We start from the raw sequence: 72,089 nt of genomic DNA on the forward strand, positions 1-72,089 counted from the left end.
CCTGATGACGTTGCGACAATTGGCACATTGATCTCTCAGTATCACTAGGAGCGCACTACGCCTACGCAGACGATACCCCTTCTGGTAAAACGATCTCAGCAATGACGGCACCTGTGCAAGGGAGACAGGCCACTGAGGACAGAGTGACCTATCAATCAATGATCAAAGGTCGTCGGTGAGTTACATCCCTGCCCCGATGCACTTGACAGTGAAACTTAGAAAATGAATTTCTTAAAAATGCCCTAACGAAATTCTCCTAGAAAGGTATTAATGTAATGAGCATTAAAGGGGGTTGTACACTCATACCTTTAGTTATGGGTGAATATACTTGTGATAGGTACGGTACTTTGTAAAGCCTGAAAATGCATTAGCACACATCAATGCAGTGCTACTATGACCTCCGCTTAGATGACTGATAAATACAAGCATCTCATATCTGATATACAGGTGCTTCTCACAAAATTAGAATATCATCAAGTTACCGTATATACTCGAGTATAAGCCGACCCGAGTATAAGCCGACCCCCCTCCCCCCTAATTTTGCCACAAAAAACTGGGAAAACTTACTGACTTGAGTATAAGCCTAGGGTGGAAAATGCAGCAGCTACCGGTGAATTTCAAAAGTAAAAACAGATGCTCCATACCGTTCATTATGGCCCCATATATACTCCATATAAAGCTGTGCCACATATAATGCTCCATACATTTCATTATGGCCCCATAGATGCTCCACATAAAGCTGTGCCATATATAATGCTCTGCACCGTTCATTATGGCCCCATAGATGCTCCATAGAAAGCTGTGCCATATAGAATGCTCTGCACCGTTCATTATGGCCCCATAGATGCTCCATATAAAACTGTGCCATATATAATGCTCTGCACCGTTCATTATGGCCCCATAGATGCTCCATATAAAGCTGTGCCATATAGAATGCTCTGCACCGTTCATTATGGCCCCATAGATGCTCCATATAAAGCTGTGCCATATAGAATGCTCTGCACCGTTCATTATTGCCCCATAGATGCTCCATATAAAGCTGTGCCATATAGAATGCTCTGCACCGTTCATTATGGCCCCATAGATGCTCCATATGAAGCTGTGCCATATAGAATGCTCTGCACCGTTCATTATGGCCCCATAGATGCTCCATATAAAGCTGTGCCATATAGAATGCTCTGCACCGTTCATTATTGCCCCATAGACGCTCCATATAAAGCTGTGCCATATATAATGCTCTGCACCGTTCATTATGGCCCCATAGATGCTCCATATAAAACTGTGCCATATAGAATGCTCTGCACCGTTCATTATTGCCCCATAGATGCTCCATATAAAACTGTGCCATATAGAATGCTCTGCACCATTCATTATGGCCCCATAGATGCTCCATATAAAGCTGTGCTATATATAATGCTCTGCACCTTTCATTATGGCCCGATAGATGCTCCATAGAAAGCTGTGCCATATATAAAGCTCTGCACCGTTCATTATGGCCCCATAGATGCTCCATATAAAGCTGTGCCATATAGAATGCTCTGCACCGTTCATTATGGCCCCATAGATGCTCCATATAAAGCTGTGCCATATAGAATGCTCTGCACCGTTCATTATGGCCCCATAGATGCTCCATAGAAAGCTGTGCCATATAGAATGCTCTGCACCGTTCATTATGGCCCCATAGATGCTCCATATAAAACTGTGCCATATATAATGCTCTGCACCGTTCATTATGGCCCCATAGATGCTCCATATAAAGCTGTGCCATATAGAATGCTCTGCACCGTTCATTATGGCCCCATAGATGCTCCATATAAAGCTGTGCCATATAGAATGCTCTGCACCGTTCATTATTGCCCCATAGATGCTCCATATAAAGCTGTGCCATATAGAATGCTCTGCACCGTTCATTATGGCCCCATAGATGCTCCATATGAAGCTGTGCCATATAGAATGCTCTGCACCGTTCATTATGGCCCCATAGATGCTCCATATAAAGCTGTGCCATATAGAATGCTCTGCACCGTTCATTATTGCCCCATAGACGCTCCATATAAAGCTGTGCCATATATAATGCTCTGCACCGTTCATTATGGCCCCATAGATGCTCCATATAAAACTGTGCCATATAGAATGCTCTGCACCGTTCATTATTGCCCCATAGATGCTCCATATAAAACTGTGCCATATAGAATGCTCTGCACCATTCATTATGGCCCCATAGATGCTCCATATAAAGCTGTGCTATATATAATGCTCTGCACCTTTCATTATGGCCCGATAGATGCTCCATAGAAAGCTGTGCCATATATAAAGCTCTGCACCGTTCATTATGGCCCCATAGATGCTCCATAGAAAGCTGTGCCATATATAATGCTCTGCACCGTTCATTATGGCCCCATAGATGCTCCATAGAAAGCTGTGCCATATAGAATGCTCTGCACCGTTGATTATGGCCCCATAGATGCTCCATAGAAAGCTGTGCCACATATAATGCTCTGCACCATTGATTGTTGCCCCATAGATGCTCCATAGAAAGCTGTGCCACATATAATGCTCTGCACCATTGATTGTTGCCCCATAGATGCTCCATATAAAGTTGTGCCATATATAATGCTCTGCACTGTTGATTATGGCCCCATAGATGCTCCATAGAAAGCTGTGCCATATAGAATGCTCTGCACCGTTCATTATGGCCCCATAGATGCTCCATATAAAGCTGTGCAATATATAATGCTCTGCACCGTTCATTATGGCTCATTAGAGAAATGAATATGCGGCTCCATCCCTATGGGAGTGGAGTCCATATTCATAACTTTAATGAGCGGTACCATGTGACCGCTGAACAGGGGAAGAGCTGCGGCACCCGAAGACCATGGGACAGGCAGGGACAGCGACAGGAGCGCCCGGACTAGGTGAGTATATGACAGTCCTCTCTCCCCCTCACCCGCCGACCCCACCGCCGATCTTGACTCGAGTGTAAGCCGAGAGGGGCACTTTCAGCCCCAAAATTTGGGCTGAAAATCTCGGCTTATACTCGAGTATATACGGTAATTTATTTCAGTTCTTCAATACAAAAAGTGAAACTTCTATATTATATAGAGTCATTACAAACTGATCTATTTCAAGTGTTTATTTCTGTTAATGTTGATGATTATGGCTTACAGCCAATGAAAACCCAAAAGTCTTTATCTCAGCAAATTAGAATAATTAACAAAAAACACCTGCAAAGCATTTAAAAAGGTCCCTTTGTCTGGTTCAGTAGGCTCCACAATCATGGGGAAGACTGCTTACTCGACAGATGCGCAGAAGGCAATCATTGACACACTCCACAAAGAGGGGAAGCCACAAAAGCTCATTGATAAAGAATCTGGCTGTTCACAGAGTGCTGTATCCAAGCATATTAATGGAAAGTTGAGTGGAAGGAAAAAGTGTGGAAGTAAAAGGTGCACAAGCAACGTAGATAACCTTGAAAGGGTTGTTAAGAAAAGGCCATTCAAAAATTTGGGGGAGATTAACAAGGAGTGGACAGCTGCTGGAGTCATTGCTTCAAGAGCCACCACACACAGACGTATCCAGGACATGGGCAACAAGTGTCGCATTCCTTGTGTTAAGTCACTCATGACTAATAGACAATGCCAGAAGCGTCTTACCTGGACCAAGGAGAAAAAGTACTGGATTGTTGCTCAGTGGCCCAAGGTGTTGTTTTCAGAGAAAGTAAATTTTGCATTTCATTTGGAAATCAAGGTCCCAGAGGCTGGAGGAAGAGTGTTGAGGGCACACAGTCCAAGCTGCTTGAGGTCTAGTGTGAAGTTTGCACAATAAGTGACGGTTTGCTGAGCCTCGTCATCTGCTGGTGTAGGTCTACTGTGTTTTATCAAGACCAAAGTCAGCGCAGCCGTCTACCAGGAAATTTTAGAGCACTTCATGCTTCCCTCTGCTGACAAAATTTTTGGAGATGGAAATTTAATTCTCTAGCAGGACTTGGCACCTGTCCACATTGCCAAAACTACCAATACCTGGTTTAAAAACAACTATCACTGTGCTTGATTGGCCAGCAAACTCACCTTACCTTAACCCCATAGAGAATCTATGGGGTATTGTCAAGAGGAAGATGAGGCACCAAACCCAACAATGCAGATGAGCTGAAGGCTGCTACCAAAGCAACCTGGGCTTCCATAACACCTCAGCAGTGGCACAGGCTGATCGCCTCCATGACACGCCGCATTGATGCAGTAATTGATGCAAAAAGAGCCCTGACCAAGTACTAAGTGCATTTACTGAGCATACATTTCAGTAGTCCAACATTTCTGATTTCAAAATCATTTTTCAAGCTGGTGTTATAAAGTGTTCTAATTTACTGAGATAATAGACTTTTGTGTTTTCATTGGCTGTAAGCCACAATCATCAACATTAACCCCTTCCCGACCTCTGCCGTACTATTACTGCGGAGGTTGGGTCCCCTGCTTTGATGTGGGCTCCGGCGCTGAGCCCACCTCAAAGCCGGGACATGTCAGCTGTTTTGAACAGCTGACATGTGCCCGCAACTATTAACCAGTTAAATGCCGTTGTCAAACGCTGACAGCGGCATTTAAGCAGCGCTTCTGATCGCATCGCCGACCCCCGTCACATGATCCGGGGGTCAGCGATGCGTCAGGATAGTAACCATAGAGGTCCTTGAGACCTCTATGGGAACTGATGCCAGCCTGCTGTGAGCACCACCCTGTGGTTGGCGCTCATAGAAAGCCTGCAATTCAGCTACATAGCAGCGATCTGATGATCGCTGCTATGTAGCAGAGCCGATCGAGTTGTGACAGCTTCTAGCCTCCCATGGAGGCTATAGAAGCATGGCAAAAGTAAAAAAAAAATGTTTTAAAAAATATGAAAAATAAAAAAATATAATTTAAATCACCCCCCTTCTGCCCCATTCAAAATAAAACAATTAAAAAAAAATCAAGCCTACACATATTTGGTATCGTCACGTTCAGAATCGCCCAATCTATTAACAAAAAAAAAGGAATAACCCAATCTCTAAATGGCGTAGCGAGAATAAAATTCGAAATGCCAGAATTACTTTTTTGGTCGCCGCGACATTGCATTAAAATGTAATAACGGGCGATCAAAAGAACCTATCTGCACCAAAATCATTAAAAACGCCAGCACAACATGCAAAAAATAAGCCCTAACCCGACCACAGATCACGAAAAATGGAGACGCTACGGGTATTGGAATATTGCACAATTTTATTTTTTTTTTAGCAAAGTTTTGATTTTTTTTTACCACTTAGATAAAACGTAACCTAGACATGTTTGTGTCTATGAACTCGTAATGACCTGGAGAATCATAATGGCAGGTCAGTTTTAGCATTTAGTGAACGTAGCAAAAAAGCCAAACAAAAAACGAGTGTGGAATTGCACTTTTTTTTGCAATTTCACCGCACTTGGAATTTTTTTCCCGTTTTCTAGTACACGTCATGCTAAAACCAATGATGTCGTTGAAAAGTACAACTTGTCCTGCAAAAAACAAGGCCTCACACGGCCATATTGACGGAAAAATAAAAAAGCTATGGCTCTGGGAAGGAGGGGAGCGAAAAACGAGAACGGAAAAGGGCAAGGTCATGAAGGGGTTAATAGAAATAAACACATGAAATAGATCACTCTGTAATGACTATATATAATATGAGTTTCACTTTTTGTATTGAAGAACTGAAATAAAATAACTTTTTTGATGATATTCTAATTTTGTCAGAAGCATGTGTGTGTGTTATATCGTTATATCACAAGAATGACTATAACTGCGTGGTTTCGAAATGGCAATAAAGTGCAAGTGCAGTCACATAAATACAGAAATCAGTTGCATGAATTCATAAATGCTGATAAACATAAACCAGCATTATAACACATTCTAACAGTAACCAGCTTATATTTCCTATATGTATAGTCATCAATTGCATAAGTAAGTTTAGTGCTAGTTAGCATATGCCATAGCAACAATGACAACGCACAGTTATCAATTGCATAAGTGCGTTTGGTATTAGTTTGCATATGCCATAGCACCAAAGAAGTGTTAATTACCCATTTAGAGTCTCAGCAGCATGCCAGCGTTTATCGCCAATATGTGTTTCACGTATGTAGCTTCATCAAGGGGCTTTTAAATGTATGGAGCTTGACATCAAGGAATTGATGAGGAGTGTGTGGCAGGTAATTATTATTTTACTTAGGGGAAATCTGACTTCACTAAATTTTTTCTTTAATAATAAAAGTTGAAGTTTAAAAATGTATTTAGTGATACTTATCAATTTCTCTCATTACACAGGATTACAAAAAAAAGACATTTCGTGAGTGTGTGACCTCCAGCACCTTTCTCATTTGTCAGCAAGTGAAACCATGGACTGAAGACCCTGGACCTTGCCAACAAGATCATTGATCTTCTGACTGGAGAGGTGAGTGATGCTGGGAATACTAGGACGTTGTACAGTAACACAAGGGATGATGTGTCTGGATGATGACTGTATCATTGTGTGTCAGGTTCCTATAAGGTGTCAGGATGTCCCTGTCCATTTCTCCATGGAGGAGTGGGAGTATGTAGAAGGACTCGAGGAACAGTACAAGGATGTCATTATGGAAAACTACCAGTCCCACACACCACAGGGTAAGGAGATACATTTCTATTAAGTGTCTATTCTAACTCCATCATGCTAGCTGACATCATTGTTTAGCCGGGGTCACACTTGCGAGAGCAATGCGGAAAACTTGCACGAGTCTCTCATCAATACCCGGCACTCGGGACCGGAGTGTGCGGCTGCATGTGTTTCTATGCAAGTGAACACTACGGTTCCGAGTGACGGCGGCAGTGCCGGGTATTTATGCGAGAGACTTGCGGGAGTTATTCGCATTGCTCTCGCAAGTGTGACCCCGGCCTAAGTTTGTGGCTAGTGCTGGGAGACTGAACAATTATATGCCTGTTTTAGTCATTGGACAAGGATAACCAAGGCTGGAACCCGGCTTTTGGAAATCAACCCTGGCTCAAGACAGGCAAGCAAAAAAAAATAAAAGAGAAAGTTGTTTCTGATTGAAAATCAGCAAAAACAGTCAGCAGAACAAACACTATATTGTATAAGCTAAGGCCTGATGGTGTCTGATTAGAAAAAATACCCCTAAAAAATTACTGTCTATACTTGTTCATCCTGATTTAAATGATATATATTCAACCCCTTAACCCCCCCCCCCCCCCAACCAACCTGTTTTCACCTGCCTGACCAGGTCACTTTCTTTCAATTCTGACCAATGTCACTTTATGGGGTTATAACTCTGGAAGACTTCAACATCTCCCAGTGATTCTGAGATTGTTTTTTTTTTGTGATATGTTGTACTTCATATTAATGGTGCATTTTGGTCAGTAATGATTTGCGTTAATTTATGAAAATATAACAAATGTGACAAAACGAGTGAATTTTTTGCAATTTTCAAAGTTTTTAATTTTTATGCCCTGAAACCAAATAGTTACATCATACAAATTAGTTAATAAATAACATTTAGAAGTTAGAATGGTTAAAAGTTTATCAACAATTTCTAAGTTTTCAAAAAAAAAAATTACATAACTAATATTTTAGGGATTACAATTCATTTGAAGTAACTTTTAGGGGCCTATGTGACAGAAAATACCCAGAAGTATCATTATTTTCAAATTCAAACCCCTCAAAATACTCAAAACCATGTTCAAGAAGTCTTTTAACCCATAAGGGGCTTCACAATACTTAATTAAATGAAAAAATAATTTTTTTTTTACCTCAGAAATGTTGCTTTAGCCCCAAATTTTTTTCCTTTTCCCAAGGGTAAATGGAGACAATGTATCCCAAAATATGTTGTGTGATTTCTCCCGAGTACAGCTATGCCCTATATGTGGTGGAAAAACTACTGGAATTCTGGAGCTTAATTTTGGCTGGAATAGATTGTGTATGTCTGTCACATTTGAAGAGCCCCTGCCATGCCAAAACATCAGAAACCCCCACAAGTTACCACCTTTTGGAAACTACACTTCTTGTGGAATTCATCTAGGGGTGTGAATATTTTTCTGCCCAATGATGACAGAAGTATTCTAGGATTCTTCAGGCAAGATTACCAAAGAGCCACTGTGCTCTGAAAGCTTGCAAACATATTATTTTCTGGTTTGCCAATAAAGGTATCACTCCTAGAATACTTCTGTCATCATTGGGCAGAAAAATATTCACATCGATTTTTCTGGCTAACACGGTACCACAATACAATTTGTTATTGTACATCTAGGGGTGTTGTGAGCATTTTTAACCCTCTGGCGATTCACAGAATTGTATAACATTTGACCTGAGTCATTGGAAAAATACCGTTTTTTCCACTAAAATGTTGCTTAAGCCTGAAGTTTTCAATTTTCAAGAAGGATAATAGGAAAAAAGACCATATGATTTGTTACACAAATGTGACCCTATTTTACAAACTACATCTCTCAATGAATTAATCTAAGGGTGCTGTGATCATATTGACAAGATAGGTGTGTCACAGAATTTTATACCATTGGGCAGTGAAAAAAAAAATAATTACAATTTTACAACAAAAAATTTGTTATAGCCCCAGATTTTACATTTTCACACGAGGAAATTGGTAAAATGACACCAAAATTTGTCACACAATTCCTGCTGAACGTGGCAATACCGCATATATGGATGTATAGTACTGCTTAGTAACACGGCGAGGATCGGGAGGGACAGAGTACTATTTGATTCTTGGAGAACAAATTTTCTTAGAATAGTTTTGCGGATTCCATATACCGAGCCCCTAAGTGCCAGGAGAGCAGAATCCCACCTCCAAGTGACCCCGTTTTGGAAATTATACCTTTCTGGGAACTTATCTACAGGTGTAGTGACAATTTTGACTCCATTTCCAGAAGCAAGCAGCAGTGGAGGTTGCTGAGTGAATATTGCAAATCTCATATTTAAGTGCCCATGGCATTGTGACCAGTATATTGTGTCCAGCTCATGCTTGTAGTGACACACACCTTGTGAATTAAGTGGGCTCTCACTTCTACAGAAATGTCAAATATGTGGATACAAAATGTGGTTTAGATACACTGTGGGGCTCATTGCGGTACATTTGGATTTGGGAGCACAGAATTTGCTAAATTTCTTTTGCGGGGCGAAGAGCATAGCGCTTTTCCGGAGCCTTTGTGCTACCAGTAACGTGGAAGTCACCTATATTTCCATTGATAGATTGGACCTTTGTGGGGACTTAATTTTTTTGTGGATTGAGTTGAAGCTTTTATTAGGAACATTTTACATAACATTTTGAATCACATTTATCCTGTGCTCTACGCTGAAGATTTCCATCTAAATCTCCACATAATACGAAACCACTGAGGGATCCTGTCACGGTTTTACCACGATAGGGGGCCAGAGGGCCACAGTGTCTGATTTCATGTACTTCTGCGATTAAAAGCACTTCTCTCTCATATTAACCCCTTCTCGACCTTTGACGCCACGTAGGCGTCATGAAAGTCGTGCCAATCCGACCCATGACGCCTATGTGGCGTCATGGAAAGATCGCGTCCCTGCAGATCGGGTGAAAGGGTTAACTCCCATTTCACCCGATCTGCAGGGACAGGGGGAGTGGTAGTTTAGCCCAGGGGGGGGTGGCTTCACCCCCCTGTGGCTACGATCGCTCTGATTGGCTGTTGAAAGTGAAACTGCCAATCAGAGCGATTTGTAATATTTCACCTATTAAAACTGGTGAAATATTACAATCCAGCCATGGCCGATGCTGCAATATCATCGGCCATGGCTGGAAACACTAATGTGCCCCCACCCCACCCCACCGATCGCCCCCCCAGCCGTCCGATCTGTCCGGTACACTGCTCCGGCTCCCCTCCGTCCTGTGCTCCGCTCCCCCCGTGGTCTTGTCCGCTCCCCCCGTGCTCCAATCACCCCCCCGTGCTCAGATCCAACCCCCCTGCACTCCGATCCACCCCCACCGTGCATCATCCACCCCCCGTGCTCCGATCCACCCCCCGTGCTCCGTTACACCCCCCCGTGCTCCGTTCCAACCCCCCCGCGCTCCGATCCCACCCCATGCTCCGATCCCCCCCCCTCACCCCATCATACTTACCGATCCTGCCGGGGTCCGTCCGTCCTCTCCCTGGGCGCCGCCATCTTCCAAAATGGCGGGCGCATGCGCAGTGCGCCCGCCGAATCTGCCGGCCGGCAGATTCGCTCCAAAGTGCATTTTGATCACTGAGATATAATCTATCACAGTGATCAAAATAAAAAAATAATAAATGACCCCCCCCTTTGTCACCCCATAGGTAGGGACAATAAAAAAATAAAGTTTTTTTTTTTTGTTTTTTTTTCCACTAAGGTTAGAATAGGGTTAGGATTAGGGGTAGGGGTAGGGCTAGGGTTAGGGTTTCGGTATGTGCACACGTATTCTGCTCCTCTGCGGATTTTTCCGCTGCGGATTTGATAAATCCGCAGTGCTAAACCGCTGCGGATTTATGGCGGATTTACCGCGGTTTTTCTGCGCATTTCACTGCGGTTTTACAACTGCGATTTTCTATTGGAGCAGTTGTAAAACCGCTGCGGAATCCGCACAAAGAAGTGACATGCTGCGGAATGTAAACCGCTGCGTTTCCGTGCAGTTTTTCTGCAGCATGTGTACAGCGATTTTTGTTTCCCATAGGTTTACATTGAACTGTAAACTCATGGCAAACTGCTGCGGATCCGCAGCGTTTTCCGCAGCGTGTGCACATACCTTTAGAATTAGGCTATGTGCACACGGTGCGGATTTGGCTGCGGATCCGCAGCGGATTGGCCGCTGCGGATTCGCAGCAGTGTTCCATCAGGTTTACAGTACCGTGTAAACCTATGGAAAACTAAATCCGCTGTGCCCATGGTGCGGAAAATACCGCGCAGAAACGCTGCATTGTATTTTCCGCAGCATGTCAATTCTTTGTGCGGATTCCGCAGCGTTTTACACCTGTTCCTCAATAGGAATCCACAGGTGAAATCCGCACAAAAAACGCTGGAAATCCGCGGTAAATCCGCAGGTAAAACGCAGTGCCTTTTACCCGCGGATTTTTCAAAAATGATGCTGAAAAATCTCACACGAATCCGCAACGTGGGCACATAGCCTTAGGGTTAGGGTTGGAATTAGGGTTGTGGTTAGGGTTGTGAATAGGGTTATGGCTACAGTTGGGATTAGGGTTAGGGGTGTGTTGGGGTTAGTGTTGGAGGTAGAATTGAGGGGTTTCCACTGTTTAGGCACATCAGGGGTCTCCAAACGCAACATGGCGCCACCATTGATTCCAGCCAATCTTGTATTCAAAAAGTCAAATGGTGCTCCCTCACTTCCGAGCACCGACGTGTGCCCAAACAGTGGTTTACCCCCACATATGGGGTATCACCGTACTCAGGACAAACTGCGCAACAATTACTGGGGTCCAATTTCTCCTGTTACCCTTGTGAAAATAAAAAAATGCTTGCTAAAACATCATTTTTGAGGAAAGAAAAATGATTTTTTATTTTCACGGCTCTGCGTTGTAAACGTCTGTGAAACACTTGGGGGTTCAAAGTGCTCACCACATATCTAGATAAGTTCCTTGGGGGGTCTAGTTTCTAAAATGGGGTCACTTGTGGGGGGTTTCTACTGTTTAGGCACACCAGGGGCTCTGCAAACGCAACGTGACGCCCGCAGACCATTCCATCAAAGTCTGCATTTCAAAAGTCACTACTTCCCTTCTGAGCCCCAACGTGTGCCCAAACAGTGATTTACCCCCACACATGGGGTATCAGCGTACTCAGGAGAAACTGGACAACAACTTTTGGGGTCCAATTTCTCCTGTAACCCTTGGGAAAATAAAAATTTCTGGGCTAAATAATTATTTTTGAGGAAAGAAAACGTATTATTTTCACGGCTCTGCATTATAAACTTCTGTGAAGCACTTGGGGGTTCAAAGTGCTCACCACACATCTAGATAAGTTCCTTTCGGGGTCTAGTTTCCAAAATGGGGTCACTTGTGGGGGGTTTCTACTGTTTAGCCACATCAGGGGCGCTGCAAACGCAAAGTAACGCCCGCAGAGCATTCCATCAAAGTCTGCATTTCAAAACGTCACTACTTCACTTCCGAGCCCCGGCATGTGCCCAAACAGTGGTTTACCCCCACATATGGGGTATCAGCGTACTCAGGAGAAACTGGACAACAACTTTTGGGGTCAAATTTCTCCTGTTACCCTTGGGAAAATAAAAAATTGCAGGCTAAAAGATCATTTTTGAGAAAATAATTTTTTATTTTATTTTCATGGCTCTGCGTTATAAACTTCTGTGAAGCACTTGGGGGTTCAAAGTCCTCACCACACATCCAGATTAATTCCTTTGGGGGTCTAGTTTCCAAAATGGGGTCACTTGTGGGGGGTTTCTACTGTTTAGCCACATGAGGGGCTCTGCAAACGCAACGTGACGCCCGCAGAGCATTCCATCAAAGTCTGCATTTCAAAACGTCACTACTTCACTTCCGAGCCCCGGCATGTGCCCAAACAGTGGTTTACCCCCACATATGGGGTATCAGCGTACTCAGGAGAAACTGGACAACAACTTTTGGGGTCAAATTTCTCCTGTTACCCTTGGGAAAATAAAAAATTGCAGGCTAAAAGATCATTTTTGAGAAAATAAAATTTTTTTTTTTATTTTCATGGCTCTGCATTATAAACTTCTGTGAAGCACTTGGGGGTTCAAAGTCCTCACCACACATCTAGATTAGTTCCTTTGGGGGTCTAGTTTCCAAAATCGGGTCATTTGTGGGGGATCTCCAATGTTTAGGCACACAGTGGCTCTCCAAACGTGACATGGTGTCCGCTAATGATTGGAGCTAATTTTCCATTTAAAAAGCCAAATGGCGTGCCTTCCCTTCCGAGCCCTGCCGTGCGCCCAAACAGTGGTTTACCCCCACATATGGGGTATCAGCATACTCAGGACAAACTGGACAACAACATTTGGGGTCCAATTTCTCCTATTACCCTTGGCAAAATAGGAAATTCCAGGCTAAAAGATCATTTTTGAGGAAAGAAAAATTATTTTTTATTTTCATGGCTCTGCGTTATAAACTTCTGTGAAGCACCTGGGGTTTTAAAGTGCTCAATATGCATCTAGATAAGTTCCTTGGGGGGTCTAGTTTCCAAAATGGGGTCACTTGTGGGGGAGCTCCAATGTTTAGGCACACAGGGGCTCTCCAAACGCGACATGGTGTCCGCTAACGATGGAGATAATTTTTCTTTACAAAAAGTCAAATGGCGCTCCTTCCCTTCCGAGCCTTACCATGTGCCCAAACAGTGGTTTACCCCCACATGTGAGGTATCGGTGTACTCAGGAGAAATTGCCCAACAAATTTTTGGATCCATTTTATCCTGTTGCCCATGTGAAAATGAAAAAATTGAGGCTAAAAGAATTTTTTTGTGAAAAAAAAGTACTTTTTCATTTTTACGGATCAATTTGTGAAGCACCTGGGGGTTCAAAGTGCTCACTATGCATCTAGATAAGTTCCTTGGGGCGTCTAGTTTCCAAAATGGGGTCACTTGTGGGGGAGCTCCAATTTTTAGGCACACGGGGGCTCTCCAAACGTGACATGGTGTCCGCTAAAGAGTGGAGCCAATTTTTCATTCAAAAAGTCAAATGGCGCTCCTTCCCTTCCAAGCCCTGCCGTGCGCCCAAACAGTGGTTTACCCCCACATATGAGGTATCAGCGTACTCAGGACAAATTGGACAACAACTTTCGTGGTTCAGTTTCTCCTTTTACCATTGGGAAAATGAAAAAATTGTTGCTAAAAGATAATTTTTGTGACTAAAAAGTTAAATGTTCATTTTTTCCTTCCATGTTGCTTCTGCTGCTGTGAAGTACCTGAAGGGTTAATAAACTTCTTGAATGTGGTTTTGAGTACCTTGAGGGGTGCATTTTTTAGAATGGTGTCACTTTTGGGTATTTTCAGCCATATAGACCCCTCAAACTGACTTCAAATGTGAGGTGGTCCCTAAAAAAATGGTTTTGTAAGTTTCGTTGTAAAAATGAGAAATCGCTGGTCAAATTTTAACCCTTATAACTTCCTAGCAAAAAAAAATTTTGATTCCAAAATTTTGCTGATGTAAAGTATACATGTGGGAAATGTTATTTATTAACTATTTTGTGTCACATAACTCTCTGGTTTAACAGAATAAAAATTCAAAATGTGAAAATTGCGAAATTTTCAAAATTTTCGCCAAATTTCCGTTTTTATCAAAAATAAACGCATAATTTATTGACCTAAATTTACCAATAACATGAAGCCCAATATGTCACGAAAAAACAATCTCAGAACCGCTAGGATCCGTTGAAGCGTTCCTGAGTTATTACCTCATAAAGGGACACTGGTCAGAATTGCAAAAAACGGCAAGGTCTTTAAGGTCAAAATAGGCTGGGTCATGAAGGGGTTAAACAATACAGGTTTCTATGAACAGTGCAGGGGTTATACTATTCAGCTTAGAGGCCCTGAAGCCTTCCTTCCTTCCTGCTTAGATGATCTCAGTTGTTCAGTATTGGCCAGTCATCTCTCCTACATATGCTCGCCACTGGCAATCTATCTGGATTAACAATGTTAGTCTTGTACTGCCTGATGTGAAGTGAAGGGATCGGTTGTTGGTAGAGATGTTTGGAATGTTGATCTGTGACTGTTGCTTGGTGTTTCGTCTGTGAGCAAATTCTAATTCTAGTACTAGCCCTCAAGGTATATAGAGTGAAAAAATAGTACAAATATAGTGCAAAAATATCTTTATTAATTCAATTCACTCTCAAAATTATTACGGGCATATAGCCCAAATACAAAGTACAAGACGAGTGAAAGTAGGGGGGGGACAAAACAGTTAGGCATCACAAAACACCAGAGAACCTCCACTAAACATATTAGCATAAAAAAATTGACCAGAGCAAAAAAGTGCAAATGTAATTCTCCATGAAGAGACATATAGACACCCCACTAATGTCCAATATTAAATTGATCTGATGTACAATAAAAATGTGTCTAGATAGCATGTGCGAAACAGGACCCAGGAGAAAAAAACAAATGTTCCTCTTAATGCATAGTAGGATCTGTTGCTTTCCCATGTGGGGAGGAGGGAACCCGGCAAGAGGTGAACGCACTAGCCCCGTCGCGTGTTTCGCATAGTTGGCTTCCTCGGGGGGCTGTGTGTATCACCCAAGCGTACTGAACATATAAAGCAGGGGCCGCCAGATGTATGTAATTAGCGCCACAATCCATTGCTGCACTAATTGCGGCGCATGCTCAGTGTGCCCACGGCCCCATCACACACGGTATCCAGCAATCCAGGCTGCAGCGCGGGTCAAGGAAAGCACTTACGGTGACATAAACTACCCGCGCCAAGCCCGAAGGATGCCTTCAACAACGCGATCCGACCGGGTATCTACCGTGCATGCGCACAGTGCAGCTGCCATCTTAGATATTAGAAAACAGCAAAAGGTTGAAACCAACCACAATTTTTATAAAAGCCAAGGGTACCCAAAAATATGAATGTAAATAGCACAATAAAAGGACCTAAAACATAACATTTAATATACTAGTTAAAAATGACATAACCCAATACACACAGACAAACATGTATAATACCAACAGTTGGTCAAACAGTTATCCAAGGAAATCACAGAGAAACGGTACTTAAAGCAGAAAAATACTCAAATTTACAACTGCTTCTCCTGCTAGCATGTCCTTACCCAAAGCTCCAAAAAAACGGCTGAAGGAGGGTATATAATAATGCTGCTATTTGTACCTGTGTGCTTTTGCTCAGAAATGTGACATCAAAACAGTATCATCAATTCTCACTGCATCTGCAAAAGTCACTAACACAAAAAATGCACCATAAAGCATGGAACAATCTCACCCGTTCCTGAAGAAGCCATACAAGGGATGCACTCCACCACTCAGTCATTTAGGAGATTCAGAAATTCGGTATAACACTCCATAGACCATTTCTTATTCAGGACCACCTCCCTACGCGTTACATTCCGGGAAAAGGAACTCATCAGGGGATATGAAGGTCAGGTAGCAGTCTTGTATGATGGAATACCCAGCCATCAATACTTTCTATCCTGGGTGGAAACTACAATGACGTCTCTCAGATATCAGACTTTTATGTCCTCTCATTAATTACCTGCTGGGTTATCACCAATCAGCTCCCAGCATACGGCATCCAGCAGGTGTGGATTAATTAATTACCCATAACACATGGTGCCCGAGGTTCACCGCCCGCATATGACACGTGCATACTCAATGTCCACATACATCCGGATCTCACCTCTTAGCTACATGTTTATTCATTGGTGGCGCTTCAGTAGGAGTCACTGGAACACAGCGTGACGCCCTGTGGAACGCACGCTCAGAATGCCCAATCACCGCCCCGTACAGGTCTAGGAACCTTTTCCATGCTCATAAACTTGACGGCCGTCAGATCTCCTCCATGGGCCGAATTTATGTGTCTTGCTAAAGGGGTATCTCTTTTTTTCACTATATCCCTCAAATGCTCTCCGGACTGGACCAAGGGAACCCAGTGGATGTAGTGTATATGGACTTTTCAAAAGCTTTTGATACGGTGCCACACAAAAGGTTGATGCATAAAATGAGAATAATGGGGATAGGGGAAAATATGTGTAAGTGGGTTGAGAGCTGGCTCAGGGATAGGAAACAAAGGGTGGTTATTAATGGAGCACACTCGGACTGGGTCGCGGTTAGCAGTGGGGTACCACAGGGGTCAGTATTGGGCCCTCTTCTTTTTAACATATTTATTAATGACCTTGTAGGGGGCATTCAGAGTAGAATTTCAATATTTGCAGATGACACTAAACTCTGCAGGGTAATCAATACAGGGGAGGACAATTTTATATTACAGAATGATTTATGTAAACTAGAAGCTTTTGCTAATAAATAGCAAATGAGCTTTAATAGGGATAACTGTAAGGTCATGCACTTGGGTAGAAGTAATACGATGTATAATTATGTACTTAATTCTAAAACTCTGGGCAAAACCATCAATGAAAAAGACCTGGCTGTATGGGTGGATGACAAACTCATATTCAGTGGCCAGTGTCAGGCAGCTGCTACAAAGGCAAATAAAATAATGGGATGCATTAAAAGAGGCATATATGCTCATGAGGAGAACATAATTTTACCTCTATACAAGTCACTGGTTCGACCACACTTAGAATACTGTGCACAGTTCTGGTCTCCGGTGTATAAGAAAGACATAGCTGAACTGGAGCGGGTGCAGAGAAGAGCGACCAAGGTTATTAGAGGACTGGGGGGTCTGCAATACCAAGATAGAATATTACACTTGGGGCTATTTAGTTTGGAAAAACGAAGACTAAGGGGTGATCTTATTTTAATGTATAAATATATGAGGGGACAGTACAAAGACCTTTCTGAAGATCTTTTCAATCATAGACCTGAAACAGGGGGCATCCTCTTCGTTTGGAGGAAAAAAGGTTTAAGCATAATAACAGACGCGGATTCTTTACTGTAAGAGCAGTGAGACTATGGAACTCTCTGCCGTATGATGTTGTAATGAGTGATTCATTACTTACATTTAAGAGGGGACTGGAAACATTTCTAGAAAAGCATAATGTTACAGGGTATATACACTAGATTCCTTGATAGGGCGTTGATCCAGGGAACTAGTCTGATTGCCGTATGTGGAGTCGAGAAGGAATTTTTTTTCCCCAAGGTGGAGCTTACTCTTTGCCACATGGGTTTTTTTTTGCCTTCCTCTGGATCAACATGTTAGGGCATGTTAGGTCAGGCTATGGGTTGAACTAGATGGACTTATAGTCTTCCTTCAACCTTAGTAGCTTCAAAATTTCATAGATTGCAGTAAGTTGTTCTACCTTCATTCTGTCCTAATCCCACCAATGATAAAGAACGAAAATTCCATTCCCTAGATGTAAAAAAGTGTCTTCTTAGATATATTCCAGATACTAGCCCTTGGAAGAAAGATAATTCCCTATTTGTATCTTTTCAGGGAGTTAGGGGGTTAGCGAGAGTGTCCAAAAACACACTAGCTAGATGGATCAGGGAGGCAATTTCTTTAGCTTATTCAGCAGGTGGCATGCAGATCCCGGAAGGTATAAAAGCTCACTCCACTCGAGCCATGGCTACTTCCTGGGTGGAGAGATCAGAGGTGTCGATTGAAGACATTTGTAAGGTGGCCACATGGTCTTCCCCATCTACTTTCCTTAAACACTATAGACTTGATCTGGGTAGCTCCTCTGATCACTCGTTTGGAAGAAGGGTGCTTGAGGCAGTTGTCCCTCCCTAGTCTCTATTACTTCTCTGAAAGTCTCTCGTGGTGCTGTCATGGCGACTGAATAAATACGTAAGCTACTTACCGGTAGCGGTGTTTTTCAGGAGCCCATGACAGCACCCTTATATTCCCTACCCTCTCTTCTCGTATGGGTCAACACTTCCTTTTTTCCTTTAAGTACTAAGTTTACTCACAGGGTGGATTTTACCATATTTTAAATTATGTGCTACTAACCAGGGAGGTCCTCTCATGCTCTGTAATCCAACTGATGCGGGAGAGAGGTGCCGCCCTTTTTATGTCTGTAGGTTTCCTGTCCCTGAAGGGCGGATCCCCTCTCTTGTGGTGCTGTCATGGGCTCCTGAAAAACACTGCTACCGGTAAGTAGCTTATGTATTTTTCTACTGTGACTGTTTGCCCTTATGAACTCGTTATGTGACTTTGGTGTATTTTGTACTCCTTGATGTACTTCACAACCATGTTATTTTTTTATAACGGCACACCTTGTTGCACAAATGCACAATGCACTTTTGAGCTGAACTCTATGTTTACAGTTTGACTACTTTGCCTTGTTTTTTTTACTGCTTACAACCGTGGGTCCATCATCTTCTTAGCTTACCATTGTCATCGCCCTGTGATTTTTCTTATGTTTTTACTATTGTCTTTTATTGTATATCAATAAAGTTTTGTAATTTTTGGTGTATTGGTTCTTTTTGGTGCTTTTTTCCTGTATATGAGCTTCACTATTTTTGCACTGAACCCTTTCTATACATCCTCACACCCTCATATACTGATCCTTTGATTAGTGTTACTATCTGTGGGTGTTGGCTTGGTACATATGATTTCATTGTGTGTACTATGTATAACACAAGGGATCAGACAATATTCAGCTTTGTCTCCTAAGGAGACTATTGAAGCAAGGAAAAAGTAGAAAAGAATGTTTAAAAAAAAATCTAAGTTGAAATCACCCCCTTTTGCAACAATAAAAAATAAATAAAAAAATTCACATACTTTGTATCATTGCATTGAGAAACTTCCAGTGTATCAAAATATAAAATTAATATATCTGATCGGTAAACGATATAACAAGAAAAAAATCAAAACAAAAGGATTACGTTTTTGGTCGCTGCAGTATTGCAATAAAATAACGGGCAATCAAAATATTGTATTTACCCTAAAATGTTTTGAATAAAAACGTCAGCTCATTGCACAAAAAATAATCCTTCAGCCAGCCCCAGATATGGAAAAATGGAGACGCTATGGGTCTCAGAAAATGGCGCCATTTTTTTTTTTTTTTACAAACTTTTGATTTTTTTTTTCACCACTTAAATAAAAAAGAACCTAGACGATGTTTGGTATCTACGAACTCGTAATGACCTGGAGAACTATAATGGCAGGTCAGTTGTAGCCTTTTAGTGAACATAGTAAAAATAAAATTTGTGGAATTGAACTTTTTCTGCAATTCCACTGCACTTTGAATTTGTTTCCCTTTTTCCAGTACCCTATATGGCAAATCCAATGGTATTGTTTAAAAGTAAAACTCGTCCCGCAAAAAACAAGCCCTGATTTGGCCATATAGACCAAAACATAGAAAAGTTATGGCTCTGGGAAGAGGGGTTGCAAAAAAACAAACGCAAAAACAGAAAACCCCAAGGGCATGAAGGGGTTAAATGTACATATTTTTGATTACATCTATTACATTACATCTTTTTTTTTATCATACTGGCCTAATAAATGGGAGTGATATTACACTAAAAGTAACAATTTCAAGTTATTATAAACATTTAAGATACAAATGTAATAAACCCTTTTTTCCATAAAATGTGTTGAAAATTAAAATATTTAGGAGAGAAAAAAAGTAAAAAAATTTTTAACCCTGCTGTTGTCTTCGGTCTGGGGAGACCGATTTTGAACTTTAGTATTTTTTGGGGTGTTCAAGATGCGGTTCTGAAACTTGTGGTTGATTGACTTAAATGAGGATGGGTCGGTCGGCCACGGGTTTCAGAGCCGCATCTTGAATATTTTTAAAAATATTGAAGTTCAAGGTTGGTCGTTTTTGACCGAAGACAACAGCAGGGTTAAAGAACTATCAGTGGCCTAAATGTGTCTAAATTAGAAGGTATTGCTTTTAGAAACCTCAGGAAACTAAAAACATTTGGACTATGTAACACCTGGAACAGTCCCAATTTTTATGTTTTGGAAATAATATCTAATATTATAGCATGTAAGTCGAGTTCCTGAAGACAATCGCACGGGCACAGCTCCTTTTCCACGACAACCATGGGTCAAAGGTTGGGAACACTACCCAACCATGATGTATGGGTAGGTCAAAAGTCGTGAAGGGGTTAAAATCATTCCTAAAAAGTTTTTCAGATTTTTTTTTTCTGTAATGGATGAAAAAAAGGTTTGACTTAACCCCTTCCCGACCCATGACGCCACGTAGGCGTCATGAAAGTCGGTGCCAATCCGACCCATGACGCCTATGTGGCGTCATGGAAAGATCGCGTCCCTGCAGATCCGGTGAAAGGGTTAACTCCCATTTCACCCGATCTGCAGGGACAGGGGGAGTGGTAGTTTAGCCCAGGGGGGGTGGCTTCACCCCCTCGTGGCTACGATCGCTCTGATTGGCTGTTGAAAGTGAAACTGCCAATCAGAGCGATTTGTAATATTTCACCTATTAAAACTGGTGAAATATTACAATCCAGCCATGGCCGATGCTGCAATATCATCGGCTATGGCTGGAAATACTAATGTGCCCCCACCCCACCGATCGCACCCCCAGCCCCCCGATCTGGCCGGTACACTGCTCTGGCTCCCCTCCATCCAGTGCTCCGCTCCCCCCCCGTGCTCTTGTCCGCTCCCCCCGTGCTCCAATCACCCCCCCTGCATTCCGATCCACCCCCCGTGCTCCGTTCCACCCCCCCGTGCTCCGTTCCACACCCCGGTGCTCCGTTCCAGCCCCCCGTGCTCCGTTCCACGCCCCCGTGCTCCGTTCCACGCCTGCCGCGCTCCGATTCCCCCCCCCCCCCCCCCCGTGCTCCGGTCCCCCCCCACCCCATCATACTTACCGATCCTGCCGGGGTCCCGTCCGTCTTCTCCCTGGGCGCCGCCATCTTCCAAAATGGCGGGCGCATGCGCAGTGCGCCCGCCGAATCTGCCGACTGGCAGATTCGTCCCAAAGTGCATTTTGATCACTGAGATAGATTATATCTCAGTGATCAAAATAAAAAAAATAATAAATGACCCCCCCCCCCCTTTGTCATCCCCATAGGTAGGGACAATAAAAAAATAAGGAAATTTTTTTTTTCCACTAATGTTAGAATAGGGTTAGGGGTAGGGCTAGGGTTAGGGGTAGGGTTAGGGCTAGGGTTAGGGCTAGGGTTAGGGCTAGGGTTAGGGCTAGGGTTAGGGTTTCGGTATGTGCACACGTATTCTGGTCCTCTGCGGATTTTTCCGCTGCGGATTTGATAAATCCGCAGTGCTAAACCGCTGCGGATTTATGGCGGATTTACCGCGTTTTTTCTGCACATTTCACTGCGGTTTTACAATTGCGATTTTCTATTTGAGCAGTTGTAAAACCGCTGCGGAATCCGCACAAAGAAGTGACATGCTGCGGAATGTAAACCGCTGCGTTTCCGTGCAGTTTTTCCGCAGCATGTGTACAGCGATTTTTGTTTCCCATAGGTCTACATTGAACTGTAAACTCATGGGAAACTGCTGCGGATCTGCAGCGTTTTCCGCAGTGTGCACATACCTTTAGAATTAGGCTATGTGCACACGGTGCGGATTTGGCTGCGGATTGGCCGCTGCGGATTCGCAGCAGTATTCCATCAGGTTTACAGTACCATGTAAACATATGAAAAACCAAATCCGCTGTGCCCATGGTGCAGAAAATACCGCGCGGAAACGCTGCGTTGTATTTTCCGCAGCATGTCAATTCTTTGTGCGGATTCCGCGGCGTTTTACACCTGTTCCTCAATAGGAATCCGCAGGTGAAATCCGCACAAAAAACACTGGAAATCCGCGGAAAATCCGCAGGTAAAACGCAGTGCCTTTTACCCGCGGATTTTTCAAAAATGGTGCGGAAATATCTCACACGAATCCGCAACGTGGGCACATAGCCTTAGGGTTAGGGTTGGAATTAGGGTTGTGGTTAGGGTTGTGATTAGGGTTATGGCTACAGTTGGGATTAGGGTTAGGGGTGTGTTGGGGTTAGTGTTGGAGGTAGAATTGAGGGGTTACCACTGTTTAGGCACATCAGGGGTCTCCAAACGCAACATGGCGCCACCATTGATTCCAGCCAATCTCGTATTCAAAAAGTCAAATGGTGCTCCCTCACTTCCGAGCCCTGACGTGTGCCCAAACAGTGGTTTACCCCCACATATGGGGTATCAGTGTACTCAGGATAAACTGCGCAACAATTACTGGGGTCCAATTTCTCCTGTTACCCTTGTGAATCTAAAAAAATGCTTGCTAAATCATCATTTTTGAGGAAAGAAAAATGATTTTTTATTTTCACGGCTCTGCGTTGTAAACGTCTGTGAAGCACTTGGGGGTTCAAAGTGCTCACCACACATCTAGATAAGTTCCTTTCGGGGTCTAGTTTCCAAAATGGGGTCACTTGTGGGGGGTTTCTACTGTTAAGCCACATCAGGGGCTCTGCAAACGCAACGTGACGCCCACAGAGCATTCCATCAAAGTCTGCATTTCAAAACGTCACTACTTCACTTCCGAGCCCCGGCATGTGCCCAAACAGTGATTTACCCCCACATATGGGGTATCAGCGTACTCAGGAGAAACTGGACAACAACTTTTGGGGTCAAATTTCTCCTGTTACCCTTGGGAAAATAAAAAATTGCAGGCTAAAAGATCATTTTTGAGAAAATAATTTTTTTATTTTATTTTCATGGCTCTGCGTTATCAACTTCTGTGAAGCACTTGGGGGTTCAACGTCCTCTCCACACATCTAGATTAGTTCCTTTGGGGGTCTAGTTTCCAAAATGGGGTCATTTCTGGGGGATCTCCAATGTTTAGGCACACAGGGGCTCTCCAAACGTGACATGGTGTCCGCTAATGATTGGAGCTAATTTTCCATTTAAAAAGCCAAATGGCGTGCCACCCCTTCCGAGCCCTGCCGTGCGCCCAAACAGTGGTTTACCCCCACATATGGGGTATCAGCGTACTCAGGACAAACTGGACAACAATATTTGGGGTCCAATTTCTCCTATTATCCTTGGCAAAATAGGAAATTCCAGGCTAAAAAATCATTTTTGAGGAAAGAAAAATTATTTTTTATTTTCATGGCTCTGCGTTATAAACTTCTGTGAAGCACCTGGGGGTTTAAAGTGCTCAATATGCATCTAGATAAGTTCCTTGGGGGGTCTAGTTTCCAAAATGGGGTCACTTGTGGGGGAGCTCCAATGTTTAGGCACACAGGGGCTCTCCAAACGCGACATGGTGTCCGCTAACAATTGGAGCTAATTTTCCATTCAAAAAGTCAAATGGCGCGCCTTCCCTTCCGAGCCCTGCCGAGTGCCCAAACAGTGGTTTACCCCCACATATGAGATATCGGCGTACTCGGGAGAAATTGCCCAACAAATTTTATGATCCATTTTATCCTACTGCCCATGTGAAAATGAAAAAATTGAGGCGAAAAGAATTTTTTTGTGAAAAAAAAAGTACTTTTTCATTTTTACAGATCAATTTGTGAAGCACCTGAGGGTTTAAAGTGCTCACTAGGCATCTAAATAAGTTCCTTGGGGGGTCTAGTTTCCAAAATGGGGTCACTTGTGGGGGAGCGCCAATGTTTAGGCACACAGGAGCTATCCAAACGCGACATGGTGTCCGCTAACGATGGAAATAATTTTTCATTCAAAAAGTCAAATGGCGCTCCTTCCCTTCCGAGCCTTACCATGTGCCCAAACAGTGGTTTACCCCCACATGTGAGGTATTGGTGTACTCAGGAGAAATTGCCCAACACATTTTAGGATCCATTTTATCCTGTTGCCCATGTGAAAATGAAAAAATTGAAGCTAAAAGAATTTTTTTGTGAAAAAAGTACTTTTTCATTTTTACGGATCAATTTGTGAAGCACCTGGGGGTTCAAAGTGCTCACTATGCATCTAGATAAGTTCCTTGGGGCGTCTAGTTTCCAAAATGGAGTCACTTGTGGGGGAGCTCCAATTTTTAGGCACACGGGTGCTCTCCAAACGTGACATGGTGTCCGCTAAAGAGTGGAGCCAATTTTTGATTCAAAAAGTCAAATGGCGCTCCTTCCCTTCCAAGCCCTGCCGTGCGCCCAAACAGTGGTTTACCCCCACATATGAGGTATCAGCGTACTCAGGACAAATTGGACAACAACTTTCGTGGTTCAGTTTCTCCTTTTACCATTGGGAAAATAAAAAAATTGTTGCTAAAAGATAATTTTTGTGACTAAAAAGTTAAATGTTCATTTTTTCCTTCCATGTTTCTTCTGCTGCTGTGAAGCACCTGAAGGGTTAATAAACTTCTTGAATGTGGTTTTGAGTACCTTGAGGGGTGCAGTTTTTAGAATGGTGTCACTTTTGGGTATTTTCAGCCATATAGACCCCTCAAACTGACTTCAAATGTGAGGTGGTCCCTAAAAAAAATGGTTTTGTAAATTTCGTTGTAAAAATGACAAATCGCTGGTCAAATTTTAACCCTTATAACTTCCTAACAAAAAAAAATTTTGTTTCCAAAATTGTGCTGATGTAAAGTAAACATGTGGGAAATGTTATTTATTAACTATTTTGTGTCACATATCTCTCTGGTTTAACAGAATAAAAATTCAAAATGTGAAAATTGCGAAATTTTCAAAATTTTCGCCAAATTTCCGTTTTTATCACAAATAAACGCAGAATTTATTGACCTAAATTTACCACTAACATGAAGCCCAATATGTCACGAAAAAACAATCTCAGAACCGCTAGGATCCGTTGAAGCGTTCCTGAGTTATTACCTCATAAAGGGACACTGGTCAGAATTGCAAAAAACGGCAAGGTCTTTAAGGTCAAAATAGGCTGGGTCATGAAGGGGTTAATAAAAGGACTGTCTGATCAGAATATGTTGACGACCTGTTTGTTTGATAGGTCATAAATATCAGATCGGTGGGAATTCACCTCCAGTAACACACCAGTGGTCAGCTGTTACAAGCTCCAGCGATGGCTGGATGAAAGCACATGGAACAGAGCAGCACTCTGCAGTTCCATTCATTGTGTAAGGGCCGCTGCTGACTACCGCAGAACTGTTTTTCCTCTTCTGAATAGGAGCTGTTCTGCAATATCTGGGATCTTGGTCTATTTTAAGTTTCATACCCTGAGATTAAACTTCTCTGAACATTAATTGTAGGGGTATTTTTTTTTACAGCGTTTGAGCTGTTGAAGAGCATAGCCCACTTTTCACATTTAGCGGATCCTTGATAGGATTATCACAGTGATCCCGGGCTGCGATAACCCTGTCACAGCTTTCCCCAATGCTGTGGATGTAAGATGTCAGTCGGGCTATAAGGAATTTTGCTCTCCTTATAGTGTGATCATATTTTTAAAGTGTATCATTACACATGGTATACAGAAAATATTTTTATTTGCTGTGTGATTGTTTCTTACAGGTGGACCCAACAAAAGAAACCAGTGTCCTCTGTATTCCCAGGATTTTCCAAAGGAAAATCACAGTATCTATCAGAATGACCAGGTATATGGAGCCGAAGGCTCATTATTACAATATCATCATCAGGATCCATAAGTTCACAGTCATTTATTAATGATTTCTTGTTCTCATCCCCATTTAGGATGAAGATCTGCTTGGTATTAAAGTTGAGGTTGTAGATGAAGAAGATGAGATGTACATGGGAGATAATTGGGGTAAGAAGGAGACGTTTTATTTATAGGTTGCGTCACAAATGTCAGTTTTGAAGGTCAACAAGATAAATCTCTTTGTGCTTCTTACAGATGTATTCAGTGAGAGAAATCCACCAGAGGATTGTCACAATTCCCCATGTTATCATCAGGTATATAGGCTTTTAGGTTGTGTCTTATATTTTAGGTCGGTTCCACAGTCTGACATCTACAGTCTGAGTAGGAACCATGATGTCCGGGATGGCTACAGGTCACATGACCCAAACTTAACACTTGGTCCATACTCAGACTCTGAACGTCAGATGTGTGAAACCTACAACTGGTATGCTGCATTTAGATAGGTTGACTGCGACCATTAATCGACTGCCAATCGAATATATGGAAACCGAACTGCGATGGTTTATTAGCCTGTTTAACCAGGCCCACCGCACGTCTACGCTCACAGAATGGTCACTAATAATTTTGTTCTGTGTGGATAGAACATTATATTCCTTGCAGTGATGTTGTGCTGCCGAGAATGATGATTTTTAAGCAAGCATACAAATAATTTTAGCCGACGAACAAGTGTTTCTTTTGTTTGCTGTGTGATTGTAGGCCTCTGTACACAGACAGATTGGAAACAGTCATTCCTAGAAGCGCTCGTTTATGATTATCGGCCTGTGTAAATGAGCCGTTAGACTTTTCCAGTTATCTGCAAAATTATACTTATTTATACAAATTTTAAATCAGGATGAAGATCTGACTAATATTAAAGTGGAAATTAAAGAAGAAGAAACCTATGTGACAAGTGATCAGCAGTGTATTGAGGAAGGCATTTTATTTGATAATGGCACAGGTAAGTAACAATAAGTTGATCAAATTTTATATTAGATTCTTTGGTACAAAATGTATAACTATTATATACACAGCAGGTGAAATAACTATAGAACACGTCACTAATTTTAAATATATTTATATAGATGCTATTGATATGCAATTGTCACCAGATGCCGGTAACAACCCATCCAATCCACAAAGGTAAATAAATCAACTAAGGCTTCTTTCACACTAGCGTCGGAATCTCCCCGTCGCAATGCGTCGGGAAGAGATTCCGACGCTAGCGTTTAACGCATTGCACAATGGAGGCAGCCGATGCATTTCTCCGGCGCATCCGCTGCCCCATTGTAAGGTGCGGGGAGATGTGTTGTGAATTCTGTGGCAGAGCTCCCTCCTGTGGTCACAAGTGGTACTTCGGCTGGTTCTCTCTGTGAGCTTCCGTTGGTGGAGGAAAGTGGTACTGCGGCTTCTGAGTTTCCTTCCTCAGGTGATGTGGTGAAGTCGTTAGGTGCTGCTCTATTTAACTCCACCTAGTGCTTTGATCCTGGCCTCCAGTCAATGTTCTAGTATTGGACCTGTTTCCTCCTGGATCGTTCCTGTGGCCTGCTGCTCTGCATAGCTAAGTTCCTCTTTGCTATTTGTTTGCGGTTTTTTTTCTGTCCAGCTTGTCAATTTGTTTTTTACTGCTTGCTGGAAGCTCTGGGACGCAGAGGGTGTACCTCCGTGCCGTTAGTTCGGTACGGAGGGTCTTTTTGCCCCCTTTGCGTGGTTTTTGTAGGGTTTTGTGTTGACCGCAAAGTTACCTTTCCTATCCTCGCTCTGTTCAGAAAGTTGGGCCTCACTTTGCTAAATCTATTTCATCTCTACGTTTGTCTTTTCATCTTAACTCACAGTCATTATATGTGGGGGCTGCCTTTTCCTTTGGGGTATTTCTCTGAGGCAAGGTAGGCTTATTTTCTATCTTCAGGCTAGCTAGTTTCTCAGGCCGTGCCGAGTTGCATAGGGAGCGTTAGGCGCAATCCACGGCTGCCTTTAGTGTGGTTGGAGAGGATTAGGGATTGCGGTCAACAGAGTTCCCACGTCTCAGAGCTCGTTCTTGTTTTTTGGGTTATTGCCAAGTCACTGTATGTGCGCTGACCTCTATGTCCATTGTGGTACTGAATTACCTTTCATAACAGTACTGGAGGCCAAAAGTACTAATGATTCTCAATAGAGGGAAAAAAGAAGTTCTGACACCTTTTTTTTTTCTCTGTACAGTGTTTTGCCTTTTTTTTCCCCTAGACATTTGGGTGGTTCAGGACACAGGTGTAGCAATGGACATTAAAGGTCTGTCTTCATGTGTGGATCAGCTCACGGCAAGAGTACAAAGTATTCAAGACTTTGTGGTTCAGAATTCTATGTTAGAACCGAGAATTCCTATTCCTGATTTGTTTTTTGGAGATAGAACTAAATTTCTGAGTTTCAAAAATAATTGTAAACTATTTCTGGCTTTGAAACCTCGCTCCTCTGGTGACCCAGTTCAACAAGTTAGGATCGTTATTTCTTTTTTGCGTGGCGACCCTCAGGACTGGGCATTTTCTCTTGCGTCAGGAGATCCTGCATTAAGTAATATCGATGCATTTTTCCTGGCGCTCGGATTGCTGTACGATGAGCCTAATTCTGTGGATCAGGCAGAGAAGAATTTGCTGGCTCTGTGTCAGGGTCAGGATGAAATAGAGGTATATTGTCAGAAATTTAGAAAGTGGTCCGTACTCACTCAGTGGAATGAAGGTGCGCTCGCAGCTATTTTCAGAAAAGGTCTCTCTGAAGCCCTTAAGGATGTCATGGTGGGATTTCCTATGCCTGCTGGTCTGAATGAGTCTATGTCTTTGGCCATTCAGATCGGTCGACGCATGCGCGAGCGTAAATCTGTGCACCATTTGGCGGTATTACCTGAGCTTAAACCTGAGCCTATGCAGTGCGATAGGACTTTGTCCAGAGTTGAACGGCAAGAACACAGACGTCAGAATGGGCTGTGTTTCTACTGTGGTGATTCCACTCATGCTATCTCTGATTGTCCTAAGCGCACTAAGCGGTTCGCTAGGTCTGCCACCATTGGTATGGTACAGTCAAAATTTCTTCTGTCTTGATCTGCTCTTTGTCATCGTATTCTGTCATGGCATTTGTGGACTCAGGCGCTGCTCTGAATTTGATGGACTTGGAGTATGCTAGGCGTTGTGGGTTTTTCTTGGAGCCCTTGCAGTGTCCTATTCCATTGAGAGGAATTGATGCTACGCCTTTGGCCAAGAATAAGCCTCAGTACTGGACCCAGCTGACCATGTGCATGGCTCCTGCACATCAGGAGGTTATTCGCTTTCTGGTGTTGCATAATCTGCATGATGTGGTCGTGTTGGGTTTGCCATGGCTACAAGTCCATAATCCAGTATTAGATTGGAAATCCATGTCTGTGTCCAGCTGGGGTTGTCAGGGGGTACATGGTGATGTCCCATTTCTGACTATTTCGTCATCCACCCCTTCTGAGGTTCCTGAGTTCTTGTCTGATTACCGGGATTTATTTGATGAGCCCAAGTCCGATACCCTACCTCCGCATAGGGATTGTGATTGTGCTATCGATTTGATTCCTGGTAGTAAATTCCCAAAAGGTCGACTGTTTAATTTATCTGTGCCTGAGCACGCCGCTATGCGGAGTTATGTGAAGGAGTCTTTGGAGAAGGGGCATATTCACCCGTCATCGTCGCCATTAGGAGCAGGGTTCTTTTTTGTAGCCAAGAAGGATGGTTCACTGAGACCTTGTATAGATTACCGCCTTCTAAATAAGATCACGGTTAAATTTCAGTACCCCTTGCCATTGTTATCTGATTTGTTTGCTCGGATTAAGGGGGCTAGTTGGTTCACCAAGATAGATCTTCGTGGTGCGTATAATCTTGTGCGTATTAAGCGAGGCGATGAGTGGAAAACTGCATTTAATACGCCCGAGGGCCATTTTGAGTATCTAGTAATGCCATTCGGACTTGCCAATGCTCCATCAGTGTTTCAGTCCTTTTTGCATGACATCTTCCGAGAGTACCTAGATAAATTCCTGATTGTGTACTTAGATGACATTTTGATCTTCTCGGATGATTGGGAGTCTCATGTGAAGCAGGTCAGAACGGTGTTTCAGGTCCTGCGTGCTAATTCTTTGTTTGTGAAGGGATCAAAGTGTCTCTTTGGTGTTCAGAAGGTTTCATTTTTGGGGTTCATCTTTTCCCCTTCTACTATCGAGATGGACCCTGTTAAGGTCCAAGCCATCCATAATTGGACTCAGCCGACATCTCTGAAAAGTCTGCAAAAGTTCCTGGGCTTTGCTAATTTTTATCGTCGCTTCATCTGCAATTTTTCTAGTATTGCTAAACCATTGACCGATTTGACCAAGAAAGGTGCTGATTTGGTCAATTGGTCTTCTGCTGCGGTGGAAGCTTTTCAAGAGTTGAAGCGTCGTTTATCTTCTGCCCCTGTGTTGTGTCAACCAGATGTTTCGCTTCCGTTCCAGGTCGAGGTTGATGCTTCTGAGATTGGAGCAGGGGCTGTTTTGTCGCAGAGAAGTTCTGATTGCTCGGTGATGAAACCATGCGCCTTCTTTTCCAGGAAGTTTTCGCCTGCTGAACGAAATTATGATGTGGGCAATCGAGAGTTGCTGGCCATGAAGTGGGCATTCGAGGAGTGGCGTCATTGGCTTGAAGGAGCTAAGCATCGCGTGGTGGTCTTGACTGATCATAAGAACTTGACTTATCTCGAGTCCGCCAAGCGGTTGAATCCTAGACAAGCTCGTTGGTCGTTGTTTTTTGCCCGTTTTGACTTTGTGATTTCATACCTTCCGGGCTCTAAAAATGTGAAGTTGGATGCTCTGTCTAGGAGTTTTGTGCCCGACTCTCCGGGTGTATCTGAGCCGGCGGGTATCCTCAAAGAGGGAGTAATTGTGTCTGCCATCTCCCCTGATTTGCGGCGGGTGCTGCAAAAATTTCAGGCTAATAAACCTGATCGTTGCCCAGCGGAGAAACTGTTTGTCCCTGATAGGTGGACGAATAAAGTTATCTCTGAGGTTCATTGTTCGGTGTTGGCTGGTCATCCTGGAATCTTTGGTACCAGAGAGTTAGTGGCTAGATCCTTTTGGTGGCCATCTCTGTCGCGGGATGTGCGTACTTTTGTGCAGTCCTGTGGGATTTGTGCTCGGGCTAAGCCCTGCTGTTCTCGTGCCAGTGGGTTGCTTTTGCCCTTGCCGGTCCCGAAGAGGCCTTGGACACATATCTCTATGGATTTTATTTCAGATTTTCCCGTCTCTCAAAAGATGTCAGTCATTTGGGTGGTCTGTGATCGCTTCTCTAAGATGGTCCATTTGGTACCCTTGTCTAAATTGCCTTCCTCCTCTGATTTGGTGCCATTGTTTTTCCAGCATGTGGTTCGTTTACATGGCATTCCAGAGAATATCGTTTCTGACAGAGGTTCCCAGTTTGTTTCGAGGTTTTGGCGAGCCTTTTGTGGTAGGATGGGCATTGACTTGTCTTTTTCCTCGGCTTTCCATCCTCAGACTAATGGCCAGACCGAACGAACCAATCAGACCTTGGAAACATATCTGAGATGCTTTGTTTCTGCTGATCAGGATGACTGGGTGTCCTTTTTGCCTTTGGCTGAGTTCGCCCTTAATAATCGGGCCAGCTCGGCTACCTTGGTTTCACCGTTTTTCTGCAACTCTGGGTTCCATCCTCGTTTCTCTTCAGGGCAGGTTGAGTCTTCGGACTGTCCTGGTGTGGATACTGTGGTGTACAGGTTGCAGCAGATTTGGACTCATGTAGTGGACAATTTGACTTTGTCCCAGGAGAAGGCTCAACGTTTCACTAATCGCAGACGCTGTGTGGGTCCCCGACTTCGTGTTGGGGATTTGGTTTGGTTATCTTCTCGTCATATTCCTATGAAGGTTTCCTCTCCTAAGTTTAAACCTCGTTTTATTGGTCCGTATAGGATTTCTGAGGTTCTTAATCCTGTGTCTTTTCGTCTGACCCTTCCAGATTCTTTTTCCATACATAACGTATTCCATAGGTCATTGTTGCGGAGATACGTGGCACCTATGGTTCCATCTGTTGATCCTCCTGCCCCGGTTTTGGTGGAGGGGGAGTTGGAGTATATTGTGGAGAAGATTTTGGATTCTCGTGTTTCAAGGCGGAAACTCCAGTATCTGGTTAAGTGGAAGGGTTATGCTCAGGAAGATAATTCCTGGGTCTTTGCCTCTGATGTCCATGCTCCCGATCTTGTTCGTGCCTTTCATATGGCTCATCCTGGTCGTCCTGGGAGCTCTGGTGAGGGTTCAGTGACCCCTCCTCAAGGGGGGGGTACTGTTGTGAATTCTGTGGCAGAGCTCCCTCCTGTGGTCACAAGTGGTACTTCGGCTGGTTCTCTCTGTGAGCTTCCGTTGGTGGAGGAAAGTGGTACTGTGGCTTCTGAGTTTCCTTCCTCAGGTGATGTGGTGAAGTCGTTAGGTGCTGCTCTATTTAACTCCACCTAGTGCTTTGATCCTGGCCTCCAGTCAATGTTCTAGTATTGGACCTGTTTCCTCCTGGATCGTTCCTGTGGCCTGCTGCTCTGCATAGCTAAGTTCCTCTTTGCTATTTGTTTGCTGTTTTTTTTCTGTCCAGCTTGTCAATTTGTTTTTTACTGCTTGCTGGAAGCTCTGGGACGCAGAGGGTGTACCTCCGTGCCGTTAGTTCGGTACGGAGGGTCTTTTTGCCCCCTTTGCGTGGTTTTTGTAGGGTTTTGTGTTGACCGCAAAGTTACCTTTCCTATCCTCGCTCTGTTCAGAAAGTTGGGCCTCACTTTGCTAAATCTATTTCATCTCTACGTTTGTCTTTTCATCTTAACTCACAGTCATTATATGTGGGGGCTGCCTTTTCCTTTGGGGTATTTCTCTGAGGCAAGGTAGGCTTATTTTCTATCTTCAGGCTAGCTAGTTTCTCAGGCCGTGCCGAGTTGCATAGGGAGCGTTAGGCGCAATCCACGGCTGCCTTTAGTGTGGTTGGAGAGGATTAGGGATTGCGGTCAACAGAGTTCCCACGTCTCAGAGCTCGTTCTTGTTTTTTGGGTTATTGCCAGGTCACTGTATGTGCGCTGACCTCTATGTCCATTGTGGTACTGAATTACCTTTCATAACAGAGGTGGGGGCGGAGTTCCGGCCGCGCATGCGCGGTCGGAAAAAGCGGTCCGTCAGGAGCAAAAAACGTTACATGTAGCGTTTTTTGCTCCCGACGGTCCGCCAAAGCACGACGCATCCGTCGCTAGACGGATGCGACGTGTGGCAATCCGTTGTCAATACAAGTCTATGGGGAAAAAACGCATCCTGCAAGCACTTTTGCAGGATGCGTTTTTTCTGCAAAACGACGCATTGTGACGGATTGCAGAAAACGCTAGTGTGAAAGTAGCCTTAATTTATGCACATCTATGGTTTATGTGTAACAATAAAAAATAACACGGGGAAAAAATATTGAACACGCTTACTGAAATCTATTTAATACTTCGCACAAAAGCCCTTGTTGGTGATGACAGCTTCAAGACATCTCCTGTATGGAGAAACTAGTCGCATGCATTGCTCAGGTGTGATTTTGGCCCATTTTTCCACACAAACATTTTTCAAATCCTGAAGGTTCCGATGGCTCCTTCTATGAACTCTGAGCTTTAGTTCCTTCCATAAATTGTCTATTGGATTCATGTCAAGTGATTGGCTGGGCCATTCTAACAGCTTTATTTTCTTTCTCTGAAACCAATTGAGCGTTTCATTGGCTGTGTGTTTGGGATCATTGTCTTGCTAAAATGTCCACCCTCATTTCATCTTCATCATCATGGTAGATGGCAGATTTTTTTTTTTTTATCAAGAATGACTGTACATTTTACCATTCATTTTTCCTTCAATTATATTAAGTTTGACAGCTCAAAACTTCACTGTTGGTATGGTGTTTTTGGGGTGATATGCAGTGCCTTTTGGCCTCCAGACACGGTGTGTATTATGGCATCCCAAGAGTTCAATTTTGGACTCATCTGACTAGACTTTATTATTCCAGTATTTCACAGACTTGTCTAAATATTGTTGGTCAAACTGTAAACGTGCTTGAACTTGCTTTTTGTTCAGCAATGGAGTCTTGCATGATCAACATCTATACAGGCCATGGAGGCTAAGTTCAGTACTTAAAGTTTTATTTGACAACAATTGTAGCACTCGGTCGTGGCCAGTTTATGGTGAAATTATGTTCTTTCCATTTCTGGATTATGCTCATTGGAACCTTCAGTAGTTTAGAAATTTTTCTGTAACTATTGCCATCAGTTTGTTTTGCAACAAAAAGGTTGCGAAGGTCTTGAGACAGCTCACTAGTTTTACCCACCATGAGATGTTTCTTGTGTGGCACCTTGGTAATTAGACCCCTTTTTATAGACCTTCAGTTGGACTAGCTGATATTATTTTTCACTAAGTGGCAGGATTACTTTCTAATTACTGATAGATTTCAGCTGGTGTCATGACCCTCCATGGCTTTTCACACCTCTCTTTTTTCATGTGTTGAATACTTTTTTCCTGTGTCATTTCTCATTATTACACATAACTTAATTTATGGACATCTGTGGTATGATTTCTTTGCCTGTGTGAATTGGACGGGTTGTTACCAACATTTGGTGTGAATTTCATGTCAATAGCCCCTTTAGAAATATATTTACTTAGAAAGTTGGTGACGTGTTCCATACTTATTTCACCCACTGTATATTAAGAATTATATTCATTATAAACATTTGCATAATAATCATTAGCCTATAGCATGACTGAATAAAATATATCTTTTATTTTGGAATCAAACTTTATCTTTTTTTCACTAATCCTTGGAGTAACTCTTATGATGCAAACCCCACTATATAGTAAACCACGCTAACAAGTTATAAAACTTAACTTTTAATTCATGATGCTCAAAGATGCAAATAAGGAGGGGTATGAATAAAATAATCGCATTTCATCTGATATCAATCTAAATATTATTAATTTCATAAGAGTAATGTCATGACTCAGCTGTCGGGTTTACCCGGGACCAGGGGTAGCAAAAACCTTTAATGCCCCTGGGGCAAAGGAGGATCATGTAATTTTCTGCCCCCTTATTTCTTTGCACTTTTTCCTCCGTTATCTCATTTGCGGTGTGGAAAGTAACCATTAACCCCAACATTAGGCAATGTAGGCATAACCCTAGATTAAGATCACTCCAGGTAAGCAAAAATTCACACAAGGTCACCATGACACTGTATTTTAACTAGAGCGACTGGTTTTCTTTTTTTTTTTTTTCTTTTATAAATAGTTACTGCATATAAGTGTGAGTATCACTTCTATACTCTGGCGCTAAAACAACTCCAAATTATTTTTACATTTTTAAACAAGGGAGATGTGGATAATTCATACCCAGAGCACATTTTGTTGGTTACAGGGAGCCTGTCAGCAGAATGGATCTCTATAAATGCTTACCACCACGGAAGATGTGGTGTGCTGGGGGTTAATGTGCCGGGGGCAGTCCGTGACCGCTCCTGGCACATAGTGCCAGATGTCAGCTGCGATAGTCAGCTGACACCCGTCCGCAATCGGCCGCCGTCCCCCCGTGAGCGCGGCCAATCACTATGACGTACTATCCCGTCGAGGGTCAGATAGGCCCAGGTCACGTCGACGGGATAGTACGTCTAAGGTCAGAGAGGGGTTAAGGCTACGTTCTCACGATGAATTTTTGATGTTGCAGATTTTCAGATCCACACTAAACGATGTGGAATAGATCGTTCAGTGCACACAGATTGCGAATATTCGCAGCAGTGCATAGAAAAATGTGCTGCCAAAAACTATAACTTTTTGTGCAAACCTAAAGATCGTTTCCCTCAACAATCAAGCTAAACTCTTGTTCGTCAGGGGATTGGCAGACTGTTTAGACTACACAATTATTGTGACATGAGCTCTTCAATTTCCGCTGTGTCAGATGTCCAGACACTATTTATTATTTATTTATTATTATTTATTTATTTATATAGCACCAGTGATTCCATGGTGCTGTACATGAGAAGGGGTTACATACAAATTACAGTAAACAGACTCACAATAACAGATTGATGTTCTGTCTTCATACACGTTGATACAGTGTGTGATCCGACATACGGCATAAACCACTTCTGTCCTCCAAATAAGCAGACTGTTCTCTGTAGTCTAACTTGTTTATTGGTAAACATGAGTGCGGTAAAACTATAAGAATACAAATGATATGGATAAGTATTGGACCAAATAATAACTCAGCTGATACTTTACAATTAATAGAAAAGTATACAGGATGATGCAACTTCTATATATAACTACATACAGTAAATCACAGATAATAGATTTCCTAAGTACTAGTTGCTATACAGTAAATCACATTCTGTACAACACTATATTACAAGAACAGAAGTAACAATCTTACCGGATAAACTTAACCAGGATTGCAAGTAAATAGATGGTTCCAGCACCCTTACATAAGCACGTGTGTCCCAGGAAGTACACAGAAAAGTAATGGAGTCTCTATTTCCCAGCATACCTTGGTACAATCCCATAATGCAACACTCTAATTATTACTGAAACACAGGTTATAAATTTAACCACCACTGGGTGGTGCTATAACACAGCAAACCAAAAACACTAATGTTAGTAAAACTTTAATGCATGAAACAAGCTACACTGTCGTTATTAGAATGGACAGAACAGATTGATATAGAGGAGAGAGGACCCTGCTCTTGCGGGCTTACATTCTACAGGATGGTGAGGAAGGAGACAGTAGGTTGGGGGGATGCGGCAGCTCTGGTGTTGGTGAGGCAGTAGATCCAGTAGTGGTGAAGAGGCAGTGGGGTCATTGCAGGCTGTAAGCTTTCTTGAAAAGGTGGGTTTTCAGGTTCCGTCTGAAGGATCCGAATGTGGCTGATAGCCGGATGTGTTGAAATTCCAGAGGATGGGGGATATTCGGGAGATGTCTTGGAGGCAATTAGGTAAGGAGCGAATAAGTGTGGAGAAGAGGAGGTCTTGGGAGGACCGGAGATTACGTGAGGGAAGATATCGGGAGATTTGTTCAGAGATATATGGAGGAGACAGGTTATGGATGGCTTTCTAGGTCAGCATTAGTAATTTGAACTGGATACACAGAGGGAATGGGAGCCAATGAAGAGATTTGCGGAGGAGTAGTGAGGAGAGAGATGAATTAGTTGGGCAGCAGAGTTAAGAACAGACTGGAGAGGTGCGAGAATGTTAGCAGGGAGGCCACAGAAAAGGATGTTGCAGTAGTCGAGGCGGGAGATGATGAGGGCATGCACAAGCATTTTAGTAGATTGAGGGTTGAGGAAAGGCCAGATTCTAGAGATATTTTTGAGCTGTAGGCGACAGGAGGTGGAAAGAGCTCCACTAATCAAGTCTTCGATAAAGCAGCCACAACAGACTAGTGACCCTTTTTAAATTTATGTCATTTGGGAAGAATTGGATCTGACCTGAAAGAGAAGAAAAACAAGTTTTATTATACTCACCCGGGGGGGCGGTCCGGTCCGATGGCTGTCGCAGGTCCGGGTCCAGCGCTTCCCATCTTCAAGCAATGTCTCATCCTGCTTGCTTTGTGTCGCTCTCCTGCGCAGGGGTACTGATCTGCCCTGTTTGAGGGCAGAGCAAAGTTCTGCACTGCGCAGGTCAGAGAGGCCCTGTGCATTGCAGGAGTTTACTCTGCCCTCAACAGGGCAGATCAGTACGCCTGCGCAGGAGCGCGACACGAAGCAAGCAGGATGACGACATCGTATGGGAGGCGCTGGACCCGGTTGCCTGGTTGCTAGGGAATCCCCACGTTTTTATGCTGCCTAACAGATGTAAATCATTCAGCTGCGGCAAGAAAAACTAAATCTCCAAGCACTAAAAAATACTCGGAGGACCCCTGAGCATGCTCAGGAAATCTCGAGTAACGAATATATTCGCTCATCACTAAAACTTACCAAAGGTTGCAACAAGCTCTCAACCAATCCACTGAGATTTTCATTAAGAGAACCAGTCCCTGCAACAATGGGGCATATAAGGGAATGTAAGACAAGCTTGTGCACCTTAGGAAGAGCGTGAAAAATAGGGATTATAGGGCAAGTAGGTACCATCAACTCCCCCTGATTTTTTGTTAGAATACCCGTATCTATACCTTTTTGTACCAATCTCATTAAAGTATCCCAAAAATTTTTGACCAGATTAGTAGGCAGTTTTCTGTAGGTAGTTTCCTGGGATAACCTTTCCATGTTGAGTTTTGTAGATCAATATCAAGAATCTCCTGGGATCTGCCTTTATCCACCTGCTGTATAATAATTGTTATTTTTCAATTCAGTTAATACAGTTCGTATCATAAAACAGAATAGTTAAATCATGTTCTATTAGATCCTGAAAATTATCCAAAGCCTACAGCCTGGACTGTAGAGGATAAAAAAAAATGGGTTCTGAATTTTATATTGTTCAGAACACTTTATGAACTCTCCCTGTCTTTTTATATATTGTACATTTGAAAGACCTATTTACCGTAATAATTATAAAACAGGAATGAACGATTATTATTAGATACTTGATTAATATTTCCAGCATCAACGTTGTTATCATCAGAATTGAAAAACTGCCTTTTGACCATCAAAGCTCTACAAAACCTTTTGATGTCAAGAATGGTATTAAATAAATCAAAATGTGAGTTATGTGAAAAAGACAGTCCTTTGGACAAAACATCTTGCTGATTGTATTATATTTAATCTAATAGCTTAAATTCCATTATTACCATTTGGCCATCTTACTATTTCATGGTTTTGTATAATAGAATGCCCTATTGTTTTATTGTTTTTCTAGTTTCACTTCTAATTTGTGTTTGCCAAATCTTAAAATAATGAAAACCATTTCCTCTTATCAGATAATTCCTGTGAGAACTGGAAGGAACAAACTCTTGTAATTGCAAATAATAAAGCAGAAGATAAACATACCTTGGAACACTTTTCAGGAGAAAATCTCAAAACCCTTAATGTACATCCAGGAAAGTACAGTAAAGAAAAATCATACAATTACTCTAATCGCAAGGAACTTTATCCCAGTCATTCACAGATGCTTACCCTGAAAACAAATCAGAAAGTGGGTAAAATGTTTCAATGTTGTGATTGTGGAAAACAGTTTTCAAAAAACTCAAATCTTTTTATACACAGAAGAATTCACACAGGCGAGAAGCCATACTCCTGTTCGGAATGTGGAAAATGCTTTACTCGAAAAGCAGGCCTTGATCAACATGAAAGAAGTCATACAGGGGAGAAGTCTTTTATGTGTTTAGAATGTGGAAAATGTTTTGCTCGGAAATCATTTCTTTCTAGACATAAAATAATTCACACTGGGGAAAAACCATATGCTTGTTCCAAATGTGGGAAATGTTTTACACAAAAGCCTTCTCTTGTTGAACATGTCAGGATCCATACAGGGGAGAAGCCACATTCATGTTCTGAATGTGGGAAATGTTTTACCCAGAAATCATCACTTGTCAAACATAAAAGATTTCACTCTGGGGAGAAGCCATATCCATGTTCAGAATGTGGAAAACGTTTTATTACTAAAGCTAAACTTGGGGATCATCATAGAAGTCACACAGGAGAAAAACCGTTTTCATGTTCTGAATGTGGGAAGTATTTTATTACGAAAGCCAAACTACGAGATCATCTTAGAAGTCACACCGGGGTGAAACCATTTCCATGTTCAGAATGTGAGAAATGTTTCATACAAAAATCAGATCTTGTTGAACATCAAAGAATTCACACGGGGGAGAAGCCATTTTCTTGTTCTGAATGCAGGAAATGTTTTATTAGCAAAGTCAAACTCCGGATTCATCAAAGAATTCATACAGGGGAGAAGCCATTTTCATGTTCAGACTGTGCGAAATGTTTTACTCAGAAATCAAATCTTGTTAAGCATCAGAGAACTCACACTGGGGAGAAGCCATATTCATGTTCAGAATGTGGAAAATGCTTTACACGAAAGTCAGTTCTTGATCAGCATCAGTTAATTCACACAGGAGAAAGGCCATTTTCTTGTTCAATATGTGGGAAAGGTTTCAGGAACAAATCAAGACTTTTAAGTCATAACAATGTCCACTCATTAAAGATTGATTTGTCAGAATTATAATTGTGTGTGGACAACTGTAGATGGGCTTCATGAAGAAAAAGAGTCTTGTGTTTCAAAGCAATGAAGATAGAAGGTCATTATAAAATCTTAGTTGAGATGGAGCGCACACCTCTGTGGAATACTGCTTGACATACAGTGGAACTTGAAAGTTGGCGGACCCTTTAGAATTTTCCATATTTCTGCATAGATTTGATGTAAAACTACATCATATTGTCACACAAGTCCTAAAAAGAGAGAGGTCAAAAATATTTGACGTCATTCTTTATTGAGGAAAATGATCCAGTATCACATGTTTGAGTGGCAAAAGTATACAAACATTTGCTTTCATTATCTAATAATGGGTCCCTCGCGTGCAGAAAAATCTGCATCTAAATGTTTTAATTAGTCCTGCACATCTGTTTGGAGGAATTTTAGCCAATTTCTCGCTACCAAACAGCTGCAACTGTTTTATCGGTTGGTTTTCTCCCATAAACAGCTTACTTCAGGTCCCTACACAACATTTCTATAGGATTAAAGGGAAGGTGCCATCAAATTTTTTCCAGCAATTGAAAAATTGTAAAGAATTACTGTTTACATTTTCTTAAAAAATATTATCATTTGTTTATAATTTAGTAAAATATGAAAAATAATTTGAAAAGGTTTGGCATTTCCACTTTTAAACACTAGGGGGAGCAGCTACTGAAATTTGACAAAAACCTAGTGTACAACTAGCTCACATTACTGCACTGCAGTAATTATGGGCGGAGTCTGCTGACCTGTGTGATGTCTCCTCTCCTCCCCTTCTGGTGTTTGCTAAGGGATGAGAGGATTCAGGAACCCAGTGAGCAGCCATTTTGTTGGCGATTGCAAAGTTATACTGACAAGTAGACAGTCTCAGAGGATGGCAGGCAGCAAGAATTCTGGGAGATTTGTGGTGGAGGGAACAGGGTGACAGCAGCACAGAGTATTTCAGGAGAGCAGTGTGCTGGTCTATGGGGGCCCCCTGTTCGGTGTGCGGAGCAGCCAGGGATTGTACATAGAGCGCTGTCTTTTATACACATGGATGGACCGTCTGCTTGTCTGCTCCACAGAAATCCAGGAAACATTTCTGAGGATTGATGGCCTGGTCTAATCCAGACTTTGCATACAGACCCCATTCCCCTCCTCAGATCCTGTCTTCTCCATCCTGTCCTGGCGATGTGTGAAAGCGAGGCGACAGGCGCAGTCTGGGCTGACGCTGGGAAGGAAATGTAGCCATATAGTAACGATAAATATGAGACCCCTCTCTTCAGCTACCTCACCAGCCTTCCCCTGACTGCACCTAACTGGAGGTCATGCTGCCCCCTCTATTACCCCAGACCCGTGTGCAGCTGCTCAGCCAGAACCACCATAGAATGGGTCCGCTTTCTGAATATAATACTGACATACAGATCACACATAATACCGCCATATAGATCACACATAAAACCACCATATAATTCTCACATAATACTGCCACATAAATAGATCACACATAATCCCACAATATAGTTCTCATATAATCCCACAATATAGTTCTTATATTATTGCACCATACTGATCAAATATAATACAACCATACAAATCACATATAATACTGTCATATAGATCACACATAATGCCATCATACAGGTCACACATAATAATTAGCGGCATCAAGTGTGGTCTATATGGCAGCATTATGTAAAAAATATACATTATATGGTGGCATCATGTTTGATCTATATGGCAGCAGTATGTAAAAAATATGTATATGGCAACATTACGTGCTGTCCATATTACAGTATTATGTAATAGATATATCTGGCGGCATTATGTATGACCTATATGGCAGTACAATGTAATAAATATATATGGAGGTATAATGTGTGGTCTTTGAGTATTATGTGATAAAATATATATGGCGGCATTATGTATGACCTATGTGGCAGTATTATGTAATAAATATATATGGCGGTATATTTATTATGTAAAGGCAGGAAAGTTGTGAGCTATGCCCTTCTGTGACCCCCACAATTATTTTTTTTTTTTTGGGGGGGGGCAATTAGACCTTTTGCTATGTCGCCCTATGTTTTGTATGTACGCCCCTGGTGACGATCCTCTCAGCCTGTCCTGAAAGACACCAGGCTTGGGGTGTCGGTGAGATTGAGGTGGGTTTCAGGGAGCACGAGATGGGTGTCAGGGGGCATGGGGTGGGTCAGTGAGCTTAGGGTGGGTGTCAGGGCTCAGTCTCAGTCTTTCCTCTGCTCCGTGGATCACTAGTCTCAGACCACCTGCCCTCTGCTCTGCAATGTATAGTAGGAAGATCAAGCAGGAGACCTGAGGAGCTGCAAGACTACAACACTTAGGAGCTCAGTCCTGGCATGCTGTGACTTGTAGTGACACAGCAGCTAGAGCTTGCTGAGTGTCATCACCCCCTGGGGTCTGCTTCCTTGTGCCAACCATAGCCCAAATGTTAGAACAATATTATTGTGCCAACCATAGCCCACCTATTTACACTGTGCAGCCCTCCCACCTGATCCATAGGTGAAGCCCCCAGGTTGCTGCCTGCCTGCACACTGATCCCCCTGCACCATGCACAGCAGGCAGGGAAGGGTTAACCATTACAGGCCAGCCTGGGTGCCGCCCCTTGTAACCAGGAGGGATCCCCTGCTGCAGAGAATTGCTCTATTTTTAGAAACATGGGGCCACAGACTCCAGGCTGCAGTCTACAGGGACAGTCACTGTGTCCAGTGATCAAGTGTTGCCACAAATCAGTGCTGCACAGAAAAGCAGCAGACAACGCTCCATGTACAGGGAGACCCTGCTGCTGCTGCTGGGTGATTTCCTGCCCCTGGACTGAGGGAGGAAGCTTTCAGCAAGACAGGGCAGTGATCGTGGTCATACATAATGCCGCCATATATATTTTATCACATAATACTCAAAGACCACACATTATACCTCCCTATATATTTATTACATTGTACTGCCATATAGGTCATACATAATGCCGCCAGATATATCTATTACATAGTACTGTAATATGGACAGCACGTAATGTTGCCATATACATATTTTTTACATACTGCTGCCATATAGATCAAACATGATGCCACCATATAATGTATATTTTTTACATAATGCTGCCATATAGACCACACTTGATGCCGCTAATTATTATGTGTGACCTGTATGATGGCATTATGTGTGATCTATATGACAGTATTATATGTGATATGTATGGTTGTATTATATTTGATCAGTATGGTGCAATAATATAAGAACTATATTGTGGGATTATATGAGAACTATATTGTGGGATTAGGTGTGATCTATTTAATATGTAGCAGTATTATGTGAGAATTATGTGGTTTTATGTGTGATCTATATGGCGGTATTATGTGTAATCTGTATGTCAGTATTCAGAAAGCGGACCGGCGTACAGGCTGCGATCACTGCTAGTGCTGCAGATACTTACCCCAAACCCTCGCTCCCAGCAGCTTCTCCTCAACATCTTCGGTTATCGTAGCCGAGCCCACAGCAAACAAAATGGCCGCGATCTCCTCTCACAGCTGTGACGTAGCAGCCCAGTGGGCGTGCCCAAGTCACAGCTGAGAGGCAGGAGAAGCAGCCTCAATGTAAGAGATGCGGTCAGGTCCGACCGTTGGCTCCTATGCCCATGGCTGCCGTAAGTGAGGTGTGCAAGTGTCGTTCCCAGACACACACACCCCCACTAGTCAAAATGGCAGCCCCCAGTGGCACACACAAATGTCAATAAATAAAAAACTATTAAAGTAGTTTTAATTTTGTATTAAAAATAATTGATTGTATAATCAATAATTATTAATACAAAAATTAAAATCACGGCACCTTCCCTTTAAGGTTAGGAGTTTTGTAAAGTGGTGGCCAAAAGTTTTACACCAGGTTCTCAATGAGATTGAAATCTGGAGAGATTGCTGGCCATGAATCCTAAATGTCAATGTTTTGTTCACTGTGCCAATTGGTTTTCTCTTTTTCCTTGTGATAGTGCTCCATCTTGTTTGAAAAAGCATTTTTGATCACAAAAAATTGCTCCTGGATCATTGGGAGAAGTTGCTCTTGGATGATATTTGCATACCATTCTATATTCGCAGCAGTGATCTAAGGAAAAATTGGGAGTGGTAGTACAGCAGAGATGACAGTGCTATAAAAGGAGGAGAGCAGATAGAAAGTTTTGTAATGTGACACAGCTAAACTCAGCTGTGCTGTCCCTCCTTCCACACTGACTCATACAGGGGGTTAGACCAGGTGATCAAGGCTGTCTGTCATAGAGCTCATAGACTGAGAAACCTGCTGTAAGCGATTGGGTGTGTTCTTTTTTGAGTGTTGATGCTGGCATGGTCAACATCATACAGGAGGAGAAGTGCATGCCTTCAGTGAAAACTCTGATTACACCCATTTGGATTTAATGAAAATTAACTCATTAAGTTGACTGCTAATATCTCTGCAACGTTATCGAAATAAAAAAAAAAAAAGACAAACATTTTATTCCACTCAGCAGCTATATTAACACATTGCGTCCAGTTCACCACATGAAAAATGTGACCCTTTTTAAAATGGATGTGTTTGACTGTGTCCTAGTGAAGTGTTTTAAAGAAGATGTTCTCTCTGATATAGGGACTGCCTTTTGTTTAAGCTATAGCGATATGGAGCAGTAAAGTAAGCGGATCCCATTACATCAAACACCTCATCTATAATGTAACTGAAGATATGTCCTTCTGTCCCAAGTCTCTGGCGCCTACGCAGTGTTGCACAGAATTCAGTGCATTCTGCAGTACAGTGTCATTATCTCCAGTACCTCAGTTATGGCAGCAGCTTCACCGGTTGTTAGGAAATGGAGAGAGAGTCTAACCCACCAATCAGCATAACAGAGAATTTTATCCCCATTATAATGGAGTGGCAGCGGACATGCCCAACCTCCGCTCCATTATTTTCTTATGTGAATGCCAGAAAATTCTGAGCTCAGCTCTCATCAGCAGCCACATACGGTAAAGTGGTCACATATGCACACTGCCACTACATTTTTAAAGGGGATAAAAGTACCCCTTTCTGCCCAGTGGTTGGACTCTCACTGACCTATTAAATTGTCACTAAAATTGTTTTTACCGGTAAACACTTTCAAGGTTTAAAGGGAACCTGTCACCCCGTTTTTTCAATATGAGATAAATATACCGTTAAATAGGGCCTGAGCTGTGCTTTACAATAGTGTATTTTTTGTCCCCTTATTCCATACCTATGCTGCCGAAATACCTTGCTAAAGTCGCCGTTTTCGCCTGTCAATCACGCTGGTCAAATGGGCGTGGTTAAATCCCTGTTTCTCTCTCCCCCGCTCCTCGGCGTGTCTGACGTAAATTCGATCTGTGAATCGCACAGATCGCTCTCTTTTTTGGCAGTTGCGCAGTGCATTCTGCTCTTTCGCATTATGCTTTGCCCAACTGTGGGCATAGCATACAGCACATCACTGTTAAAGAGCATGTAAATATGGTAGTACCCTCTGGCAAAATTACAGCAGATGTTCACTATATATTATAGCTGAAATCTTGCTGCATTGGTCACAATTGTTAGCATTGATGATGACCATTTAACCTCACTGTCCCACTGTTCATAGCTGCATCTTGATGGTTAACAGAAGGAGGAGGCTCCTTTTTTAGCCCATTAGCACCCGGAGATAGCCATAGTTGCCACGGCAACCTGAAGCCAAATAATTGACGTGATACAGAGTCCTGTCAGACACTGCCATAAATGAGGTCTAACAGGCTAAGGCTACATTCACAAATCCATGTGACACATTTGACTGCTGTATGATTTTTTTTTTCATTCAGAACACAGACCCATAGTCTGGAATAGATGTACCGTATTCATACATCTGTTAAAATGACATCCAAAAGTGAGTTCCGTGAGCCACATGGAACATATCCTATTTTTATCCAATTTGCAGATCAGACTCAGCCTTTCAAGCCAATGAGGATAGGTGAGACATAGATGCTAATCGGAAATCTGTTTTCCATCTGTCTCACAGATCTGTTGCTTCATGATCAACTTGAATAACTTTTTTTTTTTTTTTAATTTAAATAGATTTTTATTAACAATATAAAGAAGAACATCCGGATGCCATTTACATTGCATTATATCACATACAAATTTTCTTATTTCTTATTACAATACACCCCAACATTACCCCAACTACCCCCCTCCCCCCTAAGACAGCTCATTCCCAATCTACACCCCACTGAGGCCTTCTCTGCCTCGTGTAGTTTATCCTTATCCAGGTCTTAAGAAACTCGACTTCTATACTCCTCAATCCAATTCAAGCCAAGGAGACCACATCTTATTATACATTTCTATTCTCCCCCTTTTTTTGTACACCCCCTTTTCCAATTTTAAACCATGTTGAACATATTGGAGAAATTCCCTTCTCGCAGGTGGTTCCGCATTAATCCAATTTCGTGCTATTACTTTCCTTGCCATGTAGAGTAACCTAGCAATTGCAATCTTCCAAGTATTGTCAACTCCAATTTCTTCCACATATCCCAGCACGCAAACTATCGGGTCTCTGAGAATTCTGCACCTATACGCTACTTCAACCCGGCTCAAAACCACCACCCAAAAAGCAGCCAGCCTAGGACACGTCCACATCATGTGATATATTCCTGCATTCTCACTCGCACACCTCGGGCACTCAGAGTTGGCACGCAATCCCGCTTTGTATAGCACTTCCGGAGATTTATATACTCTATGCAGAATATATAACTGCGAGAGTCTATATGGCTCACTCAAGGATAGTCGCGGAACCCACTCCATCACCGATTCCCAGGTTTCATTCTCCATCGTCCCTACTTCCCTCTCCCACTTAGCTCTCGCCTTTATAGGGAAATCTAGCAAAAACGTGTGCATAAGGTCCTTGTACAGAGTAGAAATAACTCCCCTTGTAGTCCCGTCACCACACACATACTCCAACACAATATCATCTTGAACTCTGATATCAACCTTCTTCTTCTGAGCTCTAAAGGCATGTCTCATCTGCGCGTACTGATATACCCCTGTGGATCGCAGCCCAAATTCTACCTGCAATTGAGAAAAGGACTTCAATGCTTGCTGCTGAATTATCTGGTGAACAAAACAAATTCCCTTATTCTGCCATTCCATCAGTCCTCCCAAAGCCTCAAATTCCTTTAAATTGTTATTAGACCATATCGGTGTGAATTTAGTCAACCCTGTAACCCCACGAATCTGCCTTAGTCTATTCCATAGTTTACGAATCAGGAACAGGGTTGGGTATACTTTTCCCAAAGCGCCCAAAGAGCCATCTTCCAAACACCTAGCCATCGGTCGTCGGTCCGTCACCTCTTCCATTAGATGTTGTACTGCACTGGATGACGCCCCTCGCGCCCAGCCCTTCAAATGCTGGCTCTGTGCCGCAAGGAAGTATATTTCCGGGTTGGGCAAAGCCAAACCACCATCCTCCTTGGGTCGCTGAAGTGTCTCCAGGCTAATACGTGGATATTGTCTTCCCCATATCAAACTTCTAAAGAGGGCATTAATCTGCCTGAACTTCCCCCGAGGGATCCAAATTGGTGCGTTATGTAGAACATATAGAATTTTAGGCATCAGGACCATTTTAATAAGGTTTACCCTACCGACGACCGATAGATGTAGTTTATTCCAGGCATCTACCTTCGCCTTGAGAACCCCCATAACAGGAGCCAAATTCCTTTGTAGGTACTCCGCAATTGGCACCGAGACATATATTCCAAGGTATTTAAATTTAGAAACCACCTGTAGCCTTTCATCACCAACATCCTCACTCACATTCTCTCCTACGTCATCCACCCTAAAAAGAACCGACTTATCCCAATTAATTGTCAATCCCGACACAGTACCAAATCTCTCCACAATTTCAACGGCCCCTCTTAGTGAATCGTCTGGATCCGCCAGGAACAGCAAAACATCATCTGCGTATAACGCTATTTTTTCCTCTATTTTCCCATACCTAAACCCAAGGACCCTATCAGACTGCCGAATCTTAGCAGCAAGAGGTTCTACAGCCAGCGCGAACAGGAGGGGTGAGAGCGGGCATCCCTGCCTAGTACCCCTAGCCAGCCCTATAGGTCGAGACAGCTCCCCGTTCACTCTAATTCTAGCCGACGGTGATGAATACAGCAGCTGTATCCAGGCCACAAACTGCGGACCAAACCCCATACATTCCAACACCTGCCAGAGATATCCCCACTCAACACTGTCAAACGCCTTATGGGCATCTAGCGATACAATCACTCTTCGACCACCGTTATCAGACTCTACCTGCATATTTACATATAACCTCCGCAAATTGATCGCCGTGGATCTGTCAGGCATAAAGCCAGATTGGTCCGAATGCACCAGACTCGCAATAACACTAGAGAGTCGGAGAGCCAACACCTTGGCCAGAAGCTTGACATCAATAGTTAGTAAAGAAATTGGGCGGTACGACTCCGGTTTCCCCAAGTCCTTATCCTTCTTTGGAATAACCACTATTATGGCCTCTCTCATAGAGGCTGGCAAGCACCCACAGGACCTAGCTTCCTCCAGTACCATTTTTAATCTAGGAATCAACACTTCTGCCAACCCTTTATAGATCTCAGCGGGTAGCCCATCGACCCCAGGCGCCTTCCCATTAGCCATAGACATCAATGCCCGATTCAATTCCTCCTCAGTGATAGGGGCCTCAAGGCTCTCCCTATCTGCCTCATTCAGTCTCGGCAAATCCAGACCTTCCAAGAAAGTCAGTGTGTCCTCGACCGATTCACCAGCCCGAGAGGAATACAAATCTGCATAGAAGTCCGCAAAGGCCCTCAAAATTTCAGGCGTTTCCGTTATTCTACCTCCACTTACAGATCCCAAAGAGTGTATATATGAAGAACTTCTCTGAGCAGCAGCCACCACCGACAGCATATGTCCCACTGTTTCTCCCTCCTGATAAAACAACACCCTTTGGAAATCCCGCTTCCTCTCAGCTTTGCCTAGCAGAATTTTTTCCAAATGATTTTGTGCGCTTTTCATCCTTCTCTCTGTCTCAGGGGTTCCCAGTGTGGCCATCCCATCTTCTGCTTCCTTCAACTCCTCAACTGCCGCTTTTTCTGCCTCTCTCGTCCTCCGCTTACACCTACTAATGTCCCTAAACAGTAGTCCCCTCAGGTACGCCTTCATTGCATCCCAAATTGTAAGAGCGTCTGTACTTCCATCATTTAAAATAAAAAATTCCGCCACCTCCCTTCCTATACTTTCCAACTCAATACTCTGTAACCAATTAGGATGAATCTTCCATTCTCTCCCACTTAGCGAGCGAGCCCCCTCCAATCTAACTTCTACTTCAATTGGACTATGGTCCGACAAGGCCCTTGGCAGATATCTCACCTCCCCAACCAGTGTGTCCAAAATCCTGTTACCCAGAGCCATATCAATCCTAGAGAGCGTGGCATGCGCTGGTGAATAACATGAGTACCCTCTCTCTCCAACGTGTCTAACCCTCCAAAGATCAATCATACCTATCTCCTGTATATAGGTGCCAAATGTTGTTATATGTCCCTCAGACCTATTCTGAGTATTCTTATTTTTGTCCCAATAATCACAGATGTTGTTTAGATCTCCGATAATTATTAACGGTGTCGGTCCCCATCTTTCCACTCGCTCCATTACTTCTCTGATTTTCCTGCTAGAGTAGGGAGGCGGAATATACATCGCGGCAACACACAGCATCACTCCATACGATATACACCGTATTAGTACGTACTGCCCCTCCACATCCACATATACCTTCACCTCCTCATACTGAACTCCCGCTGGAACCAAGATTGAGACTCCTCTTGCATACGTGGAGAAGGTAGAATGATATCCCCTCTGGATCCACCGTCTATTCAGGACATCCACCTTCTCCCTTACCAAATGTGTCTCCAGCAAGCATATCATTGAGGCCCGTTGGTCTCTTGCATATTGCAAACACGCTGCACGTCTGGATTTCTCCCCTAGGCCTCTCACATTCCAGCTCAAAATTTTAAAACGGGTCCCCATCACTTGATTCATCTTCACTAAAAGTATCATCACTTTTGAGAACAAGCTGTCCAACTATCCTCCCCCCCCCCCCCGTCCCAACTCCCCCTCCCACCCATCCCCCCTCACATCTAACCTTTCCACCTCTTTTCAAGAGTGGGGCATCATCGCCCATAGCGAACACTCCGTTTGGCATTACCTTCCCAACCCTCCTCCCACCACTGTACATAACAGGATTTCAGACATTTTGAAAAATAACATGTCTCAAAATATTTCAAACATAGAATCATTTACACACGCAAGAAACCTGCATACACTTAAAATACGCCGCTTACCCTTCCTCCCTCCTTCCCAGCATCCATTACACCATCCCTTTAACTTTAACTGAATACAATCCAGCTCCCTTCTTCACCACCCATACCCCCTGGTTTGTCAATCACATGACTCTATGCCCCCTAACAAATAAGTAACCAAAATCAGACTCTTCCCACAGTTTCAGTCTCCTTTTCCTTTAAGCTTTTTAGCATTAATATCGATCCACTGGGTAGCTTCCTCCGGCTTCTGAAAAAAATGAATTTTATCAAATGCCACCACCCTCAGTCTTGCTGGAAACATCATGGAATACTGCACTCCCAACTCCCTCAGCCGTCTCTTGATACCCGTGAACATCATCCGTTGTCTCTGCACCAAAGTAGAATAGTCTGGGTATATAGCAATCTTTTGGCCTTCAACTGTCAGATCCGTCATGTCTCTGGCCTTCCTCAGGATAATGTCTCTGTCTCTATAATTTAGAATTTTGGCAAGCATGGTACGGGGATTCGCTCCAGGGACAGGTGGTTTCGGCGGGACCCTATGCGCTCTTTCTACCGCGAACACTTTTGTTAGCGCCATATCTCCAAATGTCTCTAACAGCCAGTTTTCAATATACTCCGTTGGATTCCTCCCTTCAGCTTTTTCAGGGATGCCCACTATGCGGATATTATTTCTTCTGGACCTGTTCTCAAGGTCCTCATTTTTTGCCGCCAATTCAGCTATTGCTTGAGTGAACTTTTTCTCTGCTTTTTGCAGCTGCACTATATGGTCTTCTGCAGTGCTCACTCTCTCTTCTACCTCCCCCACACGTTTGTCAATCTTCTGCATGGCTGCGTTTATCTGGGCTGTGTCTCCCTTAACCTCCTGTATCTGTAAGGTCAGAGACTGTTTACATGAAGAAACTAGCGCAAAAACGTCTCTTAGGGTAGGCTCAGCTTCTGGCGCCATTTCCTCGGGTCCCCCTTCTGCCACCGCCATTTTACTCTCCTTTCTCCCCTGTTGTACCTCGTGTTCTCCTGCTGGGCTCTCCTCCTCCTCCTCCTCTTCGGTATCAGCTCCGGCTCCCTCCTCTGCGGCCTCCGCTCTCGCAAACTACTGGAGCTTTGCCGCCACCTCCATACACTTTCTGCATGCGGCATTCTCCTTGTCTGCCTTCTCCCTTGTGTCGGCGCCATCTTGGATAGCGCCTGCCTCCCCGGCTCCCACGTCCTTCTGCTGTCTCCTTGTCATTTTCGCCGGTTTAAGCGCTACCGCTCAGCGCCCCCGGGCTCCACAAGTCTCCCCGCAGCCGGTAAGCCCCCTCAGGGACCAAACAGCAGCGGCTCTGCAGGATTTTAAGATGTACAGCGGCGGGAGCTCACAGCCGCACTTCCGCTCACATGGACTCTCAGGCCACGCCCCCAACTTGAATAACTAACATATGACCTTCCAAAGGTTTTTTTATTAGCACACCTCCGTAAAAATAAAAAATGGAAGAAAAAAAATCCAGATGTTACTACTATGACACCTAAGCATCAAAAAGTCAGTCCGTTTCTCTTGGATGGTAACACGCAGACGTATGTAAAACTGACTTTTCTGTCTTACACACTGTAATACAGAAGTATTGGGGTATGTTTCCACGTTCCGTAAAGGAAGTGCTTTGGACGCAGCTGATACCGGCTCCGTCCGAAGCACTGCCGGCTTTTGTACGCGTGGTGATTCCACATGTGTTCGTTGAACACATGCGGAATCACCGCATCCTATACATAGAACGGTGCCATTTAGCTTGCGAAGACGATAACTAGACATGCTGCGGTCTATAAAGATGCACCGCATGTGCGTATATCCAGGTTTGCCACCTGCGTCTTTGAACGCATAGTGGAGATGGGATTTCATAAAATCCCCTCTACTATGCTGTAACATCTGGTCACTGCGGATTGGACGCTGTGGCTGTACGCAGGGTCCAATTTGCAGCAAATACTGAACGTGGAAACATACCCTTGCAGTGTGTAAGATCAGCAATCAAACCATTAAAAGTATCATATTGGGATCAAGTAAAAAAAAAAAATCACAAAAGAGCCGGAAGAATTGTGGAAAACTGTTTAGTCACTATAAACCTGAGCTTTTATATAGAATTAAAAAATTAAAAATAAAATTAAAAAAAATTACACATAATTTATATTGGCATGTCCATAATGACCCAACCTATAAAACTGTCATTATTTATCCTATATGGTGAACAAATTGTGAAAAAAATAAAAAGTAGTATGTAAACAAAAAAAACTATCCCAGAATATTAACTTGTCCCGAAAAAATATGCCCTCAGGCCACTATAAGCATAAAAGGAAAAGTGACAGCGTTCAGATTATTACAATATCAAAAAAGGTTTTTTTGGGTAAAATATTAGTTTTTACTGTGCAAACCATAAGAGAACCTATATGAATCTGGTATTACAATGATCGTAATTACCTAGAGAATAAATCTGTTTTATTTTTCTTACCGCACAGCATAAAAAAATAAATTAAAAGAATTCCTGAATTGCTCTTTTTTGTTCATTCTGAATCCGAAAAATCGGAATAAAAACTGTAATTAAATGTTTTGTGCCCCAAAATGGTACCAATAAAAACATCAACTCAAAAAAAATGAAAAAGCTATAGCGCCAAGAATATGGTGATATAAAAAAAAAAATCTTTTGTATACAAGAATATCAAAATGTAAAAAAATATAAATCTGGTACAGCTGTAATCCTAGTGACCAGAAGATTAAAGTCGTGAACGGTGAATAAAAAATATATAAATGCAATTCTTGAACTGCCTTTTTTTTGTTCTGCCTACCAAAATATAATAAGGCTAGGTTCATATTTATCCTGTATTCTAAACTGAGCACTTACATTGGGGTCTGACATGTGTTCTGGCGGTGTCAGGTTTCATTTTTTATTACTGTTTAGTATACAAATGTCTGGTTAACCACGGTTCTGTTTATGTCTTCAACTCCTTAAGGACCAGGCAATTTTTTTGTTTTTGTACTTTTCTTTTTCCTTCCCTTCTTCCAAGAAAAATAACTTTATTATTTCTACACCCACATATCTGTAAGAGGGCTTGTTTTTTTTTGTGGGATGAGTTTTTCGTTTTATTAACACCATCGATTTTATGATATACCGTATATACTCGAGTATAAGCTGACCCCCCTAATTTTGCCACAAAAAACTGGGAAAACTTAATGACTCGAGTATAAGCCTAGGGTGGAAATGCAGCAGCTATCTGTAAATGTCAAAAATAAAAATAGGTACCAATAAAAGTAAAATTAATTGAGACATCAGTAGGTTAAGTGTTTTTGAATAGAATATCCATATTGAATCAGGAGCCCCATATAATGCTCCATACAGTTCATGATGGGCCCCATAAGATGCTCCATATTAAAATATGCACCATATAATCTGCATAAAGGTTAATAATGGCCCCATAAGATGCTCCATAGACACATTTGCCCAATATAATGCTGCACAAATGCTGATTATAGCCAAATAAGATGCCCCATAAAGACACTTGCCCCATATAGTGCTGCACAAACGTTATGGCCCCATATAGTGCTGCACAAATGTTATGGCCCCATAGATACTCCATACAAACACTTGCCCCATATAGTGCTGCACAAACGTTATGGCCCCATATAGTGCTGCACAAATGTTATGGCCCCATAGATACTCCATACAAACACTTGCCCCATATAGTGCTGCACAAACTTTATGGCCCCATATAGTGCTGCACAAACGTTATGGCCCCATAGATGCTTCATACAAACACTTGGCCCATATAGTGCTGTACAAACGTTATGGCCCCATAGATGCTCCATACAAACACTTGCCCCATATAGTGCTGCACAAACGTTATGGCCCCATATAGTGCTGCACAAAAGTTATGGCCCCATATAGTGCTGCACAAACGTTATGGCCCCATAGATGCTCCATACAGACACTTGCCCCATTTGCTGTTGCTGCGATAAAAAACAAATCACATGTTCCGGCCGCCACTCCATCTTCAGCGTCTTCAATACTGACGTTCAGGCAGAGGGCGCGCACTAACCACATCACCGCGCCCTCTGACCTGAGCGTCACTGCTGAAGAGAGAGCGGCGCCCGGAACGAGGAGCAGGTGAGTATCGCGCAGTGCAATGCTCCCCCTCCCCGTTATACTCACCTGCTCCTGGCGCTGTGCAGTCCCTGCTTCCCCTACGCCGCAGCTTCATCCTGTACTGAGCGGTTACCGCTCATTACAGTAAGGAATATGCGGCTCCACCTCTATGGGAGGTGGAGCGCATGAGCGGTACCATGTGACCGCTCAGTACAGGAAGAAGCTGCCGGCGTTGGGGAAGCCAGAGACCTGCAGGGACCGCGCCAGGAGTAGGTGAGTATAATTAGACAGCCCCCGCTACCCCTCCCCTGCCGACCCCTGGGTATGACTTGAGTATAAGCCGAGAGGGGGACTTTCAGCCCAAAAAAGTGGGCTGAAAATCTCGGCTTATACTCGAGTATATACGGTAATATACTGGAAAATGGGGGGGGGGATAATTCCATGTGAGGTGAAATTGAAAAAAAAAAATGCAATTTGCAGTTTTATTTAATTGTTACTAATTTGGGGTAGATGCAATGTTTTGATTGATACTTATAGCATTTTTTTGAGCAGTTGTGGCGACAAAAAAACACAAAACAATTCTAACTTTTTTTTATATTTACAGTTTTTACCAATTGGGTTAATTCATTTTATATTTTTATATATTATGACTGGACTTTTATGGATGCTACAATACTACATATATATACTTTTTTTTAGACCTTTATTTTAAATGAGGGAGAAGGGTGGTTCGAATTATGTTTGATTTTTATTTTTTTAAGTTTTTTATTTATTTTGTAGTCCCCTTAAAGCAGGGGTCAGGAACCTTTTTGGCTCAGAGAGCTATGAATGCCACATATTTTAAAATGTAATTCCGTGAGAGCCATACAATATGTGTAACTCCTTTCTGTCATTATGTTTAACCCCTTTCTGTCATTAGCGATCGGCCACGCACACGGGTGGTGTGTGGCCGATCGCAGCCGGGTGTCAGCTGATTCTCACAGCTGACACCCGGCACTTAGTGCCAGGAGCGGTCATGGACACAATCGCAGCATTTTGGGAGCAGGCAGAGGGCTGACAGCCCCTCTGCCTTTGGATCGGAGACCCTGCGATGTGACGCGGGGTCCCAATCGCTGCTATGGTAACCTGATGTCGTCACGATGACATCCGGGTTACCAGAGCTGAGAAACTTCCTGTCATGCGCAGTGCATGTCAGGAAGTCTCTCAGGTCAGTGTGCAGGGATTGCAGCGCTGACAGCTTCTGTAGCATGCAGATCTGCATGTTGTAGAAGCGATCAGCCTACACAATATGTTTGTCCCATAGTGGGACAAAGTGTAAAAGTAAGAATTAAATATTATTTTTTTTTAATAATTGTAATATATATATATATATATATATATATATATATATATATATATATATATATATTTATTCTATCATTAAATAAATATTTGAACTAAAAAAAATAAAAACAATAAAAGTACACACATTTGGCATCGCCGCGACCGTAATGACCCGATCTATAAAACTGTCCCACTAGTCAACCCCTTTAGTGAACCCCATAAAAAAAGAAAAAAATAACGAGGCACAAAACAATGCTTTATCATCATACCGCCAAACAAAAAGTGGAATAACAAGCGATCAAAAAAACGGATATAAAAAAATGGTACCCGTGAAAACGTCATCTTGTCCCGCAAAAAAACGATACAGCGTCACAATGAAAAAATAAAGTTATAGCTGTCAGAGTAAAGCGATGCAAAAATAATTATTTTTTCATATACAATCGTTTTTATTGTATAAAAGCGCCAAAACATAAAAAAATTATATAAATGAGATATCGCTGTAATTGTACTAACTCGAACAATAAAACTGCCTTATCAATTTTACACACACGAAATGGGAAAAATGCCTCTCCCCCAAAGAAATTCATGAATTGCTGGTTTTTGCTAATTTTGTCTCCCAAAAATCGGAATAAAAAGATATTAAAAAGTGTCATGTGCCCAAAAATTGTACGAATAAAAACGTCAACTCGTCCCGCAAAAAACAAGACCTCACATGACTAGTGTTGAGCGATACCGTCCGATACTTGAAAGTATCGGTATCGGATAGTATCGGCCGATACCCGAAAAATATCGGATATCGCCGATACCGATATCCGATACCAATACAAGTCAATGGGACATCAAGTATCGGAAGGTATTCTCATGGTTCCCAGGGTCTGAAGGAGAGGAAACTCTCCTTCAGACCCTGGGAACCATAGGGATGTGTAAAATAAAGAATTAAAATAAAAAATATTGATATGCTCACCTCTCCGGCGGCCCCTGGACTTCACGCTGCTAACCGGGAGGCTTCTTTGTTTAAAAAGCGCGCCTTTCGGACCGGTGAATGACGTCCCGGCTTCTGATTGGTCGCGTGCCGCCCATGTGACCGGCACGCGACCAATCAGAGGCCGCGACGTCATTCGCAGGTCCTCAATTCCTAGCATTAGCAGTTTTGTGAATGAGAATGACGTCGCGGCTTCTGATTGGCCGCGTGCCTTTAAAACGGCTTATGAAAGTCAAGGAGGGGTTAAGTGAGCCGTTTTCTTTTCTCCTCGGAGCTGATTTACTATTCATCTGAAAGTGAATGTAAAATGTTACTATCAGTAAGCACAACACAGAGGGATGATAGTGTAATATATATTGAGTTGTACTTTAAAATGACATTCCTGCAAGTGTATGCTTCAGGGAGGAAAAAGTCACAACCAGCAGAGCATTCAGTGCAGATATTTTCTCTCTGAACCCTGCTTATACAGGTACTATACAGATGATCAGGTTTTTAAAAACATCAGAAAGGGATTATATACATTAGATAGGACTGCTCTATTATGGGTATACCTTGGCGATTGGTGGAGCAGCTTAATATACATTTTTTTGCAAAAAAACTTATTAACTAAATAACCTGTATTTTTTTCATTTTTTGACTAGCACTTGCTCATTTACTGTGACTTCTTTACAACAGAGTATTTTTTAGCTCACTGCGCTCTTTTTGTGTCTTCAAGTTTCTTGGTGGTGTGAACAGGTTTCTACAGACTTGTTCACTGTGCAAGTAGCCCATGTGTTTTTGAAGGTATATTACTAATAGGATGGTGAGATTGCAGGACCTGTGTGACGTCAGTGGTCACGTGTAGCCCACATGACTGCCGCAGGTACGAGGTGCTGTAGGGACTAAACTTATCCTACGCGTTTCGGAAATCAGCGGTTTCCTTCATTATTTTTAATATTTCTACTTTTTGGTAAAGATTTGTCTGAGAGCCAGATGCAGCCATCAAAAGCTACATCTGGCTTGCGAGCCGTAGGTTCCCAACCCTAGAGGATTTGAACCTGCAATTGCCTGATCACGTATACTATATAAAGCAATGTTACTGTATTGCTATTTATAGCACAAATCAAGGTAACATAGAAACATCGTTATTAAGGTTGAAGGAAGACTTTAAGTCCATCTAGTTAAACCCATAGCCTAACCTAACATGCCCTAACATGTTGATCCAGAGGAAGGCAAAAAAAACCCATGTGGCAAAGAATAAGCTCCACATTGGGGAAAAAAATTCCTTCCCGACTCCACATACGGCAATCAGACTAGTTCCGTGGATCAACGCCCTATCAAGGAATCTAGTATATATAACCTGTAAGGTCTCCTATGAACATTTGCTAGAGGCTGGCATTCATAAGAGCACTGTCATAAAAGGAACAGGGGTCTTCAGCAGGCCCCTGGCAGTAATAGCAACACATTGGCACCCCACAACCATGTTGCGTTGGGGTGGGGGTGATGAGCGGTTATAACAGCACACACCCCAGGGATGGCTTTAAATGCCACTGTCTGAGAATGACAGTCAAACAAAAAAAGAGATTGTTCCAGCTTCTAAGTAGTCCGAAAGGAATAATTTATTGCTTGCATATAAAACCAGACTTGTGGAGGCAAGTTCACGTGACCAAATAGCAGTGTATAGCAGCTACGCGTTTCAAACACACTAGGTGTTCTTTGTCAAAGCTATACCATAGATAAAATGGCAAATATTTAACTACACCAAAGCCAGAGAGAGAGAAAAAAAAAGGAGAGAGGTGAAGACAAGGAGGTATATTGTGCGAAGTTGGGAGTGGCTGGACCGGATTCCCCCCCGAGCGGGTCCATAACCCCGACTAACAGTGGGGAAGAATAGTAAATTATTTAAATCAGTTCCAAATTGTGAAGTCAAGTTAAATCACATGAACCGTGAGACCACTTCAGATGTGAGTCAGGATCTACATAGCCAGAAGTCTAGTTCTGGGGTTTCCTTAAATGCGATCCTGGGAGCCCAAGTATTGTAATTTTTTTTCAGAATCCCCGGTAACTTGGTTTATCAATCGTTCCATTCTGTAAATATCATTACGTTCTGCCACAAATTCAGAATGTGAGGGAAATTTCCCGTTTCCAGTACCGAGGGATCAAGTTCCTAGCAACTTTCAGTGTCTGAGGAGATTCTTCTTAAACCTGGATATCGACAAGTCACATTAGGACAAAAGGGCTAGTTCTACCGTGAGTCAAACCTTACAAATATATAATTTATTATAAAGATCAAAAATTGACAGCCATAATTTCTTTATAAGGGGGCAATCCCACCAGATATGGACATATGTTCCTATTCTGCGCATCTCCAGCATGTATCTGGAATCACCGGGAACATGGCATGCACCAAAGAAGGGCATCTATACCACCCTGATAAGATCTTATAGCTCCTCTCCTGCGACATAGAGCACAACGAGGTCCTAAATGTAAATAAAAGGATCTTGTCTCCTCTTGAGATAAAGATATCCCAGATCATTCTCCCATTTTGAGAAAAATATTGGGAAATTGTGTGTCGGCGTTTGACCCCAGCATTTTTTTTATTTTACCACTGGAGTTGTGCCACTAATATAAGTTCCCTGCCCAATGTCTCATACTTACCAGCCGCCTTCATCTGTTCTTGGCGCCGCTGCTGTCAGTTTCAAGCAGTTTGTGATCTGCCAGATTGCTCCACTGTTTGCTAGGTAATAAGAGAGTCACAACCTAATGTAAGTATATGAGTGCCAGAATGAGGTCAGAACAAGGGTCTCATAGACTTACATTGACAGCTTGTGACTGTTACCTCTGACTTTCTGTCAGTCAGAAGTTGTGGTGACAAGATGGCAACACTGGACTGGTGTGGTGCTAGGAACAGCTGAAGACAGCGGCTGGTAGATATAATACTGTGGTCAGGAACCTTACGTTAGTGGCATCACTCCAGGGCTGAAATAAAAAAAAAAAAGCTGGAGTGGTGCTTTAAGGGCTAAATTTACAGAACAGAGCTGGAATAAAGGCTTGATGGAATCCACAGGGATTCTGTCTGCTGGCTTATAGTGAATGAGCCATTCATGTCGCAAGTTTTGTCTGAATCTCGTTTTTATGGACTATGGGTATGTGCACACGTTGCAGATTTGCCTGTGGAATTTTCTGTGCAGATTCTTCCCTCTATTGGCAGAAAACGCAGGTGTGGATTTGCTGCGTTTTTTATGCGTTTTTTGTGCTTTTTTCCATGCGGATTTGTCTACGTTTTTATAACCTAAATAAAGCTAATATACTTTAAAAAATAAATAAAATTGTGATATCATTTCTTGTCCAACCTCTTCATTTGCATACTCCATTGAAGAATACTGTTTAAACAGATAGATAATAGATAGATGGAATATAGATAGATGATTGACAGATAGATACCAAGTCCAATGTTTAGTAATAAATATAATAAAATGGTACATAGAGAGTTAAATAAAGACACACACACACACAAAATCTGTGTTGGCCAGGGTCTTATTTGTGAGAAACTCGCACGAGTCTCGCACCTCAGTACCCGGCACTGCCGCCGGCACTCAGGACCGGAGTGTGTGGCTGCATGTATTTCTATGTATTCCTTTGACCTACGTGCCCATATAGCAGGGGTCGGCAACTAATTTTCCCAAGGAGCTACATGAGAGACCGTGACTGTAGTGGAGGGCCGAACCAATAGGCTGAAATTAATTCTGCTCAATATTAATATCAATATGTTATAATAATTATATTATTGATAATTTCATTAATATTAATTGTATCACTTAATATTGAGCAGAATTAAATATGCCGACATCCCCCTATATATCGTTTGAACCCGAGTACAGCCCTTTCTGTATATCGTATGAGCCCCCCAACAGCCCCTTATATGCGTCATGAGCCCCACACAGCCTCCCTATACACACTGTATGAGCCCCACAGAGCCTCCCCCATATGCAGCATGTCGCCCCTATAGCCTCCCCATGTGAGGCACCATGTCACCCCCTTAGCATCCCCATGCAAGACCACCACATAGTCACCTCGGTCCCGTTCCCTGGCACTCTGCTTCTCTCCCTGCCTCCAGTGCGCTGACTCTCCGACATACACAGCTGATGACGTCATCGGGTCAGCTGTTTCACATGCTGATTGGTGGAGGAAATGGCCGGGGGCCCCTCCTCCTCCGAAGGCAGAGGTGTAGCTCTGTTTTCTGGCACCCGGGGCAAGAATTCAGTTTGCCCCCTATCTTTCCCAAGTACGTATGCGATTTGCTCACTTAGTCACGTACCGACGAGCTGCTCTCCCTAATGCTCTCAATGTTTAGTGAAAAACTGCGAGAAGCAGGAAAAGAAGCTCGTTTTCACAGGACCATAAGTATAAAAATCAGTCGCATATGAGTGATGTGTCGATGTGATGACTACTGGAACCTGCAGAGCTGAATCTTGACATTGCAGGCTTCTGAATTCTCACAATGAATGCACTGCACAATTTTAGGATTCTCCCTTGGCGGTTACAAGAGTGGACGGTCATGCCAGCACAAGCATGCGATTTGTATACTTCTGGCCACCTTCCGACTAGACGTGTCTGACCTCGCTCAGTTAATTTTCATTGAGGCCATTCATGTCTAGTCAGCGCGTGACCACATGCATGTAAATCACCAGCACGAGAGAATCCTAACAGGGTGCAGTGAGCACTGTGAGAATTCAGAAGTCTGCAGTCACGTAAAAAGACTGCAGACTCATCACAAACCTAGACAACTCCTTTAATGCTCCTAACAATAATAAAAAGATCAGAATTAGTATCACAAATAATATTTACATCCAGGTACCTTCTAGATGACGTCATCTATGGAGTCGTTCTCCTTCTTGTCTTGATCTTGTCCAGACCCCATTATGAGTTCTCATCCACAGCCGTCTCTGCAGACTTCCATATTCTCTGGTCTTCCGCAGCAAATCTCCATGATACCTTTAAAGATACCAATGTCATTATAATGCTCCTGAATATAAATATTTGCCCTACGCTGAGCCCCTGAATAAATAATGGCCCCTCACTATATGTCTGCACAAAATATATGTCCCTCTTATGGTGCATGCTCTTCACACTGACCTCTCCTTTCCATACTGGCCCCCTCTTCACACTGTCCTCTCACACGGTCTCCTCTCATATCCCCCTTTTCACCCTTTTAATGTGTGGGGAGATTTGGAGTGAGAATGGGGTGATTTAATGTGTGAGGAGAGATTTGGAGTAGGGGATGAGGGGATTAAAAGGGTGGGGGGAGATTTGGAATAGAATGGGGGGATTTAATGTGTGGTAGTTGATTTGGAGTGGGATGGGGGGATTTAATGGGTTGGTGGACGGTCATGCCAGCACAAGCTTGCGATTTGTATACTTCTGGCCACCTTCCGACTAGACGTGTCTGACCTCGCTCAGTTAATTTTCATTGAATGAGGCCATTCATGTCTAGTCAGCGCGTGACGGCATGCATGTAAATCGCCAGCACGAGAGAATCCTAACAGGAAGCAGTGAGCACTGTGAGAATTCAGAAGTCTGCAGTCACGTAGAATGACTGCAGACTCATCACAAACCTAGACAACTCCTTCAATGCTCCTAACATTAATAAAAAGATCAGAATTAGTCAGTATCACAAATAATATTTACATCCAGGTACCTTCTAGATGACGCCATCTATGGAGTTGTTCTCCTTCTTGTCTTCATCTTGTCCAGACCCCATTATCACATATACTCCTGACACCCCATACTGTTTCTGCACACATCCCATGACCCTCACTCCCCATACTGTGTCTACATACATTTTCCCATCGCTATTCATACTGTGTCCGCATATTCCCCCGTTCGCTCCCCATACTGTATGCACCCATTCCCCACTCACCATACTATGTTTGGACCCATCCCCCACTCACCATACTGTGTCTGCACCCATCCCCCATACTGTTTTCTCATCCAAGCCCTCATTCCCCGTACTGTTTCCTCATACATGCCCCCATACATGCTCTACATCTCCCCTTTGCTCATTTTGTGTCCTCAAATCCTCCCACACATTAAATCCTCCATCCCCACCAAATCTCCCCCACACATTAAATCCCCCCTATCCCCACCCACACATTAAATCCCCCATCCCACTCCAAATCTCCTCCCACACATTAAATCCCCCCATTCTATTCCAAATCTCCCCCCACCCTTTTAATCCCTTCATCCCCTACTCCAAATCTCTCCCCACAAATTAAATCACCCCATTCTCACTCCAAATCTCCCCACACATTAACCCCTTCCCGACCTTTGACGCCACGTAGGCGTCATGAAAGTCGGTGCCAATCCGACCCATGACGCCTATGTGGCGTCATGGAAAGATCGCGTCCCTGCAGATCGGGTGAAAGGGTTAACTCCCATTTCACCCGATCTGCAGGGACAGGGGGAGTGGTAGTTTAGCCCAGGGGGGTGGCTTCACCCCCCCCGTGGCTACGATCGCTCTGATTGGCTGTTGAAAGTGAAACTGCCAATCAGAGCGATTTGTAATATTTCACCTATTATAACGGGTGAAATATTACAATCCAGCCATGGCCGATGCTGCAATATCATCGGCCATTGCTGGAAACACTAATGTGCCCCCACCCCACCGATCGCCCCCCCAGCCCTCCGATCTGTCCGGTACACTGCCCCGCTCCCCTCCGTCCTGTGCTCTGCTCCCCCCGTGCTCTTGTCCGCTCACCTCCATGCTCCAATCACCCCCCCCCCGTGCTCCAATCACCCCCCCTGCACTCCGATCCACCCCCCCGTGCTCCATTCCACCCCCCGTGCTCCGTTCCACCCCCCCTGTGCTCCGTTCCACCCCCCCGGTGCTCCGTTCCACCCCTCCCGCGTTCCGATCCACCCCCCATGCTCCGATCCCTCCCCCCGTGCTCCCCCCCACCCCATCATACTTACCGATCCTGCCGGGGTCCGTCCATCTTCTCCCTGGGCGCCGCCATCTTCCAAAATGGCGGGCGCATGCGCAGTGCGCCCGCCGAATTCGTTCAAAGTGCATTTTGATCACTGAGATATAATCTATCACAGTGATCAAAATAAAAAAAATAATAAATGACCCCCCCCCCCCCCTTTGTCACCCCCATAGGTAGGGACAATAAAAAAATAAAGAATTTTTTTTTTCCACTAATGTTAGAATAGGGTTAGGGGTAGGGTTAGGGTTAGGGGTAGGGTTAGGGGTAGGGTTAGGGCTAGGGTTTCGGTATGTGCACACGTATTCTGGTCCTCTGCGGATTTTTCCGCTGCAGATTTGATAAATCCGCAGTGCTAAACCGCTGCGGATTTATGGCGGATTTACCGTGTTTTTTATGCGCATTTCACTGCGGTTTTACAACTGCGATTTTCTATTGGAGCAGTTGAAAAACCGCTGTGGAATCCGCACAAAGAAGTGACATGCTGCGGAATGTAAACCACTGCGTTTCCGTGCAGTTTTTCTGCAGCATGTGTACAGCGATTTTTGTTTCCCATAGGTTTACATTGAACTGTAAACTCATGGGAAACTGCTGCGGATCCGCAGCGTTTTCCGCAGTGTGTGCACATACCTTTAGAATTAGGCTATGTGCACACGGTGCGGATTTGGTCGCGGATCCGCAGCGGATTGGCAGCTGCAGATTCGTAGCAGTTTTCCATCAGCTTTACATTACCATGTAAACCTATGGAAAACCAAATCCGCTGTGCCCATGGTGCGGAAAATACCGCGCGGAAACGCTGCGTTGTATTTTCCGCAGCATGTCAATTCTTTGTGCGGATTCCGCAGCGTTTTACACCTGTTCCTCAATAGGAATCCGCAGGTGAAATCCGCACAAAAAAACACTGGACATCCATGGTAAATCCGCAGGTAAAACACAGTGCCTTTTACCCGCGGATTTTTGAAAAATGATGCTGAAAAATCTCACACGAATCCGCAACGTGGGCACATAGCCTTAGGGTTAGGGTTGGAATTAGGGTTGTGGTTAGGGTTGTGAATAGGGTTATGGCTACAGTTGGGATTAGGGTTAGGGGTGTGGGGGGGTTAGTGTTGGAGGTAGAATTGAGGGGTTTCCACTGTTTAGGCACATCAGGGGTCTCCAAACGCAACATGGCGCCACCATTGATTCCAGCCAATCTTGTATTCAAAAAGTCAAATGGTGCTCCCTCACTTCCGAGCCCCGACGTGTGCCCAAACAGTGGTTTACCCCCACATATGGGGTACCAGCATACTCAGGATAAACTGCGCAACAATTACTGGGGTCCAATTTCTCCTGTTACCCTTGTGAAAATTAAAAAATGCTTGCTAAAACATCATTTTTGAGGAAAGAAAAATTATTTTTTATTTTCACGGCTCTGCGTTGTAAACATCTGTGAAGCACTTGGGGGTTCAAAGTGCTCACCACATATCTAGATAAGTTCCTTGGGGGGTCTAGTTTCTAAAATGGGGTCACTTGTGGGGGGTTACTACTGTTTAGGCACACCGGGGGCTCTGAAAACGCAACGTGACGCCCGCAGACCATTCCATCAAAGTCTGCATTTCAAAAGTCACTACTTCCCTTCTGAGCCCCGACGTGTGCCCAAACAGTGGTTTACCCCCACATATGGGGTATCAGCGTACTCAGGAGAAACTGGACAACAACTTTTGGGGTTAAATTTCTCCTGTTACCCTTGGGAAAATAAAAAATTGCAGGCTAAAAGATCATTTTTGAGAAAATAATTTTTATTTTTTATTTTCATGGCTCTGCGTTATAAACTTCTGTGAAGCACTTGGGGGTTCAAAGTCCTCACCACACATCTAGATTAGTTCCTTTGGGGGTCTAGTTTCAAAATGGGGTCACTTATGGGGGGTTTCTACTGTTTAGCCACATCAGGGGCTCTGCAAACGCAACGTGACGCCCACAGAGCATTCCATCAAAGTCTGCATTTCAAAACGTCACTAATTCACTTCCGAGCCCCGGCATGTGCCCAAACAGTGGTTTACCCCCACATATGGGGTATCAGCGTACTCAGGAGAAACTGGACAACAACTTTTGGGGTCAAATTTCTCCTGTTACCCTTGGGAAAATAAAAAAATGCAGGCTAAAAGATCATTTTTGAGAAAATAATTTTTATTTTTTATTTTCATGGGTCTGCGTTATAAACTTCTGTGAAGCACTTGGGGGTTCAAAGTCCTCACCACACATCTAGATTAGTTCCTTTGGGGGTCTAGTTTCAAAATGGGGTCATTTGTGGGGGATCTCCAATGTTTAGGCATACAGGGGCTCTCCAAACGTGACATGGTGTCCGCTAATGATTGGAGCTAATTTTCCATTTAAAAAGCCAAATGGCGTGCCTTCCCTTCCGAGCCCTGCCGTGCGCCCAAACAGTGGTTTACCCCCACATATGGAGTATCAGCGTACTCAGGACAAACTGGACAACAACTTTTGGGGTCAAATTTCTCCTGTTACCCTTGGGAAAATAAAAAATTGCAGGCTAAAAGATCATTTTTGAGAAAATAATTTTTATTTTTTATTTTCATGGGTCTGCGTTATAAACTTCTGTGAAGCACTTGGGGGTTCAAAGTCCTCACCACACATCTAGATTAGTTCCTTTGGGGGTCTAGTTTCAAAATGGGGTCATTTGTGGGGGATCTCCAATGTTTAGGCATACAGGGGCTCTCCAAACGTGACATGGTGTCCGCTAATGATTGGAGCTAATTTTCCATTTAAAAAGCCAAATGGCGTGCCTTCCCTTCCGAGCGCCCAAACAGTGGTTTACCCCCACATATGGAGTATCAGCGTACTCAGGACAAACTGGACAAGAACATTTTGGGTCCAATTTCTCCTATTACCCTTGGCAAAATAGGAAATTCCAGGCTAAAAAATCATTTTTGAGGAAAGAAAAATTATTTTTTATTTTCATGGCTCTGCGTTATAAACTTCTGTGAAGCACCTGGGGGTTTAAAGTGCTCAATATGCATCTAGATAAGTTCCTTGGGGGGGTCTAGTTTCCAAAATGGGGTCACTTGTGGGGGAGCTCCAATGTTTAGGCACACAGGGGCTCTCCAAACGCGATATGGTGTCCGCTAACAATTGGAGCTAATTTTCCATTCAAAAAGTCAAATGGCGCGCCTTCCCTTCCGAGTCCTGCCGTGTGCCCAAACAGTGGTTTACCCCCACATATGAGGTATCGGCGTACTCGGGAGAAATTGCCCAACAAATTTTATGATCCATTTTATCCTATTGCCCATGTGAAAATGAAAAAATTGAGGCAAAAAATTTTTTTTTGTGAAAAAAAAGAACTTTTTTATTTTTACGGATCAATTTGTGAAGCACCTGGGGGTTCAAAGTGCTCACTAGGCATCTAGATAAGTTCTTAATAAAAAGAGAAAAAAAAAAGAGAAAAAAAAAAAAGAGAAAAAAAGCGCAGACGCACTCACCAAATGCAGTCACAAGTGTCCTTTATTTCAGTGCCAACCGGCACATTCTTCACGGCACGGGGTAGAGGGTAACATACAGGGAGAGTGCAACAGGTCAGACGACGGCCGTTTCGCGCTACGGCAAGAGCGCTTCTACGGCTCCATAGCTAGACGGGAAATGACGCCAGGCTTAGTAAGCAGAACCCTGCGAACAGCACCTGTGTCATTAACCCGTCAAGCAACAGAAAAAGTGCACACAAACGTTAAAATCATTAAAAAACACAAGTACATAATACTGACCTAGGAAAAAGACCAATACTAGAATATCAATTATGATATGTCGCATGAAAAGACCAAACATTAACCGATGAAAGATGTTCTCCCTAGAAACAGCGGGGATAGTATCAAAAGCTACATCCGTAACTATTAACAATTTAAACAGTAGAAGGGAGCTGTACACTATAACGGCGTCACTCCGCTGAATGATATCTATCAAAGAATATATCAATCGAAGGAAAAGAAAACAAAAAACAAAAAGAAAAAGAATAAGAGTAATGCGTGCAACGATCCTAAAGCTATAAAAATACTGACATGTCTACTCTGTCATTTAGGCCAGCTGGGCCAGTGGCTTTCAATCGCAAAATCCACTTCGCCTCTTGTCTCAACAATATCTTATGAAGGTCGCCACCCTGAGCTGGTAGAGATATTTTCTCAATGCCTGCAAAAGTTAATACCTCCGGATTACCATCATGGTTCTCATTTACGTGGTCAATTAACCTGGGGACCCCTTTCCCGGATGCAATCGATTTAAAGTGCTCTCCAAATCGCACACATAATCTACGGATCGTCTTTCCAATATAAAAACGCCCACATGGGCAAAAGATTACGTATACTACGAACTCCGTTTTACAGGAAATAAACTGTCGAACCTGATGTGTAATTGGTCCGATCCGCAGAGTCTGACCTAGCAGATGAAATCGGCAATATTTACACTGTCCACAGCGATAGTTCCCATTGGGAACAGCTCGCTCTAACCAATTAGATCTCTCCTTTGTGACTTGGTTATGTATTAGAATGTCTCTAATGCGCGTTCCCCGCCTATTAGAAACCAAGGGCCCTCCTCTGGTTTTACTCATCAGCTCTCTGTCTCTTTCCAAGACATGCCAATGCTTCCGCAGGGTGGCCCTAATATCTTCATCTAAGGGGCCGTACTGGAAACAAAACGAAAAACGTTGTAACGCTGTGCTCGGTGATCTCCCTCCAGGGTCAGAGAAGGAGCTTCCACCCGCTCCGATGTAGAATTTAGTAGTTCCTCCGGATAACCTCTTCCACGGAGTCTCTCAAAAAGTTCCCCCGACTGACGTCTAAAGCCCTCCTGAGTGTTGTTTGTACGACGCGTCCTCAACAGCTGACTGTAAGGTAAGGATCTTTTTGTGTGATGAGGGTGAAAGCTATTAAAATGCAAGATGGAATTCACTGCAGTAGGCTTACGAAATATAGACGTACACACCTTCTCTTCTATTACCTCCACCCATACATCCAAAAATTCCAAAGCTAAACCTCCAAATTTATGTGTGAAGGACATCCCCATCGTATTACTGTTGTTGAGATAATTGACAAATAGCTGAAACTCCGTCTCAGTGCCGTCCCATATCAGGAACAGGTCATCCACATACCTCAAAAGTAACTTAATATGCTTCAAAAAAACATTCTGACTGGAATAAATAACATCTTCCTCGAAAACAGCCATAAACAGATTAGCAAACGTACATGCAGCCGGGGTCCCCATGGCGGTCCCGGTGGTCTGCCTATACCAGACGTCAAGAAAGGTAAAAGCGTTGTGGGTAAGGATAAAGTCCAAACCACCACAAACGAAGTCAATGTACACCTGACTCTTATCCGTAGTACTCAAAATCCGTCTGACAGTCTCAACACCTAAAGTTTGAGGTATATTTGTGTATAAGCTGACCACATCGATCGAAGCCAGGGAGAACCCCGGCTGCCAAACAAAATCCTGAATGTGATGGAGGAAGGATTTCGTGTCCCTGATATAAGACGGCACTCCCTGGCTTCGTTTGGAGGTTTAGCTTTGGAATTTTTGGATGTGTGGGTGGAGGTAATAGAAGAGAAGGTGTGTACGTCTATATTTCGTAAGCCTACTGCAGTGAATTCCATCTTGCATTTTAATAGCTTTCACCCTCATCACACAAAAAGATCCTTACCTTACAGTCAGCTGTTGAGGACGCGTCGTACAAATAACACTCAGGAGGGCTTTAGACGTCAGTCGGGGGAACTTTTTGAGAGACTCCGTGGAAGAGGTTATCCGGAGGAACTACTAAATTCTACATCGGAGCGGGTGGAAGCTACGTTCTCTAACCCTGGAGGGAGATCACCGAGCACAGCGTTACAACGTTTTTCGTTTTGTTTCCAGTACGGCCCCTTAGATAAAGATATTAGGGCCACCCTGCGGAAGCATTGGCATGTCTTGGAAAGAGACAGAGAGCTGATGAGTAAAACCAGAGGAGGGCCCTTGGTTTCTAATAGGCGGGGAACGCGCATTAGAGACATTCTAATACATAACCGAGTCACAAAGGAGAGATCTAATTGGTTAGAGCGAGCTGTTCCCAATGGGAACTATCGCTGTGGACAGTGTAAATATTGCCGATTTCATCTGCTAGGTCAGACTCTGCGGATCGGACCAATTACACATCAGGTTCGACAGTTTATTTCCTGTAAAACGGAGTTCGTAGTATACGTAATCTTTTGCCCATGTGGGCGTTTTTATATTGGAAAGACGATCCGTAGATTATGTGTGCGATTTGGAGAGCACTTTAAATCGATTGCATCCGGGAAAGGGGTCCCCAGGTTAATTGACCACGCAAATGAGAACTATGATGGTAATCCGGAGGTATTAACTTTTGCAGGCATTGAGAAAATATCTCTACCAGCTCAGGGTGGCGACCTTCATAAGATATTGTTGAGACAAGAGGCGAAGTGGATTTTGCGATTGAAAGCCACTGGCCCAGCTGGCCTAAATGACAGAGTAGACATGTCAGTATTTTTATAGCTTTAGGATCGTTGCACGCATTACTCTTATTCTTTTTCTTTTTTGTTTTCTTTTCCTTCGATTGATATATTCTTTGATAGATATCATTCAGCGGAGTGACGCCGTTATAGTGTACAGCTCCCTTCTACTGTTTAAATTGTTAATAGTTACGGATGTAGCTTTTGATACTATCCCCGCTGTTTCTAGGGAGAACATCTTTCATCGGTTAATGTTTGGTCTTTTCATGCGACATATCATAATTGATATTCTAGTATTGGTCTTTTTCCTAGGTCAGTATTATGTACTTGTGTTTTTTAATGATTTTAACGTTTGTGTGCACTTTTTCTGTTGCTTGACGGGTTAATGACACAGGTGCTGTTCGCAGGGTTCTGCTTACTAAGCCTGGCGTCATTTCCCGTCTAGCTATGGACCCGTAGAAGCGCTCTTGCCGTAGCGCGAAACGGCCGTCGTCTGACCTGTTGCACTCTCCCTGTATGTTACCCTCTACCCCGTGCCGTGAAGAATGTGCCGGTTGGCACTGAAATAAAGGACACTTGTGACTGCATTTGGTGAGTGCGTCTGCGCTTTTTTTCTCTTTTTATTAAGATTTGTTGGACTGTTTTCCTGCGGACAGCACCACCATCTCCATGCTAGAGACTGCGATACACAATATTTGTGTGCCACCATTGTTCTTGGATTATAAGAGCTGTGCCACTCTCTTTTCCCTTGTTGTTTGTGATCTAGATAAGTTCCTTGGGGCGTCTAGTTTCCAAAATGGGGTCACTTGTGGGGGAGCTCCAATTTTTAGGCACACGGGGGCTCTCCAAACGTGACATGGTGTCCGCTAAAGAGTGGAGCCAATTTTTCATTCAAAAAGTCAAATGGCGCTCCTTCCCTTCCAAGCCCTGCCGTGCGCCCAAACAGTGGTTTACCCCCACATATGAGGTATCCGTGTACTCAGGACAAATTGGACAACAACTTTCGTGGTTCAGTTTCTCCTTTTACCATTGGGAAAATAAAAAAATTGTTGCTAAAAGATAATTTTTGTGACTAAAGTTAAATGTTCATTTTTTCCTTCCATGTTGCTTCTGCTGCTGTGAAGTACCTGAAAGGTTAATAAACTTCTTGAATGTGGTTTTGAGCACCTTGAGGGGTGCAGTTTTTAGAATGGTGTCACTTTTGGGTATTTTCAGCCATATAGACCCCTCAAACTGACTTCAAATGTGAGGTGGTCCCTAAAAAAAATGGTTTTGTAAATTTCGTTGTAAAAATGAGAAATCGCTGGTCAAATTTTAACCCTTATAACTTCCTAGCAAAAAAAAATTTTGTTTCCAAAATTGTGCTGATGTAAAGTATACATGTGGGAAATGTTATTTATTAACTATTTTGTGTCACATAACTCTCTGGTTTAACAGAATAAAAATTAAAAATGTAAAAATTGCGAAATTTTCAAAATTTTTGCCAAATTTCCGTTTTTATCACAAATAAACGCAGAATTTATTGACCTCAATTTACCACTAACATGAAGCCCAATATGTCATGAAAAAACAATCTCAGAACCGCTAGGATCCGTTGAAGCGTTCCTGAGTTATTACCTCATAAAGGGA

General features: G+C 43.1%; 1 protein-coding gene across 1 annotated transcript; it reads left to right on the forward strand.

Moving 5' to 3' along the window:
* The first annotated feature begins 6,396 nt into the window (after positions 1-6,396).
* On the forward strand, positions 6,397-42,476 carry LOC138665273 (oocyte zinc finger protein XlCOF6-like). The gene is made up of 7 exons (XM_069752601.1): positions 6,397-6,442; positions 6,528-6,651; positions 25,978-26,060; positions 26,158-26,230; positions 26,318-26,376; positions 26,954-27,059; positions 39,004-42,476. The coding sequence occupies exons 2-7, from the start codon at positions 6,567-6,569 to the stop codon at positions 40,251-40,253; spliced, it is 1,656 nt and encodes a 551-aa protein (XP_069608702.1). The 5' UTR covers positions 6,397-6,442; positions 6,528-6,566; the 3' UTR covers positions 40,254-42,476.
* Positions 42,477-72,089: the final 29,613 nt, after the last annotated feature.

This window comes from Ranitomeya imitator, chromosome 2 (genome assembly GCF_032444005.1).
Source record: "Ranitomeya imitator isolate aRanImi1 chromosome 2, aRanImi1.pri, whole genome shotgun sequence".
In the NCBI taxonomy this organism is placed as follows: domain Eukaryota; kingdom Metazoa; phylum Chordata; class Amphibia; order Anura; family Dendrobatidae; genus Ranitomeya; species Ranitomeya imitator.

Bases quoted from the DNA above. Each gene is read 5' to 3' on its own strand.
- LOC138665273 (XM_069752601.1), top strand. From the start codon at position 6,567: ATGGAGGAGTGGGAGTATGTAGAAGGACTCGAGGAACAGTACAAGGAT. The intron at 26,061-26,157 runs GTATATGGAGCC...ATCCCCATTTAG, and splicing joins GTATCTATCAGAATGACCAG to GATGAAGATCTGCTTGGTAT. The intron at 27,060-39,003 runs GTAAGTAACAAT...TCCTCTTATCAG, and splicing joins TTTATTTGATAATGGCACAG to ATAATTCCTGTGAGAACTGG.